The sequence below is a fragment of the Pleurodeles waltl genome, chromosome 1_2 (assembly GCF_031143425.1).
Source record: "Pleurodeles waltl isolate 20211129_DDA chromosome 1_2, aPleWal1.hap1.20221129, whole genome shotgun sequence".
NCBI lineage: Eukaryota > Metazoa > Chordata > Amphibia > Caudata > Salamandridae > Pleurodeles > Pleurodeles waltl.
In genome coordinates this window covers 119,690,634-119,762,722 of record NC_090437.1, presented here as the reverse complement: position 1 = coordinate 119,762,722, position 72,089 = coordinate 119,690,634, and positions in this window count along the sequence as shown.

Below are 72,089 nucleotides of genomic sequence, written 5' to 3'. Positions count from 1 at the left end.
ATCAGGGAATGACTAGTCTTATTGTCCTTCGTTTGGGGGGGGGGGGTTGTGTAGGAAAGTACCATCTTGCCTGGCATGTTACCCCCATTTTTCACTGTATATATGTTGTTTTAGTTGTATGTGTCACTGGGACCCTGCCAGCCAGGGCCCCAGTGCTCATAAGTGTGCCTGACTGTGTTACCTGTGTTATGACTAACTGTCTCACTGAGGCTCTGCTATCCAGAACCTCAGTGGTTATGATCTCTCATTTCTTTCAAATTGTCACTAATAGGCTAGTGACCAATTTTACCAATTTACATTGGCTTACTGGAACACCCTTATAATTCCCTAGTATATGATACTGAGGTACCTAGGGTATTAGGGTTCCAGGAGATCCCTATGGGCTGCAGCATTTCTTTTGCCACCCATAGGGAGCTCTGACAATTCTTACACAGGCCTGCCACTGCAGCCTGAGTGAAATAACGTCCGCGTTATTTCACAGCCATTTACCACTGCACTTAAGTAACTTATAAGTCACCTATATGTCTAACCTTTACCTGGTAAAGGTTAGGTGCAAAGTTACTTAGTGTGAGGGCACCCTGGCACTAGCCAAGGTGCCCCCACATTGTTCAGGGCAAATTCCCCGGACTTTGTGAGTGCGGGGACACCATTACACGCGTGCACTACATAAAGGTCACTACCTATATGTAGCTTCACAATGGTAACTCCGAATATGGCCATGTAACATGTCTATGATCATGGAATGGCCCCCTCTATACCATCCTGGCATAGTTGGCACAATCCCATGATCCCAGTGGTCTGTAGCACAGACCCTGGTACTGCCAAACTGCCTTTTCAGGGGTTTCACTGCAGCTGCTGCCAACCCCTCAGACAGGTTTCTGCCCTCCTGGGGTCCAGCCAGGCTTGTCCCAGGATAGCAGAACAAAGGACTTCCTCTGAGAGAGGGTGTTACACCCTCTCCCTTTGGAAAATGGTGTGAAGGCAGGGGAGGAGTAGCCTTCCCCAGCCTCTGGAAATGCTTTCATGGGCAAAGATGGTGCCCATTTCTGCATAAGCCAGTCTACACCGGTTCAGGGACCCCTCAGCCCTGCTCTGGCGCGAAACTGGACAAAGGAAAGGGGAATGACCACTCCCCTGACCTGCACCTCCCCTGGGAGGTGCCCAGAGCTCCTCCAGTGTGCTCCAGACCTCTGCCATCTTGGAAACAGAGGTGCTGCTGGCACACTGGACTGCTCCGAGTGGCCAGGGCCAGCAGGTGACGTCAGAGACTCATTCTGATAGGCTCCTTCAGGTGTTGCTAGCCTATCCTCTCTCCTAAGTAGCCAAACCCTCTTTTCTGGCTATTTAGGGTCTCTGCTTTGGGGAATTCCTTAGATAACGAATGCAAGAGCTCATCTGCATCTCTCTCTTCACCTTCTGCCAAGGAATTGACTGCTGACCGCGCTGGAAGCCTGCAAAACTGCAACAAAGTAGCTAAGACGACTACTGCAACTCTGTAACGCTGATCCTGCCGCCTTCTCGACTGTTTTCCTGGTGGTGCATGCTGTGGGGGTAGTCTGCCTCCTCTCTGCACTAGAAGCTCCGAAGAAATCTCCTGTGGGTCGACGGAATCTTCCCCCTGCTACCGCAGGCACCAAAGAACAGCATCACCGGTCCCCTGGGTCTCCTCTCAGCACGACAAGCGAGGTCCCTTGAATCCAGCAACTGTGTCCAAGTGACTCCCACAGTCCAGTGACTCTTCAGTCCAAGTTTGGTGGAGGTAAGTCCTTGCCTCCCCATGCCAGACTGCATTGGTGGGAACCGCGTCTTTTGCAGCTACTCCGGCCTCTGTGCACTTCCGGCGGAAATCCTTTGTGCACAGCCAAGCCTGGGTCCACAGCACTCTAACCTGCATTGCACGACTTTCTAAGTGGCCCTCCGGCGACGTGGGACTCCTTTGTGCAACTTCGGGTGAGCACCATTTCACTCCTCTTTGTAGTGCCTGTTCCGGCACTTCTGCGGGTGCTGGCTGCTTCTGAGAGGGCTCCTTGTCTTGATCGACGCCCCCTCTGTCCCCAGACGCAATTGGCGACATCCTGGTCCCTCCTGGGCCACAGCAGCATCCAAAAACCCTAACCGCACGATTTGCAGCTAGCAAGGCTTGTTGGCGGTCTTTTGGCGAGAAAACACTTCTGCACAACTATCCACAGCGTGGGGGATCCATCCTCCAAAGGGGAAGTCTCTAGCCCTTGTCGTTCCTGCAGAATCCTCAGCTTCTACTGTCCAGTAGCAGCTTCTTTGTACCCACAGCTGGCATTTCCTGGGCATCTGCCCATCTCCGACTTGCTTGTGACTTTTGGACTTGGTCCCCTTGTTCCACAGGTACCCTCGACTGGAAATCCATCGTTGTTGCATTGCTGGTTTGTGTCTTTCCTGCAAAATTCCCCTATCACGACTTCTATGTCCTTTGGGGAACTTTAGTGCACTTTGCACTCACTTTTCAGGGTCTTGGGGTGGGCTATTTTTCTAACCCTTACTATTTTCTAATAGTCCCAGCGACCCTCTACAAGGTCACATAGGTTTCGGATCCATTCGTGGTTCGCATTCCACTTTTGGAGTATATAGTTTGTGTTGCCCCTATCCCTATGTGTCCCCATTGCATCCTATTGTAACTATACATTGTTTGCACTGTTTTCTAAGACTATACTGCATATTTTTGGTATTGTGTACATATAACTTGTGTATATTTGCTATCCTCATACTGAGGGTACACTCTGAGATACTTTGGCATATTGTCATAAAAATAAAGTACCTTTATTTTTAGTATATCTGTGTATTGTGTTTTCTTATGATATTGTGCAAGTGACACTAGTGGTACTGTAGGAGCTTCACTCGTCTCCTAGTTCAGCCTAAGCTGCTAGACACCCTATACACTAGTAAGGGATACCTGGGCCTGGTGCAAGGTGTAAGTACCCGTTGGTACTCACTACAAGGCAGTCCAGCCTCCTACACTCTGCATCTCCCTCTTCGCCTTCTACCAAGGATCGACTGCTGACTGCTCCAGGACGCCTGCAAACCCGAAACAAAGTAGCAAGACGACTACCAGCAACATTGTAGCGCCTAATCCTGCCAGTTTTCTCAACTGTTTTCAGGTGGTGCATGCTCTTGGGGTAGCCTGCCTTCACCCTGCACCAGAAGCTCAGAAGAAATCTCCCGTGGGTCGTCGGAATCTTCCCCCTGCTAACGCAGGAACCAAAAGACTGCATCACCGGTCCTCTGGTTCCCCTCTGATCCTGACGAGCGTGGTCCCTGGAACACAGCAACTCTGTCCAAGTGACTCCTACAGTCCAGTGACTGTTCAGTCCAAGTTTGGTGGAGGTAAGTCCTTGCCTCCCCACTCCAGACTGCAAAGCTGTGTACTGCGTGATTTGCAGCTGCTCCGGCTCCTGTGCACTCTTCCAGGATTTACTTCGTGCACAGCCTAGCCTGGGTCCCCAGCACTCCGTCCTGTAGTGCACAACCCTCTGAGTTGGCCTCCGACATCGTGGGACCCCCCTTTTGTAACTTCATGTGGACTCCGGTTCACTTTTATTCTAAGTGCCTGTTGGGGTACTTCTGCAGGTGCTGCCTGCTTCTGTGAGGCTCTCTGAGTTGCTGAGCGCCCCCTCTGTCTCCTCCTCCAAAAGGCAACATCCTGGTCCTTCCAGGTCCTCAGCAGCACCCAAAAACTCTACCACGACCCTTGCAGCTAGCAAGGCTTGTTTGCGGTATTTCTGAGTGGGAACACCTCTGCAAGCTTCATCGTGACGTGGGACAGCTTCCATCCAAAGGAGATATTCCTAGTCCTCGTCTTTCTTGTAGAACTCCAAGCTTCTTCCATCCGGAGACAGCTTCCTTGCTCCTTCATCCGGGGTTTTCTGGGCTCCTGCTCCCCCGGACACTGTCGCGACTATTGGACTTGGTCCTCTTGCCTTGCAGGTCCTCAGGTCTGGAAATCCGTTGTCAGTGCATGGCTGGTGTTTGTTGTCCTTGCAGAAACCCCCTATCACGACTATTGTGCTCTTTTGGGGTAGTAGGTGTACTTTTCTCCTACTTTTCAGGGTCTTGGGGTGGGGTATCTTGGACACCCTGACTGTTTTCTTACAGTCCCAGCAACCCTCTACAAGCTCACATAGGTCTGGGGTCCATTCGTGATTCGCATTCCACTTTTGTAGTATATGGTTTGTGTTGCCCCTAGACCTATGTTTGCCTATTGCAACCTATTGTAGATCTACACTGTTTGCATTACTTTTCTTGCTCTTACTGACCTGATTTTGGTTTGTGTACATATAACTTGTGTATATTACTTACCTTCTTACTGAGGGTACTCACTGAGATACTTGTGGCATATTGTCATAAAAATAAAGTACCTGTATTTTTAGTAATTCTGTGTATTGTGTTTTCTTATGATATTGTGCAAATGATATAAGTGGTATAGTAGGAGCTTTGCATGTCTCCTAGTTCAGCCTAAGCTGCTTTGCCATAGGTACCTTCTATCAGTCTAAGCTGCTAGAAACACCTCTATTCTACTAATAAGGGATAACTGGACCTGGCACAAGGTGTAAGTACCTTTGGTACCCACTACAACACAGGCCAGCCTCCTACAGCATGGAGTTAGTTATTGAGTGTGTGCCTCCTGGACTGTGTGTGTACAACAAATGCTTAACACTACTCTCTGATATACCTAATTGCTCGACCACACTGGCACCAAAGAAAGCATTAGTATAATCTACTTTAGCCTCTGTAAAGCCTCTGGGGAACCCCTGGACTCTGTGGACACTATACTTCACTTTGGTATAGTATATTCAGAGCCAACTTCATGCAAGTCTTTTCTGTCTGCAAAGGCTACATCTTTGTTTTCGTTTTTGTTTGCAATAAGGTCATTCAAGAAATCTTTTAATAAGAGACCACTTTTAGAGCTGAACCATGAGTCATGGATTTATGTGTTAAGAAAAAAGTTATTTTTTAAAAATGTTGTGAGCAATGAAGTCATCCAGTACAGGTTTTGGGCCAAACAAACCCCAAAAGGTCTCCTCTCTTGTAGTTTTAAAAATAACCATGGACTTAGTTATAATCCTTGCTGTTTAAAAAAGGCCTAATTCACTGTATGTTAAAACTTGTTACATTCTTTTACATTTCTTGCACAATTTTAAAAATAGCCCTGAGTTAATTTCAATTTCTCACACACTTTAAAAAAGTGTTACACTTTTCTGCTTGTTGCACTGTTACAGAAAACATCATGGTTAGTATTTTTTTTCAAGGCACTATAAAAGAGCCTGTTGATATACGTAATGCTACCCAGACAGATGGCGACAGACACGTACTATATGCAAATTCAAATAAACTAACATACATAAGCCCTGGCTCAGGCGTGCGCACACACACACACACACACACACACACATTCCTTCATATTCGCATTTCTCTTTCCTTTGGAAAATACCAATGAACTCTCATGGTTACCAGCTATGTGATTTCTGGTGCATTGCTTTGTGGAATACGTTTTGAGCAATGTCACTTCGAGGGTGTGGGTTCCTGGGCGCTTCAAGGGTTAGGGTGCACAGGTGACATCTCTATCTGGTCCCATGAGCCAGAAGTGACGTCTTTCTGACTTAATTTCCGGTGGAGGGACTTCCGGGTTATGGGTCACAAGTGTCAGCCCCACCTGGTCACATGAGCCGCAAGTGATATTTCAATTACTTCATTTCTGGAGGAGGGACTTCCGCATTAGGGGTCACAGCTGACATCCCTACTTGGTCACAAGAACCGGAAGTGACGTCACCTCCAGTTTAGGGGTCACCGGCGACATCACCACCTGGTCATATGGGACTGAAGTGATGACACTTTTGGTTATGGGTTCACTGGTGACATCATTGCTGGGTCACATGAGCCGGAAGTGATGTCACTTTCGGTGAGGGACTTCTGGGGCGTAACCACTCATCACATATTCAAACCACTCCTTTTGAGTTCGATTAAAGGTATCCCATTTACTACTGATACTTTCAAATATGCATTTGTAATGTGTAAATTGCTTCTTATCCCAAAAAAGGAATATTGGTGTTTACTTTTCTTTCTTGAGTGCAAACTGAGAGGAGTTTTTATACTAAACTATGTGACAGTCATGCTAGGGTACAAGAAGCATGAAAGGAAAGTGTTGGTTGACAGTTTTTTCTAACACAACAAAATTTAAATAACTGTAAATTAACAGTACATATTCAAAATACTTCAGCTGCAAGGAAAGCATAACTGAGGTGCATTGTTAATTCTGAAGTGTGATGGAAACAAATATTTTAATAAGATTCAAACAAATCAAGACACTACTTGGTGGTGAGCAAATTACAAATATTATCTGAAACCTGTTTTCTACACATCACTTGTGAGCTACATAGTCTGTGTCTGTGCAAACGTAGTGAAAATGGTGCTGTCTTAAACAACATTGCCCTACTGCACATAATGCTTTAGTGATATGTTTGTGAGTGTGCACACAAAATGTATCACTGGTCACATATCACACTCTTACCACTCTTCTGCTGAATAGGCATTGTTCGTTTGCTACTCTTGTTGCTTTAGTGGCACTTGAACTTTTCACAGACCTGTGACTTCTGTATTGTAACATTGATGGCAGCAGTCCCTCTCTTAGAAATGTTTCAGCATCACTGACGAGGGGGGCCCATCGTCTTGGAAAATATGCTCCAAACTATTGACCAACTGCATGGGTTCTGGTTGATGCAATAGGATGTTGGCAGCATACCAAGAACATGTTATACCCTGTATGGGAATCCCAGCCTTTTAGCAAGGAAATCCGACCCGACCAACCAAGCCAGCAGCTAAAATGACAAGGCAAACAGAAGGGGGTGGGGAGATCCCCTGCTGAGTTTCTCATTTTAATTTAAGAGTGGAAGACAATACCTGACAGACGTCTACGATTAAGATATGATGATTACAGCAATACCTCTGTTTCTTATTTTCAGTTGATCCCACTGCTGCAAAGGTAGGGGGATCGAGGTCACTTAAGTTCTGTGCTATTGGATTAATATGAAGTTGCTTTGATTCCTCGGATTCAAGAATAAAGTTGATCAGAAAGGCTTTTGGACATTCGAGTATTCTGCTAAGTTGTACAATCATCTCTTGACCTCGAATTTTTGTCTCAGAGATAATAGGTTCATTATACTGTTTTTCACATAATTGTGGACTGCAGAGGTAATGAAAGTCAGCCATCTTGCTACAAATCCTGATTTACTGCTTCCCTCTCGCATTTAGGAGTGCTTTACTGCTTGACACTTGCGTACTAGAAGAACATATTCCTTATGACAGATGCACTTGAATCAACAAGGCAAAGACTGAAAGATTCAACTACCTAATTACAAGCGCTGTAGGATTTTTTGCTAGAGCTCCAATGACTACATTTTATTGCTGCACCATTAAATTGCTCAAACCTTCCCTCCTATATTTCTTCAATCATTATTTTGACAAAAAGGTGCATCCCTCTAGAATGATGGGGTTCTCATTGGAGTAATACTCGATATATTTGGGGAAGGGTTCAGATAAAGCATTGTGAGAAAGTAGCCTCTTTCTAGCCTTGTTACCCCCACTTTAGGCCTGTTTGTGAGTGTATGTCAGGGTGTTTTCACTGTCTCACTGGGATCCTGCCTGCCAGGGCCCAGTGCTCATAGTGAAAACCCTATGTTTTCAGTATGTTTGTTATGTGTCACTGGGACCCTGCTAGTCAGGACCCCAGTGCTCATAAGTTTGTGGCCTATATGTATGTGTTCCCTGTGTGGTGCCTAACTGTCTCACTGAGGCTCTGCTAACCAGAACCTCAGTGGTTATGCTCTCTCATTTATTTCAAATTGTCACTAACAGGCTAGTGACCAATTTTACCAATTTACATTGGCTTACTGGAACACCCTTATAAATCACTAGTATATGGTACTAAGGTACCCAGGGTATTGGGGTTCCAGGAGATCCATATGGGCTGCAGCATTTCTTTTGCCACCCATAGGGAGCTCTGACAATTCTTATACAGGCCTGCCACTGCAGCCTGAGTGAAATAACGTCCACGTTATTTCACAGCCATTTTACACTGCACTTAAGTAACTTATAAGTCACCTATATGTCTAACCTTTACCTGGTAAAGGTTAGGTGCAAAGTTACTTAGTGTGAGGGCACCCTGGCACTAGCCAAGGTGCCCCCACATTGTTCAGGGCCAATTTCCCTGACTTTGTGAGTGCGGGGACACCATTACACATGTGCACTACATATAGGTCACTACCTATATGTAGCTTCACAATGGTAACTCCGAATATGGCCATGTAACATGTCTATGATCATGGAATTGCCCCCTCTATGCCATCCTGGCATAGTTGGCACAATCCCATGATCCCAGTGGTCTGTAGCACAGACCCTGGTACTGCCAAACTGCCTTTCCTGGGGTTTCACTGCAGCTGCTGCTGCTGCCAACCCCTCAGACAGGTTTCTGCCCCCCTGGGGTCAAGCCAGGCTTGTCCCAGGATGGCAGAACAAAGGACTTCCTCTGAGAGAGGGTGTTACACCCTCTCCCTTTGGAAAATGGTGTGAAGGCAGGGGAGGAGTAGCCTCCCCCAGCCTCTGGAAATGCTTTGTTGGGCACAGATGTGCCCAATTCTGCATAAGCCAGTCTACACCGGTTCAGGGGACCCCTTAGCCCTGCTCTGGCGCGAAACTGGACAAAGGAAAGGGGAGTGACCACTCCCCTGACCTGCACCTCCCCTGGGAGGTGTCCAGAGCTCCTCCAGTGTGCTCCAGACCTCTGCCATCTTGGAAACAGAGGTGCTGCTGGCACACTGGACTGCTCTGAGTGGCCAGTGCCACCAGGTGACGTCAGAGACTCCTTGTGATAGGCTCCTTCAGGTGTTGCTAGCCTATCCTCTCTCCTAAGTAGCCAAACCCTCTTTTCTGGCTATTTAGGGTCTCTGTCTCTGGGGAAACTTTAGATAACGAATGCAAGAGCTCATCCGAGTTCCTCTGCATCTCTCTCTTCACCTTCTGCCAAGGAATCGACTGCTGACCGCGCTGGAAGCCTGCAAACCTGCAACATAGTAGCAAAGACGACTACTGCAGCTCTGTAACGCTGATCCTGCCGCCTTCTCGACTGTTTTCCTGGTGGTGCATGTTGTGGGGGTAGTCTGCCTCCTCTCTGCACTAGAAGCTCTGAAGAAATCTCCCGTGGGTCGACGGAATCTTCCCCCTGCAACCGCAGACACCAAAAAGCTGCATTACTGGTCCCTTGGGTCTCCTCTCAGCACGACGAGCGAGGTCCCTTGAATCCAGCAACTCTGTCCAAGTGACTCCCACAGTCCAGTGACTCTTCAGTCCAAGTTTAGTGGAGGTAAGTCCTTGCCTCACCTCGCTAGACTGCATTGCTGGGAACCGCGACTTTTGCAGCTACTCCGGCCCCTGTGCACTTCCGGCGGAAATCCTTTGTGCACAGCCAAGCCTGGGTCCACGGCACTCTAACCTGCATTGCACGACTTTCTAAGTTGGTCTCCGGCGACGTGGGACTCCTTTGTGTAACTTCGGGTGAGCACCGTTTCACGCATCCTCGTAGTGCCTGTTTCTGGCACTTCTCCGGGTGCTACCTGCTGCTGAGAGGACTCCTTGTCTTGCTCGACGTCCCCTCTCTCTCCTGGTCCAATTTGCGACCTCCTGGTCCCTCCAGGGACACAGCAGCGTCCAAAAACGCTAACCGCACGATTCGCAGCTAGCAAGGCTTGTTGGCGTTCTTTCGGCGGGAAAACACTTCTGCACGACTCTCCACGGCGAGAGGGATCCGTCCACCAAAGGGGAAGTCTCTAGCCCTTTTCGTTCCTGCAGAAACCTCAGCTTCTTCTGTCCAGTAGAAGCTTCTTTGCATCCACAGCTGGCATTTCCTGGGCATATGCCCATCTCCGACTTGCTTGTGACTTTTGGACTTGGTCCCTTTGTTCCACAGGTACCCTAGATTGGAAATCCATCGTTGTTGCATTGTTGGTTTGTGTCTTTCCTGCATTATTCCTCTAACACGACTTCTTTGTCCTTAGGGGAACTTTAGTGCAATTTGCACTCACTTTTCAGGGTCTTGGGGAGGGCTATTTTTCTAACTCTCACTATTTTCTAATAGTCCCAGCGACCCTCTACAAGGTCACATAGGTTTGGGGTCCATTCGTGGTTCGCATTCCACTTTTGGAGTATATGGTTTGTGTTGCCCCTATCCCTATGTGTCCCCATTGCATCCTATTGTAACTATACATTGTTTGCACTGTTTTCTAAGACTATACTGCATATTTTTGCTATTGTGTATATATATCTTGTGTATATTTCCTATCCTCTCACTGAGGGTACACTCTAAGATACTTTGGCATATTGTCATAAAAATAAAGTACCTTTATTTTTAGTATAACTGTGTATTGTGTTTTCTTATGATATTGTGCAAGTGACACTTGTGGTACTGTAGTAGCTTCACACGTCTCCTAGTTCAGCCTAAGCTGCTCTGCTAAGCTACCATTATCTATCAGCCTAAGCTGCTAGACACCCTATACACTAATAAGGGATAACTGGGCCTGGTGCAAGGTGCAAGTACCCCTAGGTACTCACTACAAGCCAGTCCAGCCTCCTACAAGCATGTCAGACCCTTAGAGCTATGGTGCTTTCTAAAACATAGAGGATGTGCAAGTCTGGCATAGCCATGTTAGCACTCATCATTTCAGTGTAAAAAAGAGTGGTTTGTCAGGACCTATAATTGTTGTCAGGGGTACATGGAGTGCTTAATTTGTAAATAAAAACGTGCTGGTGTCCAAAGCTCTCCTCTGAAACACGCAGCTGCTGCAATTAAATGTGCGAGCACGGAATACTGAGTCAGCGTAATCCTGAAGCCATCTCGGGGCTCTTTAATCCGTTTACAGTAACTCCCTGCCCCTTCAGGTCACTCCTGCAGCTTTCTGCTTTTTCGCTTTGTGATACTTTTTCGTTGTTCTCTTCCTCCGTCTTTTCCATGTGTGTCTTTTGCTCGCAGTAAATGCCTGATACAGAAAAATAAGTGCCAGCCCTCAAAAGTAAGTTCTGGTGCCCCGCACCGGAAACCATCAGCTCAGATTCAGCACTGGGGACATGCAAGTGTAAGTATGACACTTTTTCTGAGTTTGTCTAGAGGATGTCCTTGCCTGTATAGTTTTACAAAACGCATATTTCCCTTGAAAATTATGAAAATAGATCAGCAGCTTTGTAAAAATCTAACCTTTGTCCACTTGCTTTCTTTTTGGCTCATTTATAATCCACTTTTGACATGCTGCACCTTCCTTTATTTCTCTTGCTCAGGAAGACACGTGTTGAAAAACTGCACAGTAGTGAAAAGGATTGGGAAGGGGAATGATGCCACAATTATTTATGAAAAAATCACAAAATGTGCAGCAGGGCTGGCTGACAAGACTCTGAACAAGTGCTTGTGCAACGTTCCAGATAAACAGGAAAACCAAGACTCGACACGTGTGAGCACAAAGTTCGTTGGCACAGAGAAAAAGCAAAGATCACAAAGGACTTCAAAAACGGCCTTAATCAATGCGATTGGTGATTCCTGTGTCTCATATGAACCTTCTTTTCATGACATTATGCACAGAAAAGATACGTTTTCATCTAAAGAAAGTGTCCACCTGAATACTTTGGGATGTGTTACAGGGAACGAAAGCAGCCAATTAACAAACCAGACCCCATTAAATCCGCATTCGATAGTCAGCAATGGCCTCCAGTCAACTCTGATCGCCTCAAAACTACTCAGTGATCCACGCCTTTTGAAAAGGAGTTTGGCTACTTTTAATGAGAAGATTGAGATGTCTTTAGTAGGGAGTCTGCCATCTGAGCACATCCCAAAAGTTAAAAACGTGGCGAAACAAAACCTCCCAGACACATGGAATGTTTTTTCTGAAAATGTAAATGCACATAATGAAGCAAAGAAGGATGCAAATAAGACAGATCAGACGACAAACACACTAGCCCAAGGGCTACTCCTGCATGAAGCAGAAGAAGAGGTTAGCACGTATGTAGGCTGTTCTGCTGGTGGCACATTAGAAGGTGGAAGAGTCCAAAATGATCTAAAAAATGGCATGCTTCTTTGTACCAAAATGAAAGGTACCAATCAACCAGAGGTACATTTTCCGGATAACCAGTTGTCACCATATGTCAAAAAAGGATTGTTTTCGGAAGAACTAAAAATACACGAGAGTCCGTTGAAGCTGAAACTAATGAAACATTCATCACTTTCAAATGTATCCCATCAGTGCAGGAAGGCAAAACATGATTCTATGAACACTCCGTCCAAAAAAGAAAAGAAACAACTTTTCCAAAGGATTAAACGTTATGAAAGATATTTGAAAATACATAAAAAAGATATAGGAATGTGTGATGGTAAAACGAGATCACAGTCATGTAAAAGTTTGAGGGGAAAAAATAGTAGGTCTTCTAAATGTGTAGATAATATGCCAAAGGCAACGAAAATATCTGTTAACACCATGTCTCACTATAGTTCTGCCTGCCAAGCCAGCACTGGATCTGTGTCAGATGGATCTTCTGCAAGGAGTAAATATTTATGTTCTCAGTTCAGAACATCTTCAGTTTCTCTAGTGAAATGCTCTCATGACGACACGTTTTCACCAATCGCCAAAACTGCAAAAACACACAGAACATCAGCCAATATCCCTTCAGGAGAACAAAGGGAAGAAGAAACCATAATAGACACAGGTTGTGGTAATACAAGTTTAGTGAACTGGTACAGAGACATGAGGAGTAAAAATCGTAAACGCTCTACTCCGAAGAGCTTGTGCATGCGGTTGCCTGGGGAAGACAATGGGGTGCAGACAGCAGCCCCAGGAGAATTAGTTTGTCCTGACAATGGGTTAGGACAGTCAGCATGTAAAAAATACACTGGGTCTGTTTTAAAAGGACATCCTGAAATAGTTCTGAAAAAAAATAAAAGATGCTTCGAAGAACTCAAATGTATACCAAAAAATAATAAAGTTCCCTTACATTCCACAATGGAAAGAAATACGACTGAAAAAAATAGCAGCCCTGTAAAAGAGGATTGTAGCATCTTTGATAGTGTCATCAGTTAATCAGATTTTATTTTAGCATTGCAGAGTGAAGAAAATAAAGGTAACATGATAAACTCTGCTGAAAATACCATCACTCCATCAGGAGTTACTGTCTTTCTTAAAAAAAAACGTATTTATACTTTTTTTGCGCCGCATTTGCGTCGTTTTTTGACGCAAAAACGGCGCAAACTTGCAAAATACCATTGTATTTTGTAGGTTTGCGCCGTTTTGCGTCAAAAAGCGGCACAAATGCGGCGCTAAAAAAAGTATAAATACGGGCCTTATTAAATTCTCCTTTAAAGACAGTGGTGAAGAAGGCTTCATAAAATCCAGAAAACCCTATTTCTATGGAAGACGTTTCTTTTAGGATGAACCATACTACTCTTAAAACTGGGAACAAGGCTGAGGGGGACCAAAAAAATCTCGCAGGCTTTCTGAGTTGTGCTGAAGTTGTAAAAAATAATGATTATGCAAAAGCCCAGATAACTAGCCAAGATAAATGAAAAGAGGCCTTTCACATTCCCCAAGTTCAAGAAAGAAATGAAGATATGGTATTTTTGGCTACTGACTTAAGCAATAAAAATAAGCTTTTACTGGTCAAAAAGGAAAATATTGACACAACCTTGAAAAAAAAACATCGGCCAGATGGCCCACCTGTTTCATTTTCCGTGGGTGCATTAGAAGGTGGAGGGGAAAAATTTACCAAGGTCATGCACGATAATCACAACATATTACAGCGCTCAACTGTGGCAGAGAAAACGAATATGTTGATGAATAATGAATTGAATTCAAAGGAAATACACATTTATTGTAAAGAAGAGTTCAGCTGGTTAGCTGGTATCTGGAAGTGTACAAACAAAAATGCAGACATTCCAGCAGTACCATCAACCGAAAAATCCATAGTTTACAAGGACACAAAGAACAATAAAACTAATCTTAATCTGGAAAAGTCATTAAAGTCAAAAGAATCTAGTAGCCCCATGACACTTTCAGAAAATGATACAAGTGGAGTTGAAAACAGTTGCAACATATTTTCTAATATACCTTCTTTTACTGGCGACACTAACTGTAAGGAGATTCAGGCTGTTGAACTCACAAAAACAAATATCATTGGTTTAATTCTAGAAAACATACAAAAGAATCAGAAAAAATGTTGTGTTTAAAAGAAGGATTTTGCAGACGATTGTTTCTTCAGAATTTGGATGTGGAAGCTATTATTGAAATCTCATCAGTAAGTTGGAAGGACATCCAGCAGCCATGCCAGAGTACAGAGTACCAATCATTAAAAATGTTAACAAATCGTATAAATTGGAAGAGTCTGTTTGGAAGTACAGAAGAATATTTATTTACAAATGCCACCAATTTGTACAAAATAATACAACAAAATTATGTGAAACCCACTGGTATGAGAGTTTTCCCCGATATGCAAGTTTTATTGAGAAATGAAGAGGAATCTTCTTTATTTCCCACACAACAAACCATGCTTTATTTAAGAGATGAATTTACCTGCCCAGGTACACACAAAGTGTTTAACACAAAGCAGATAGGTGAGAGGTATGCAGATGTGTCTTTGACGTATGATACACGAAACTTTAAAAAAATGCAGTAACCACCTGGGAAAGCAATAGATCCAAATAGCAAGGTTTGATGAGCATGCAGCAGAAAAAGCATGCCAAAAGATGATCATCAAAGAAAATATGGAGAAAATCGGTGGTGGTGCAAATTCTCAAATAATCAATTACCCTGTTGCCGGCACCCACATTTTGGGATTGGATTTGATTTGTGTGCCTGAAAAAAATACTCACACTTGTGGTGCTGGGATACATTTTTTGATGAAGCACATTAGAAAGTAACTTTTCTAATGAAGGAACAACGGATCTCACCCAAGGCCCACACTGCCCTATAACAAAATCTTTAAAAAGAAAGCCCTCATCAATTGTCGTTTCTCACAGTAACACACACCCCAAAACACAAGAACAAGACAACTTGCCCGAGGACACTCAGAACACTGCAAGATATCAAAAAGACCATATAACCCACCAACTAAAATGGTTGGATTTTTTTCTGCAGTGACAATGAAAACATTTTCAGTGTCTGAAAAACACATTACAATGTTCTTGATACTGTTTGTGATGAAATGTCTTTGTGTAAAAGTGAGGGTTTTTCAAAGAAAATGGACAGAATTATAATTCAGCTTAGAAAAACTCGAAAGAGGGTTAAGCAATCTTTACAGCTAGTAGCAAAAATGGCCATGCTTCGAAGAGACCAATTGACAAGATCTTACAAAGTAGCATTTATAAATGTATTGGAATCATATGACCTTGAAAACAAAATACAGAATCTAGGATAATTTGCTTGGTTGTGAAAAACAGTTTATATTCTTCATTTAAATGTGAAACACTTTCCAAAATAAAGGATAAAGTGAAAAGCATAATATATCAAACCACACTCCCCACACAACAGCCCCCCGTTTGCTAACTGGCATTCCAGGTTCTGTTGCTAAGTAGAAATCTAGGATAATTGAACCAATGCCTTCCGTTTTTCCAGTGGTGCAAAACAAGATGTTTATCTCTAGTGGAAAGGATGGTGACATTTGTAGTAGAGCTCAGCCAGTATACCAAAATACTTTTCTTCTGTCCCTGAAATCCCGGTCTTTGCAAGCCCTACTCATTTAGATGACTTAGATTTGCCTGATAAGGAAATATACAGCTTTGAATGTTATTCACTAGAAAGCAGTTATGAAAAACAGAGTGGAAATGACACAAATATAGCAAACAATGAAAGGGTAAATACAGAACATGTTTCCTGTCTTGGTTTTTCAGACAGAATGACTCCATTAGACAAAAAAGATGCATGTGCCAACGAAAATACCAAATTGCTGATTTCTGTGTCTAAGAGGAAAGAATGCAATGAAAACCACCCTTCCTTGCTAAGTGGTCTTACCCCTTTCTCCTTTGGTGTCAGTGACAGTGGACCAATAACATATTCAGAAATAAGAAGAACCTCAAAAAGAGTAACTCAACAAGAAATTCTGAGCAAACTTCATTTTCTGTTCAAGTCAACAGTGAACCACTGAGCAAATCTGCTTATCTTATTAGTGAGATATCACATATTTTGCAAAAGGCAGATTAATCTGCATTCTTGGCAGCTTTGCGGGAACAAATTATAACTTGTGAATCCATTCTCCACCATTTTATCAAGACTTTTAAGGAAACACAAGCGTGCCCATGCAAAGATGTCTTGCTATATCGCAAGTTTTTGAATAGAGTTAATTTAAGGCCTAGTTTTAAGACAAAGCTGAAACCTAAAGCTGTAGGCTCATTTGTAGATCTCAAAGTGATAATGGAAACAATTCCGTTTATTGAGAATAGAATCTCCTATTTAGTAGGGGATCCAACTTTCCACAGCATGCTGTGGCATGATGGCTCTCTTTACTCTCAATTACTTAGAGGGCAAACAGGCTACCAGTAGCAGTCTAATTTCTATTCTACTTTCCAGGAATGGTTAAAGTACCATGCAGTAACAGAATAACAGAAACACTATAGTCAGCTGTATGAGTTCTTAGATGGAATAAATGAGAGGCATAGTTCTTACTATGAGCTTTTGAAATACAGGCGAGAGGCCAAAGAGTGTAAAGCAGTACTTAATGATCGTGACAATTGATTGGATGTTCGTCTTTCAGTGCCATTTACTTGTGGTGTAAACTTTTGAGATAGTTTAGAATCTTTAGAAAAAGTACGTAGTAGTGGAGTGGAGCTGACAAAAACTTACATTGGCCTTCCGAGAGTTAAATGTGATCGTGGAAAGCATGTATGGATTCTCTTGGAGCATATATCTGCAAAAATAGACAGCATAAAAATGTGAATCTGTAAATAACTTATTACTTTGCGGTCTTGAGCATCTATTCTTTGATGCTGCTAAGGAGCTTGTGTGGCAAGATAGTAAACAGTCTTTAAGGAAAAAACACACAAGATTCTAGAAAACAGTTACTCTGTAAACTAAATCATTGTGCACTATTGAAAACTGATGAAGTGTTTGGGTGTCTGGACAATGGCAGCAAAGAAGCTAACTTTAAAAATGCTGTTGAACCAAATTATCTATTAAAGAATTGCAACGGTGTGTTTAATCCCTATACCAAAATGTTAAATATTGGCGAGATTTTAGATGCAGCACCATTTGCAGATCTGGAGACATTACAGCTGTTCATGTTAAGATGTAAAAAACATCTGGAAACCCTTGAAACCCTTAAAATTTCGGATACGGCAGGAGATTGATGTTGACCTCATTCTAATCACACATGAGAATGTGATACAGTGTGGTGAAGGCAATGGTGAAGCTGCATGTATTCTTTTAAAGCCTGAGACCTACATATAGATAGGAACAATTTATAAAACAATCTACTTTTTTTTAAATTCCAAACTGGTTCGCTGACAAGAAAAATATGTTTTTTATTTTGTGAACAATAATCCAGAGTGTAGTACATTCAAAACAATTGATACAGCTCTTGCAGCGCTCAAAGTTGAATTGGAGATTATTTCAGAATATAGCGAAGCAGTAAATTGCCCATATTCCTTCCTGTTAACCACAGAATTTGCAGAATTTGCAGGATTAAGAGCTATTACTAAAATGAAACTCTACCATTCCAGCTTTTTTTTTTACTGTGTGCCTTATATTGCAACAGTTAAGTACGAAAGCACAGAGTCTGAACTGGGGTACAGCTACAACAGTTGTTCGATGCAGATGGATAGTTTAATGATAACACAAAAGAAAGATTTGTAAAAAAAAATGGCACATGTTATGAAAGTCATGAAGTCTGTTGAGTATCTGAAGTGTCCTACAGCTAAATTTGGCAAAGAGTATTTCCTTGTTCCTAACGCTACAAATAATGGAAAATGAGACCAAAAGCAGACACACTTCACACAATTTCCTAACCCAGATATCCAAAATTGGAGATCGTGTCATAAAACAAGCCTTTTAAATAGAGATTTTGAAACTTCAGAAAATACATTGGAAGGACTGGAGCCTTCCAGCTTCTCAGAAGAAAGTGTGCTTATGATTCTGGGGGTGGTTCCATTGGAGGATGGCCTCGCTACCAGTTATTGTAGTGGCACAGAAAACTAGGTAAAACATGTTTATATTAACGTGCACTAAATAAATACATCAGAATACATATATTTGGAATGACCCCTTCTTAGCAAATGTATTATATCATGGTTACGGACCTTTAAAAATTACTTCATCTATTAAAGAATTCCAGACAGAGCTTACTGCTAACATAATGTGTATTTGTAAAGCACACATTCATCCATGTATATCTTGGCACTGAAAAAATATGTTTATTGTTACACAACTCTGTGGTACTTACTGTATCATAATATACCTGAAATAAGGTCATATAAATGATTGATTTAGTTAAATAGAAATCATTTGTGTAAACTTGTTGTAGTATGTAGCATGCTTGCAATGTTGTGAATGTTGTGCTTCACCCTTCCCGCCCCTCCCCTGACCGATTATGAAAGTGCACTTGGTAAGTATGTTGTTTTCAATGATGAGAGGGTTTGGCTAAGATTTACATCAAAACATAACAGTAAATTGATAGTACAGGCCGTACAGATAGTTTTGTAAACCCAGACACCAAGTAACATCTTGCACAGAATATTACATATTCTACATATCTTGATAGCGCGCAAAATGTTGTGATACAATTTACCCATGTTTAATATTCGCACACCCTTTATAGGGCAGTTCCCACAGTTGAGGAATATTTGCATACGAGATAATCAAGCAAACTGCAAACTGCTTGGAGGCCGTGCAGACCACTACATAAGAGAAGATCACAACTAACACCCACCATGAAGCTGATTACTATAATCTTCTTTAACACATGATTCAATCCAGGTTAAGAGGAAATCAATTTTATGATGATTACATATGAAAGAAGTAGATATTGAACTCCTTCAGAATGCACATTTGTTGACTACGGACTCATACGTTCATCTTGCTTTCCTGTACCATTTCACACCACACGAAATAAGACAAAAGGAGTGGCAATCATAATTTGACCTAAGCTACTATTCCAGTTAGAAGAAGACAACACAGATAAAGAAGGCCATTACATCGCAATCAGATGCATACTGGTAGTGTAGGAGACTGGCCTGGCTTATAGTGGGTACCTTGTGGTACTTACACCCTGTGCCAGGTCCAGTTATGCCTTATTAGTAGAATAGAGGTGTTTCTAGCAGCTTAGGCTGATAGAAGGTAGCTATGGCAAAGAAGCTTAGACTGAACTAGGAGACATGCAAAGCTCCTACTATACCACTTATATCATATAGCACAATATCTCAAGAAAACAAAATACTCAGAGGTACATTATTTTAGTGACAATATGCCAAAAGTATCTCAGAGGATACCCTCACTTAGGAGGTAAGTAATATACACAAATTATACGTACACATACCCAAAACAGGTAAGTAACAGTAAGAAAAGTAGTGCAAACAATGTAGAATCACAATAGAATGCAATAGGTAGACATAGGTCTAGGGGCAAGACAGACCATATACTCCAAAAGTGGAGTGCGAATCACGAATGGACCGTAAGAAACCAGTAAGGGTGTCCTAGATACCCCACCCCAAGACCCTGAAAAGTAGGAGTAAAGTGACCCTACTACCCCAGAAAGACAGAATAGTCGTGATAGGGGATTCTGCAAGAATCACAAGCACCAGCAAAACACTGAAGACGGATTCCTGGACCTGAGGACCTGTAAAGGAAGGGGACCAAGTCCAAGAGTCACAAAAGTGTCCAGGGGGGGCAGGAGCCCACAAAACCCCGGATGAAGCTGCAAAAGTGCTGCCGTTGGGTGGAAGAAGCCGAAGATTCTGCAACAACGAAAAGGCCTAGGAACTTCTCCTTTGGGTGGAAGATGTCCCACGGCGTGCTGGAGGTTGCAGAAGTGTTTCCAGGCAGAAATACCACAAACATGCCTTGCTAGCTGCAAGAGTCATGGTTGAGGATTTGGGGTGCTGCTGGGGCCCAGGAAGGACCAGGATGTCACCCCTTGGAGGAGGAGACAGAGGGGGCGCTCAGCAACTCAGAGACCCTCGTAGAAGCAGGCAGCACCCGCAGAAGTACCGGAGCAGGCACTTGGAAAATCTGAGGACAGCAGTCGACTCAGAGTCACAAAGGAGGGTCCGACGACGGCGGAGTCCAACTCAGCGAGTTGGGCAATTCAGGACGGAGTGCTGGAGACCCAGGCTAGGCTGTGCACAAAGGAAGTCCTGGAAAAGTGCACAGAAGCCAGAGCAGCTGCAAATCATGCAGTACACAGGTTTGCTGTCTGGCGTGGGGAGGCAAGGACTTACTGTAGGAGGCTGGACTGGCTTGTAGTGAGTACCAAGGGGTACTTGCACCTTGCACCAGGCCCAGTTATCCCTTATTAGTGTATAGGGTGTCTAGCAGCTTAGGCTGATAGATAATGGTAGCTTAGCAGAGCAGCTTAGGCTGAACTAGGAGACGTGTGAAGCTACTACAGTACCACTTAGTGTCATATGCACAATATCATAAGAAAACACAATACACAGTTATACTAAAAATAAAGGTACTTTATTTTTATGACAATATGCCAAAGTATCTTAGAGTGTACCCTCAGTGAGAGGATAGGAAATATACACAAGATATATATACACAATAGCAAAAATATGCAGTATAGTCTTAGAAAACAGTGCAAACAATGTATAGTTACAATAGGATGCAATGGGGAAACATAGGGATAGGGGCAACACAAACCATATACTCCAAAAGTGGAATGCGAACCACAAATGGACCCCAACCCTATGTGACCTTGTAGAGGGTCGCTGGGACTATTAGAAAATAGTGAGAGTTAGCAAAATAACCCTCCCCAAGACCCTGAAAAGTGAGTGCAAAGTGCACTAAAGTTCCCCTAAGGACAAAGAAGTCGTGTTAGAGGAATAATGCAGGAAAGACACAAACCAGCAATGCAACAACTGTGGATTTCCAATCTAGGGTACCTGTGGAACAAGGGGACCAAGTCCAAAAGTCACAAGCAAGTCGGAGATGGGCAGATGCCCAGGAAATGCCAGCTGCGGGTGCAAAGAAGCTTCTACTGGACAGAAGAAGCTGAGGTTTCTGCAGGAACGAAAAGGGCTAGAGACTTCCCCTTTGGTGGACGGATCCCTCTCGCCGTGGAGAGTCGTGCAGAAGTGTTTTCCCGCCGAAAGAACGCCAACAAGCCTTGCTAGCCGCAAATCGTGCGTTTGGCGTTTTTGGACGCTGCTGGGGCCCAGGAGAGACCAGGAGGTCGCAAATTGGACCTGAAGAGAGAGGGGACGTCGAGCAAGACAAAGAGCCCTCACTGAAGCAGGTAGCACCCAGAGAAGTGCCAGAAACAGGCACTACGAGGATGCGTGAAACGGTGCTCGCCGAAGTTGCACAAAGGAGTCCCACGTCGCCGGAGACCAACTTAGAAAGTCGTGCAATGCAGGTTAGAGTGCCGTGGTCCCAGGCTTGGCTGTGCACAAAGGATTTCCGCCGGAAGTGCACAGGGGCCGGAGTAGCTGCAAAGTCGCGGTTCCCAGCAATGCAGCCCAGCGAGGTGAGGCAAGGACTTACCTCCACCAAACTTGGGCTGAAGAGTCACTGGACTGTGTGGGTCACTTGGACAGAGTCGCTGGATTCGAGGGACCTCGCTCGTCGTGCTGAGAGGAGACCCAAGGGACCGGTAATGCAGCTTTTTGGTGCCTGCGGTTGCAGGGGGAAGATTCCGTCGACCCACGGGAGATTTCTTCGGAGCTTCTGGTGCAGAGAGGAGGCAGACTACCCCCACAGCATGCACAAGCAGGAATACAGTCGAGAAGGCGGCAGGATCAGCGTTACAGAGTTGCAGTAGTCGTCTTTGCTACTATGTTGCAGGTTTGCAGGCTTCCAGCGCGGTCAGCAGTCGGTTCCTTATCAGAAGGTGAAGAGAGAGATGCAGAGGAACCCGGAGGAGCTCTTGCATTCGTTATCTAAAGTTTCCCCAGAGACAGAGACCCTAAATAGCCAGAGAAGAGGGTTTGGCTACCTAGGAGAGAGGATAGGCTAGCAACACCTGAAGGAGCCTATCACAAGGAGTCTCTGACGTCACCTGGTGGCACTGGCCACTCAGAGCAGTCCAGTGTGCCAGCAGCACCTCTGTTTCCAAGATGGCAGAGGTCTGGAGCACACTGGAGGAGCTCTGGACACCTCCCAGGGGAGGTGCAGGTCAGGGGAGTGGTCACTCCCCTTTCCTTTGTCCAGTTTCGCGCCAGAGCAGGGGCTAAGGGGTCCCTGAACCGGTGTAGACTGGCTTATGCAGAATTGGGCACATCTGTGCCCAACAAAGCATTTCCAGAGGCTGGGGGAGGCTACTCCTCCCCTGCCTTCACACCATTTTCCAAAGTGAGAGGGTGTCACACCCTCTCTCAGAGGAAGTTCTTTGTTCTGCCATCCTGGGCCAGGCCTGGCTGGACCCCAGGAGGGCAGCTGCCTGTCTGAGGGGTTGGCAGCAGCAGCAGCTGCAGTGAAACCCCAGGAAGGGCAGTTTGGCAGTACCAGGGTCTGTGCTACAGACCACTGGGATCATGGGATTGTGTCAACTATGCCAGGATGGCATAGAGGGGGCAATTCCATGATCATAGACATGTTACATGGCCATATTCGGAGTTACCATTGTGAAGCTACATATAGGTAGTGACCTATATGTAGTGCACGCGTGTAATGGTGTCCCCGCACTCACAAAGTTCAGGGAATTGGCTCTGAACAATGTGGGGACACCTTGGCTAGTGCCAGGGTGCCCTCACACTAAGTAACTTTGCACCTAACCTTTACCAGGTAAAGGTTAGACATATAAGTGACTTATAAGTTACTTAAGTGCAGAGTAAAATGGCTGTGAAATAACGTGGACGTTTTTTCACTCAGGCTGCAGTGGCAGGCCTGTGTAAGAATTGTCAGAGCTCCCTATGGGTGGCAAAAGAAATGCTGCAGCCCATAGGGATCTCCTGGAACCCCAATACCCTGGGTACCTTAGTACCATATACTAGGGAATTATAAGGGTGTTCCAGTAAGCCAATGTAAATTGGTAAAAATGGTCACTAGCCTGTCAGTGACAATTTGGAAAGAAATGAGAGAGCATAACCACTGAGGTTCTGATTAGCAGAGCCTCAGTGAGACAGTTAGTCACTACACAGGTAACACATTCAGGCACACTTATGAGCACTGGGGCCCTGGGTTACCAGGGTCCCAGTGTCACATACAACTAAAACAACATATATACAGTGAAAAATGGGGGTAACATGCCAGGCAAGATGGTACTTTCCTGCACAACCCCCCCCCAAACGAAGGACAATAAGACTAGCCATGACCTGATGAGTCTTCATTGTCTAAGTGGAAATATCTGGAGAGTCCATCTGCATTGGAGTGGCTACTCCCAGGTCTATGTTCCACTGTATAGTCCATTCCCTGTAGGGATATGGACCACCTCAACAATTTTGGATTTTCACCTTTCATTTGATTTAGCCAAAGTAGAGGTTTGTGGTCTGTCTGAACAATGAAGTGAGTGCCAAACAGGTATGGCCTCAACTTCTTCAGAGCCCAGACCACAGCAAAGGCCTCCCTCTCAATGGCAGACCAACGCTTTTCTCTAGGGGTCAACCTCCTACTAATAAAAGCAACAGGTTGATCCTGGCCCTCAGAATTAAGTTGTGATAGGACTGCCCCTACTCCTAATTCAGATGCATCAGTTTGGACATAGAATTTTTTAGAGTAACAAGGGCTTTTCAGGACAGGTGCAGAGCACATGGCCTGCTTCAGCTCCTCAAAAGCTTTCTGACAGTTTGCTGTCCATAATACCTTTTTAGGCATTTTCTTGGATGTGAGGTCATTAAGAGGGGCTGCAATGGAGCCATAGTTCTTATTGAACCTCCTGTAATACCCAGTGAGGCCTAGGAAGGCTCTCACCTGAGTCTGAGTGGTAGGGGGAACCCAATCAATAATAGTTTGGATTTTCCCCTGAAGTGGTGCAATCTGTTCCCCACCAACAAGGTGTCCCAGATAAACCACCTTACCCTGCCCTAGCTGGCACTTTGAAGCCTTGATAGTGAGGCCTGCCTTTTGCAGAGCCTCCAAAACTTTCCATAGGTGGACCAGGTGATCATCCCAGCTGGAGCTAAAGACAGCTATATCGTCCAAATATGCTGCACTGAAAGCTTCCAGACCTTGCAGGACTGTGTTCACCAACCTCTGAAAAGTGGCAGGTGCATTTTTCAAACCAAAAGGCATTACAGTAAACTGGTAATGTCCTCCAATGGTAGAAAATGCAGTCTTAGGTTTAGCATCTTCTGACAATTTGATCTGCCAATACCCTGGCAGATGCCAGTGTATCTATGAGCTCATCTGCCCTGGGTATAGGGTGAGCATCAGTTTTGGTTACCAAGTTGGGACCTCTATAGTCTACACAAAACCGCATTTCCTTCTTTCCATCTTTAGAATTGGGTTTTGGTACCAGTACCACAGGAGAAGCCCATGGACTGTCAGAGTGCTCAACCACTCCTAGTTCCAACATTTTCTGAACTTCTTGCTTTATGCAGTCCCTGACATGGTCAGGCTGCCTATAGATCTTACTTTTGACAGGTAAACTGTCTCCAGTATCTATAGTGTGCTCACACCAAGAAGTGGTGCCTGGCACAGTAGAGAAGAGTTCTGAAAATTGTCCTAGGAGATTTATGCAATTATCTTTCTGCTCAGCAGTAAGACAATCAGCCAAAACTACACCTTCCACAAGAGCATCTTGTTCTGTGGAAAAGAAGAGATCAGGTAGAGGATCACTGTCTTCTTCCTGTCCCTCATCAGTTGCCATGAGCAGGGTGAGATCAGCCCTGTCATAGTAGGGTTTCAGGCGGTTGACATGGAGCACCCTAAGGGGACTCCTGGCAGTGCCTAAGTCAACCAAGTAGGTGACTTCACCCTTCTTTTCAACAATTGTGTGGGGTCCACTCCATTTATCTTGGAGTGCTCTTGGGGCCACAGGCTCCAAGACCCACACTTTCTGCCCTGGTTGGTACTGAACCAAAACAGCCTTCTGATCATGCCATTGCTTCTGGAGCTCTTGGCTGGCCTGAAGGTTTTTACTGGCCTTTTTCATGTACTCAGCCATCCTTGATCTGAGGCCAAGTACACAATCCACAATATCCTGCTTAGGAGCTTTTAAAGGTTGTTCCCAACCCTCCTTTACAAGTGTGAGTGGACCCCTAACAGGGTGTCCAAAAAGAAGTTCAAAGGGGCTGAAGCCCACTCCTTTCTGGGGTACCTCCCTGTAGGCAAAAAGGAGGCATGGTAGAAGGATATCCCATCTCCTGCGGAGTTTTTCAGGGAGACCCATAATCATGCCTTTGAGAGTTTTATTAAATCTCTCCACCAGTCCATTTGTTTGTGGATGATAGGGTGTTGTGAACTTGTACGTTACACCACACTCCTTCCACATGGCCTTTAAGTATGCAGACATGAAATTGCTTCCCCTGTCTGATACCACTTCCTTTGGGAAGCCCACCCTGGAAAATATTCCCAGGAGGGCCTTTGCCACTGCAGGTGCTGTAGTGGTCCTTAAAGGAATAGCTTCAGGATATCTTGTGGCATGGTCCACTACCACAAAGATAAACCTATTGCCTGAAGCAGTAGGAGGGTCAAGGGGGCCAACTATGTCAACCCCTACCCTCTCAAAGGGAACCCCAACCACAGGCAGTGGGATAAGGGGTGCCTTTGGGGTGCCACCTGTCTTGCCACTGGCTTGACAGGTTTCACAGGACTTGCAAAATTCTTTTGTGTCCTCAGACATCCTAGGCCAATGAAACAGGGGAACAAGCCTGTCCCAAGTTTTCATTTGTCCTAGATGCCCAGCTAAGGGAATGTCATGTGCCAGTGTTAGGAGGAACTTTCTGTACTCCTGAGGAATCACTAATCTCCTGGCAGCTCCAGGTTTAGGATCCCTATGCTCAGTGTACAAGAGGTTGTCCTCCCAGTAAACTCTGTGAGAGTCACTGACATCCCCATTAGCCTGTTTGACAGCTTGCTGTCTGAGACCCTCTAATGTGGGACAGGTTTGCTGTGCCACACTCAGCTCCTCTCTGGCAGGCCCCCCTTCACCCAAAAGCTCAGCAGTGTCTGCTTCCAGCTCCTCTGGTGTAGGTTCTGCACAGGGAGGGAATTCTTCTTCCTCAGAAGTTGAATCCACTGTAGAGGGAGGGATAGTAGGAAGTGGTTTGCTTCTACTAGCCCTAGCTTTAAGTAGCACTTGGTCCATTGTTCCAGGATCCAAGCTTCCCTGTCCTTTTTGCTTTTTGGCCTGAGCCCTTGTCAAAGCAAAAATATGCCCTGGGATGCCCAGCATTGCTGCATGGGCCTCCAACTCCACATCTGACCAAGCTGATGTCTCCAAATCATTCCCTAATAGACAGTCTACAGGTAAATCTGAAGCTACCACAACTTTCTTTGGACCAGTTACCCCCCCCCCAGTTGAGATTTACAACAGCCATGGGGTGGCTTTGTGTTATGTTGTGAGCATCGGTTATTTGGTACTGGTGTCCAAGTATGTGTTGTTCAGGGTGCACCAGTTTCTCAATCACCATTGTGACACTGGCACCTGTGTCCCTGTAGGCCTGGACCTCAACACCATTTATTAGGGTTAGTTGCTTGTACTTCTCCAAGTTATGGGGGCAAGCAACCAAAAGTGGCTAAATCAATAGCCCCTTCAGAGACTAAAGTAGCCTCTGTGGTCTCCCTAATCAGACCAACCCCAACTAAATTACCAAAAGTGAGCCCAGCTACTCCCTTGGATTGGCTATTAGTAGGTTTGCTCCCACCACCACTGCTATTAGTAGGGACACGAGGTGTAGCAGTAGGGGTTGTAGTGGTAGGAGCTGTGGTGCCTTTCTTTGGACAACTGGGATCTGTTGTCCAATGGCCTTTTATTTTACATAAATAGCACCATGGTTTCTTTTCCTTGTTCTGATTAAAGGAGGATTTGGACCCACCACCCCCACCAGAGTGTTTTTGTGGGCCTGATGAAGACTCATTTTTAGATTTGTCCCCACCCTTGTCAGAAGACTTACCATCCTTCTTTTTGTTGCCATCTTTGTCACCCCCTGTATGAACTTTTCTGTTCACTCTTGTTCTGACCCATTTGTCTGCCTTCTTTCCCAATTCTTGGGGAGAGGTCAGATCAGAGTCCACCAAGTACTGGTGCAACAAATCAGACACACAATTATTAAGAATATGCTCTCTCAGGATCAAGTTATACAGGCTGTCATAATCAGTAACTTTACTGCCATGTAACCACCCCTCCAAGGCCTTCACTGAATGGTCAATAAAATCAACCCAGTCTTGTGAAGACTCCTTTTTGGTCTCTCTGAACTTTATCCTGTACTGTTCAGTGGTTAAGCCATAACCATCCAGGAGTGCATTCTTAAGAACTTGGAAATTATCAGCATCATTTTCTTTCACAGTAAGGAGCCTATCCCTACCTTTTCCACTAAATGATAGCCATAGGATAGCAGCCCACTGCCTTTGAGGGACATCCTGTACAACACAGGCCCTCTCAAGTGCAGCAAACCACTTGTTAATGTCATCCCCCTCCTTATAAGGGGGGACTATCTTGTGCAGATTCCTGGAATCATGCTCTTTTGCATGATGACTATGGGGAATACTGCTGCTGCCACCATGGGTATCTAAACCCAACTTCTGTCTTTCCTTCTCTAAATCAAAAGACTGTCTATCCAAATCCAGCTGTTGCTTTTTAAGCTTCAGTCTGGTTTGTTCCACCCTCAACTTATTGAGTTCCCTCTCTAACATTCTGTCATCAGGGTTGGTGGGAGGGACATTTCTAGAAACAGAGCTATGATGGGAATGAACAGAAGGAGACCTGTCCCTTACAGAAGGCACCCTAACAGCTTGGTTTACAGAAACATTACTACCAGTATGGTGAGAATAAATGCTTTTGCTATGATGTGAGACAACACTATTTATTTGGTGTGGCTCATCATCATTACCATCTATGCTAGATTGTCTAGTAATGGGCAGGCTAGGAAGTTTCTTTCCTGAATCTTTTCCTGGCGGAGTCCCTGAATCAGATTGGGAACTATTAGGTACTTTTTCAACAGATGGGGCACCTATGGCCTTATCCTGTTCTCTAAGCATGTTAAGTAACAGTTCCAAGGAAGGATTCTTCCCTACACTCAAACCTCTCTCTATACAGAGACTCCTTGCTCTTTTCCAGCTAAGTTTGTCATATGCAAGTTTGGACAGATCAACACTTTGGCCTGTGCCAGACATTTTTTAGAGAGAGTTAAAGTGATAGACAAAGAAAAAAAGTTTTCAGAACTTTTTGGAAAGACAGAAAAAAACTTTTTAAACTTTTAAGAACTTTTTGAAAGTTTAGGAGTACTTTTCAGCACTTAGAAAAGAGTGAAAAGAGGAAATGCAAAACTTTTTGGCTATGTGTATATACACTGACCTTGTTTTGTATATTTTTCTCTTATGAAAAGTACAATGACAAGAGTGGTAAGTAGTCTCAAGCACTTATCCCACCACTGCACAACCAATGCAGGAGGCTGGACTGGCTTGTAGTGAGTACCAAGGGGTACTTGCACCTTGCACCAGGCCCAGTTATCCCTTATTAGTGTATAGGGTGTCTAGCAGCTTAGGCTGATAGATAATGGTAGCTTAGCAGAGCAGCTTAGGCTGAACTAGGAGACGTGTGAAGCTACTACAGTACCACTTAGTGTCATATGCACAATATCAAAATAAAGGTACTTTATTTTTATGACAATATGCCAAAGTATCTTAGAGTGTACCCTCAGTGAGAGGATAGGAAATATACACAAGATATATATACACAATAGCAAAAATATGCAGTATAGTCTTAGAAAACAGTGCAAACAATGTATAGTTACAATAGGATGCAATGGGGAAACATAGGGATAGGGGCAACACAAACCATATACTCCAAAAGTGGAATGCGAACCACGAATGGACCCCAACCCTATGTGACCTTGTAGAGGGTCGCTGGGACTATTAGAAAATAGTGAGAGTTAGCAAAATAACCCTCCCCAAGACCCTGAAAAGTGAGTGCAAAGTGCACTAAAGTTCCCCTAAGGACAAAGAAGTCGTGTTAGAGGAATAATGCAGGAAAGACACAAACCAGCAATGCAACAATGTGGATTTCCAATCTAGGGTACCTGTGGAACAAGGGGACCAAGTCCAAAAGTCACAAGCAAGTCGGAGATGGGCAGATGCCCAGGAAATGCCAGCTGCGGGTGCAAAGAAGCTTCTACTGGACAGAAGAAGCTGAGGTTTCTGCAGGAACGAAAAGGGCTAGAGACTTCCCCTTTGGTGGACGGATCCCTCTCGCCGTGGAGAGTCGTGCAGAAGTGTTTTCCCGCCGAAAGAACGCCAACAAGCCTTGCTAGCCGCAAATCGTGCGTTTGGCGTTTTTGGACGCTGCTTGGACCTGAAGAGAGAGGGGACGTCGTGCAAGACAAAGAGCCCTCACTGAAGCAGGTAGCACCCGGAGAAGTGCCAGAAACAGGCACTACGAGGATGCGTGAAACGGTGCTCGCCGAAGTTGCACAAAGGAGTCCCACGTCGCCGGAGACCAACTTAGAAAGTCGTGCAATGCAGGTTAGAGTGCTGTGGACCCAGGCTTGGCTGTGCACAAAGGATTTCCGCCGGAAGTGCACAGGGGCCGGAGTAGCTGCAAAGTCGCGGTTCCCAGCAATGCAGCCCAGCGAGGTGAGGCAAGGACTTACCTCCACCAAACTTGGGCTGAAGAGTCACTGGACTGTGGGGGTCACTTGGACAGAGTCGCTGGATTCGAGGGACCTCGCTCGTCGTGCTGAGAGGAGACCCAAGGGACCGGTAATGCAGCTTTTTGGTGCCTGCGGTTGCAGGGGGAAGATTCCGTCGACCCACGGGAGATTTCTTCGGAGCTTCTGGTGCAGAGAGGAGGCAGACTACCCCCACAGCATGCACAAGCAGGAAAACAGTCGAGAAGGCGGCAGGATCAGCGTTACAGAGTTGCAGTAGTCGTCTTTGCTACTATGTTGCAGGTTTGCAGGCTTCCAGCGCGGTCAGCAGTCGGTTCCTTATCAGAAGGTGAAGAGAGAGATGCAGAGGAACCCGGATGAGCTCTTGCATTCGTTATCTAAAGTTTCCCCAGAGACAGAGACCCTAAATAGCCAGAAAAGAGGGTTTGGCTACCTAGGAGAGAGGATAGGCTAGCAACACCTGAAGGAGCCTATCACAAGGAGTCTCTGACGTCACCTGGTGGCACTGGCCACTCAGAGCAGTCCAGTGTGCCAGCAGCACCTCTGTTTCCAAGATGGCAGAGGTCTGGAGCACACCGGAGGAGCTCTGGACACCTCCCAGGGGAGGTGCAGGTCAGGGGAGTGGTCACTCCCCTTTCCTTTGTCCAGTTTCGCGCCAGAGCAGCGGCTAAGGGGTCCCTGAACCGGTGTAGACTGGCTTATGCAGAATTGGTCACATCTGTGCCCAACAAAGCATTTCCAGAGGCTGGGGGAGGCTACTCCTCCCCTGCCTTCACACCATTTTCCAAAGGGAGAGGGTGTCACACCCTCTCTCAGAGGAAGTTCTTTGTTCTGCCATCCTGGGCCAGGCCTGGCTGGACCCCAGGAGGGCAGCTGCCTGTCTGAGGGGTTGGCAGCAGCAGCAGCTGCAGTGAAACCCCAGGAAGGGCAGTTTGGCAGTACCAGGGTCTGTGCTACAGACCACTGGGATCATGGGATTGTGTCAACTATGCCAGGATGGCATAGAGGGGGCAATTCCATGATCATAGACATGTTACATGGCCATATTCGGAGTTACCATTGTGAAGCTACATATAGGTAGTGACCTATATGTAGTGCACGCGTGTAATGGTGTCCCCGCACTCACAAAGTTCAGGGAATTGGCTCTGAACAATGTGGGGGCACCTTGGCTAGTGCCAGGGTGCCCTCACACTAAGTAACTTTGCACCTAACCTTTACCAGGTAAAGGTTAGACATATAGGTGACTTATAAGTTACTTAAGTGCAGTGTAAAATGGCTGTGAAATAACGTGGACGTTATTTCACTCAGGCTGCAGTGGCAGGCCTGTGTAAGAATTGTCAGAGCTCCCTATGGGTGGCAAAAGAAATGCTGCAGCCCATAGGGATCTCCTGGAACCCCAATACCCTGGGTACCTTAGTACCATATACTAGGGAATTATAAGGGTGTTCCAGTAAGCCAATGTAAATTGGTAAAAATGGTCACTAGCCTGTCAGTGACAATTTGGAAAGAAATGAGAGAGAATAACCACTGAGGTTCTGATTAGCAGAGCCTCAGTGAGACAGTTAGTCACTACACAGGTAACACATTCAGGCACACTTATGAGCACTGGGGCCCTGGGTTACCAGGGTCCCAGTGACACATACAACTAAAACAACATATATACAGTGAAAAATGGGGGTAACATGCCAGGCAAGATGGTACTTTCTTACACTTACCTCCACCAAATTTGGACAGAAGGGACACTGGACTGTCGGAGACACTTGGACCCAGCTCCTGTGTTCCAGGGACCACATTCATCAGGATGAGAGGGGACCCAGAGGACCGAAGATGCAGTTATTTGGTGCCTGTGTTAGCAGGGGGAAGATTCAGTCGACCCATGGGAGATTTCTTCTTGGCTTCCTGTGCAGGGTGAAGGCAGACAGCCCTCAGAGCATGCATCCACCAGGAAACAATCGAGAAAGCTGTCAGGATGAGGCGCTACAATGTTGATTGTAGTCGTCTTGCTACTTTGTTGCGGTTTTGCAGGCGTCCTGGAGCAGTCAGCAGTCGATCTTTGGCAGAAGTCGAAGAGGGAAGTGCAGAGGAACTCTGGTGAGCTCTTACATTCGTTATCTGAGGAATAGCCAAGATGAGAGACCCTAAATAGCCAGAAAAGGAGGTTTGGCTACTAAGAAAGGAGGCTTGGCTACTGAAAGAGGTAAGCACCTATCAGGAGGGGTCTCTGACGTCACCTGCTGGCACTGGCCACTCAGAGCAGTCCAGTGTGCCCCCAACACCTCTGAATCCAAGATGGCAGAGGTCTGGGATATACTGGAGGAGCTCCGGGCACCTCCCCTGGGAGGTGCAGGACAGGGGAGTGGTCACTCCCCTTTCCTTTGTCCAGTTTCACACCAGAGCAGGGCTGGGGGATCCCTGAACCGGTGTAGACTGGCTTATGCAGAGACGGGCAGCATCTGTGCCCATCAAAACATTTCCATAGGCTGGGGGAGGCTACTTCTTCCCAGCCCTTCACACCTATTTCCAAAGGGAGAGGGTGTTACTCCCTCTCTCAGAAGAAATCCTTTGTTCTGCCTTCCTGGGACTGGGCTGCCTAGACCCCAGGAGAGAAGAATCCTGTCTGAGGGGTTGGCAGCAGCAGCAGCTGCAGTGGAAACCCCGGAAAGGCAGTTTGGCAGTACCCGGGTTCTGTTCTAGAGACCCGGAGGATCATGGAATTGTCTCCCCAATATCAGAATGGTATTGGGGTGACAATTTAATGATCTTAGACATGTTACATGGCCATGTTCGGAGTTACCAATGTCGAGCGTGGGCAGATGCCCAGGAAATGCCAGCTGAGGGTGCAAAGAAGCTGCCACCGGATGGAAGAAGCTTTGGTTTCTGCAAGAACGAAGAGGACTAGGAACTTCTCCTTTGGAGGATGGATGTCCCACGTCACGGTGAAGCTCGCAGAGGTATTCCCACGCAGCAAGACCGCAAACAAGCCTTGCTAGCTTGAAGAGTCGCGGTTAGGGTTTTTGGATGCTGCTGTGGCCCAGGAGGGACCAGGAAGTCGCCACTTGGATGAGAAGACAGAGGGGGCGCCCAGCAAGTCAAGGAGCCCTCACAGAAGCAGGCAGCACCCACAGAAGTACCATAACAGGCACTTAGAAGAGGAGTGAACCGGAGTCCACCCGAAGTTAGAAAAGGGAGTCCCACGACGCCGGAGAACAACTCAGAAGGTTGTGTACTGCAGGTTAGAGTGTCGGGGACCCAGGCTTGGCTGTGCACGAAGGAAATCTTGGAAGAGTGCACAGGAGCCGGAGCAGCTGCAAATCACGCGGTACCCAGCAATGCAGTCTAGCATAGGGAGGCAAGGACTTACCTCCACCAAACTTGGACTGAAGAGTCACTGGACTGTGGGAGTCACTTGGACAGAGCTGCTGAGTTCCAGGGACCACGCTCGTCATGCTGAGAGGGGACCCAGAGGACTGGTGATGCAGTCTTTTGTTGCCTGGGGTTGCATGGGGAAGATTTTGTCGACCCACGGGAGATTTCTTCAGAGCTCCTGGAGCAAGAAGAAGGCAGGCTACCCCCAGAGCATGCACTACCAGGAAACAGGCGAGAAAGCCAGCAGGATGAAGCGATACAAGGTTGCAGTAGTCGTCTTTGCTACTTTGTTGCGGTTTTTCAGGCGTCATGAGCAGTCAGCGGTCGATCCTTTGGTAGAAGGTGAAGAGAGAGATGCAGAGGAACTCTGATGAGTACTTGCATTCGTTATCTGAAGAATTCCCCAAAGCAGAGACCCTAAATAGCCAGAACAGGAGGTTTGGCTACTTAGGAGAGAGGATATGCTAGCAACACCTGAAGGAGCCTATCAGAAGGAGTCTCTGTCGTCACCTGCTGGCACTGGCCACTCAGAGCAGTTCAGTGTGCCCCCAACACCTCTGTTTCCAAGATGGCAGAGGTCTGGGACACAATGAGGAGCTTTGCGCACCTCCCCTGGGAGGTGCAGGTCAGAGGAGTGATTACTCCCCTTTCCTTTGTCCAGTCTCGCGCCAGAGCAGGGCTGGGGGATCCAGGAACCAGTGTAGACCGGCTTATGGAGAGATGGGCACCATCTGTGCTCATCAAAGCATTTCCAGACGCTGGGGAAGGCTACTCCTCCCCAGCCCTCACACCTATTTCCAAAGGGAGAGGGTTTTACACCCTCTCTCAGAGGAAGTCCTTTGTTCTGCCTTCCTGGGCCAGGGCTGCCTGGACCCCAGGAGGGCAGAAACCTGTCTGAGGGGTTGGCAGCAGCTGCAGTGGAGACCCCGGAAAGGCAGTTTGGCAGTACCCGGGTACTATGCTAGAGACCCGGGGGATCATGGAATTGTCCCCCCAATGCCAGAATGGCATTGGGGGGACAATTCCATGATCTTAGACATGTTACATGGCCATGTTCGGAGTTATCATTATGACGCTGTACATAGGTAATGACCTATGTACAGTGCACACGTGTAATGGTGTCCCCGCACTCACAAAGTCTGGGGAATTTGCCCTGAACGATGTGGGGGCACCTTGGCTAGTGCCAGGGTGCCCACACACTAAGTAACTTTGCACCCAACCTTCACCAGGTGAAGGTTAGACATATAGGTGACTTAAAAGTTACTTATGTGCAGTGGTAAATGGCTGTGAAATAACGTGGACGTTATTTCACGCAGGCTGCAGTGAAAGGCCTGTGTAAGAATTGTCAAAGCTCCCTATGGGTGGCAAAATAAATGCTGCAGCCCATAGGGATCTCCTGGAACCCCAATACCCTGGGTACCTCAGTACCATATACTAGGGAATTATATGGGTGTACCAGTATGCCAATGTGAATTGGTAAATTTAGTCACTAGCCTGTTAGTGACAAATTTGGAAAGCAGAGAAAGCATAACCACTGAGGTTCTGGTTAGCAGAGCCCCAGTGAGACAGCTAGGCATCACACAGGGAACACATACAAGGCACATACTTATGAGCACAGGGGTCCTGCCTGGCAAGGTCCCAGTGACACATAGACTAAATCAACATATATACAGTGAAATATGGGGGTAACATGCCAGGCAAGATGGTACTTTCCTACACAAGGGCTCAGACCAAGAAGCGAAAAGGACAGGGAAACTTGGACCCTGAACAATGGACCAAGTGCTCCCAAAAGCTAGGGGTAGAAAGGGTAAATCCCTGCCCACTATCCCTCCCTCTACAGAAGATCCCCCTGTTGAGAAAGAGGAATCCTCTCCCTGTGCAGAATCTTCACCGGAGGAGCTGGCAGCAGACACTGCTGAGCTTTTGGGTGCAGGGGGCCTGCCAGGGAAGAGCTGAGTGTGGCACAGCAAACCTGTCCCACATTAGAGGGTTTAAGACAGCAAGCTGTCAAACAGCAGAATGGGGATGTGAGTGATAGCCATAGGGTGTACTGGGAAGATAACCTCTTGTACACAGAATCAAGGGACCCAAAACCTGGAGCTGCCAGGAGCTTGGTCATTCCCCTGCAGAACAGAGAGTTTCTTCTCACCCTAGCCATGACATTCCTTTGGCTGGGCATTTGGGCCAGATGAGAACTTGGGAAAGACTTGTCCCCTTGTTTCACTGGCTTCATATGTCAGAGGACACAAAAGACTTTTGTAAATCTTGTGTGACCTGCCAAGCCAGTGGCAAGACTGGTGGCACTCCAAAGGCCCCTCTAATTCCGCTTCCAGTGGTTGGGGTGCCCTTTGAAAGGGTAGGGGTTGACATATTTGGCTCCCTTGACCCTCCAACAGCTTCAGGCAATAGATTATCTTAGTGGTAGTGGACCATGCCACAAGATATCATGAAGCCATACCCTTAAGGACCACTACAGCTCCTGCAGTGGCAGAGGCCCTCCTGGGAATCTTTTCCAGGGTGGGGTTTCCTAAGGGAGTGGTGTCAGACAGAGGTAGCAACTTCATGTGTGCATACCTAAAAGCAATATGGAAGGAGTGTGGTGAAACCTACAAGTTCACCACCCCTTACCATGCACAAACAAATGGTCTGGTTGAGAGGTTTAATAAAACTCTCAAAGGTATGATAATGGGACTCCCTGAAAAACTAAGAAGGAGATGGGATGTCCTGTTACCTTGCCTCCTTTTTGCTTACAGGGACGTACCTCAAAAAGGAGTGGGCATCAGCCCCTTTGAACTCCTCTTTGGGCACCCCCCTGTAAGAGGTCCACTTGCTCTTGTGAAGGAGGGTTGGGAACAACCTTTAAAAGCTCCTAAACAGGACGTAGTAGACTATGTATTTGGCCTTAGATCCAGAATGGCTGAGTATATGAAAAAGGCCAGTAAACACCTTTAGGCCAGCCAGGAGCTGCAAAAGCAATGGCACGACCAGAAGGCTGTCCTGACTCAGTACCACCCAGGACAGAAGGTGTGGGTATTGGAGCCTGTGGCACCAACAGCACTCCAGGACAAATGGAGTGGACCCCATCTTATTGTTGAAAAGAAGGGTGAGGTGACCTACTTGGTAGACCTGGGCACTGCCAGGAGTCCCCTTAGGGTGATTCATGTCAACCGCCTAAAACCCTACTATGACAGGGCTGATCTCACCCTACTCATGGCTACAGATGAGGGACAGGAAGAAAAGAGTGGCCCTCTCCCTGATCTCTTTTCCAGCACTGAAGCTGATGGCTTAGTGGAAGGAGTAGTCTTAGCAGACTGTCTGACTGCAGAAGAGAAAGACAACTGCATCAATCTCTTAAGCCAGTTTTCAGATCTCTTTTCACTTATACCAGGTACAACATCCTGGTGTGAACATACAATTGATACTGGAGACAGCCTGCCTGTCAAAAGTTACATTTATAGGCAGCCTGACCATGTCAGGAACTGCATTAAACAGGAGGTGCAGAAAATGTTGGATTTAGGGGCGACTGAACCTTCTGAAAGCCCATGGGCTAGCCCAGTTGTGCTTGAACCAAAACCTCACACCAAAGATAGAAAAAGCAAGATGAAGTTTTGTGTAGCTTACAGAGGGCTCACTCAGGTAACCAAAACCCTATACCCAGGGTAGATGAGCTCATTGATACACTGGCTTCTGCCAAGTATCTTAGCACTTTTGATCTAACTGCAGGGTATTGGCAGATTAGATTATCAGAAGATGCTAAACCCAAGACTGCATTTTCTACCATTGGAGGGCACTACCAATTCACAGTACTGCCCTTTGGTTTGAAAAATGCACCTGCCACTTTTCAGAGGTTGGTGAACACAGTCCTGCAAGGGTTGGAAGCTTTCAGTGCAGCATATCTAGATGATATTTCTGTCTTTAGCTCAACCTGGGATGATCACCTGGTCCACCTATGGAAAGTTTTAGAGGCCCTGCAAAAGGCAGGCCTCACTGTCAAGGCCTCAAAGTGCCAGATAGGGCAGGGGAAAGTCGTTTATCTGGGCCATCTGGTTGGTGGAGAACAGATTGCACCACTACAGAGGAAAATCCAAAGTATCATGGATTGGGTTCCCCCTACAACTCAAACCCAGGTGAGAGCCTTTTTAGGCCTCACAGGGTACTATAGGAGATTCATAATGAATTATGGCTCCATAGCAGCCCCTCTTAATGATCTCACTAGCAAGAAAATGCCTAAGAAGGTATTATGGACAGCCAGCTGTCAGAAAGCTTTTGAGGAGCTCACACAGGCCATGTGCTCTCCACCTGTCCTAAAAAGCCCTTGTTACTCCAAGAAATTCATTGTTCAAATGGATGCATCTGAATTAGGGGTAGGGGCAGTCTTATCACAACTGAATTTTGAGGGCCAGGATCAACCAGTTGCTTTTATCAGCAGAAGGTTGACCCCTAGAGAAAAGCGTTGGTCTGCCATAGAGAGGGAGGCCTTTGCTGTGGTCTGGGCACTGAAAATGTTGAGACCATACCTGTTTGGTACTCACTTTATTGTTCAAACAGACCACAAACCCTAAATTGTTGAGTTGGTCCATATCCCTACAGGGAATGGACTATACAGTGGAACATAGACCTGGGAGTACCCACTCCAATGCAGATGGACTCTCCAGATATTTCCACTTAGACAATGAAGACTCATCTGGGCAAGGTTAGCCTTATTGTCCTTCGTTTGTGGGGGAGGGGGTTGTGTAGGAAAGTATCATCTTGCCTGGCATGTTACCCCCAATTTCACTGTATGTATGTTTGTTTTTGCCCATGTGTCACTGGGATCCTGCTATGCAGGACCCCAGTGCTCATAATGTATACCCTGCATGTGTTCCCTGTGTGGTACCTAACTGTATCACTGAGGCTCTGCTAACCAGAACCTCAGTGTTTATGCTATCTCTGCTTTCTAAAATTGTCACTGCAGGCTAGTGACTAATTTTTACCAATTCTCATTGGCACACTGAAACACCCATATAATTCCCTTGTATATGGTACCTAGGTACCCAGGGTATTGGGGTTCCAGGAGATCCCTATGGGCTGCAGCATTTCTTTTGCCACCCATAGGGAGCTCAGACAATTCTTACACAGGCCTGCCACTGCAGACTAAGTGAAATAACGTCTACGTTATTTCACAGCCATTTACCACTGCACATAAGTAACATATTTAAGTCACCTATATGTCTAACCCTCACTTGGTGAAGGTTAGGTTCCATGCTACTTAGTGTGTGGGCATCCTGGCACTAGCCAAGGTACCCCCACATTGTTCAGGGCAAATTCCCCGAACTTTGTGAGTGCAGGGAAACCATTACATGCGTGCACTGCACATAGGTCACTACCTATGTGTAGCGTCACAATGGTAACTCCGAATATGGCCATGTAACATGTCTAAGATCATGGAATTGCCCCCTCTATGCCATCCTGGCATTGTTGGCACAATCCCATGATCCCACGGGTCTCTAGCACAGACACGGGTACTGCCAAACTGCCTTTTCAGGGGTTTCACTGCAGCTGCTGCCAACCCCTCAGACAGGTTTTTGCCCTCCTGGGGTCCAGCCAGGCTTGGCCCAGGAAGGCAGAACAAAGGACTTCCTCAGAGAGAGGGTATTACACCCTCTCCCTTTGGAAAAAAGGTGTTAAGGCAGGGGAGGAGTAGCCTCCCCCAGCCTCTGGAAATGCTTTCATGGGCACAGATGTGCCCATTTCTGCATAAGCCAGTCTACACCGGTTCAGGGACCCCTCATCCCTGCTCTGGCGCGAAACTGGACAAAGGAAAGGGGAGTGACCACTCCCCTGACCTGCACCTCCCCTGGGAGGTGCCCAGAGCTCCTCCAGTGTGCTCCAGACCTCTGCAATCTTGGAAACAGAGGTGCTGCTGGCACACTGGACTGCTCTAAGTGGCCAGGGCCAGCAGGTGACGTCAGAGACTCCTTCTGATAGGCTCCTTCAGGTGTTGCTAGCCTATCCTCTCTCCTAAGTAGCCAAACCCTCTTTTCTGTCTATTTAGGGTCTCTGCTTTGGGGAATTCCTTAGATAACGAATGCAAGAGCTCATCAGAGTTCCTCTGCATCTCTCTCTTCACCTTCTGCCAAGGAATCGACAGCTGACCGCGCTGGAAGCCTGCAAAACTGCAACAAAGTAGCGAAGACAACTACTGCAACACTGTAACGCTGATCCTGCCGCCTTCTCGACTGTTTTCCTGGTGGTGCATGCTGTAGGGGTAGTCTGCCTCCTCTTTGCACTAGAAGCTCTGAAGAAATCTTCAGTGGGTCGATGGAATCGTCCCCCTGCAACTGAAGGCACCAAAGAACTGCATCACCAGTTCCCTGGGTCTCCTCTCAGCACGACGAGCGAGGTCCCTTGAATCCAGCAACTCTGTCCAAGTGACTCCCACAGCCCAGTGACTCTTCAGTCCAAGTTTGGTGGAGGTAAGTCCTTGCCTCCCACGCCAGACTGCATTGCTGGGAACCACGTCTTTTGCAGCTACTCCGGCTCCTGTGCACTTTTCCAGGATTTCCTTTGTGCACAGCCAAACCTGGGTCCACAGCACTCTAACCTGCATTGCACGACCTCCTGAGTTGTCCTCCGGCGGCGTGGGACTCTCTTGTGCAACTTCGGGTGAGCACCGTTTCACTCCACTTCGTAGTGCCTGTTTCGGCACTTCTCCGGGTGCTGTTTGCTTCTGACAGGGCTCCTTCTCTTACTGGACGCCCCCTCTGTCGCCTCACGCAATTGGTGACATCCTGGTCCCTCCTGGGCCACAGCAGCATCCAAAAACCCTAACCGCACGATTTGAAGCTAGCAAGGCTTGTTGGCGGTCTTTTGGCGGGAAAACACTTCTGCACGACTCTTCACGACGTGGGACATCCATCTTCCAAAGGGGAAGTTTCTAGCCGTTGTCGTTCCTGCAGAATCCTCAGCTTCTACTGCCTAGTAGCAGCTTCTTTGCACCCACAGCTGGCATTTCCTGGGCATCTGCCCACTCTTGACTTGATCGTGACTTTTGGACTTGGTCCCCTTGTTCCACAGGTACTCTAGTCTGGAAATTCATTGTTGTTGCATTGCTGGTGTTGGTCTTTCCTGCAAAATTCCCCTATCACGACTTCTGTGCTCTTTGGGGAACTTTAGTGCACTTTGCACTCACTTTTCAGGGTCTTGGGGTGGGCTATTTTTCTAACCCTCACTGTTTTCTTACAGTCCCAGCGATCCTCTACAAGGTCACATAGGTTTGGGGTCCATTCGTGGTTCGCATTCCACTTTTGGAGTATATGGTTTGTGTTGCCCCTATCCCTATATGCTCCCATTGCATCCTATTGTAACTATACATTGTTTGCACTGTTTGTCGCCAAATGTCGCCAATTGTGTCAGGGGACAGAGGGGGCGCCCAGCAAGACAAGGAGCTCTCTCAGAAGTAGGCAGCACCCGCAGAAGTGCCGGAACAGGCACTACGAAGAGGAGTGAAACGGTGCTCACCCGAAGTTGCACAAAGGAGTCCCACGCCACCGGAGGACAACTTAGAAAGTCGTGCAATGCAGGTTAGAGTGCCGTGGACCCAGGCTTGGCTGTGCACAAAGGATTTCCGCCGGAAGTGCACAGAGGCCGGAGTAGGTGCAAAAGACACGGTTCCCAGCAATGCAGTCTGGCGTGGGGAGGCAAGGACTTACCTCCACCAAACTTGGACTGAAGAGTCACTGGACTGTGGGAGTCACTTGGACAGAGTTGCTGGATTCAAGGGACCTCGCTCGTCGTGCTGAAAGGAGACCCAGGGGACCGGTGATGCAGTTCTTTGGTGCCTGCGGTTGCAGGGGGACGATTCCGTCGACCCACGACAGATTTCTTCGGAGCTTCTAGTGCAGAGAGGAGGCAGACTACCCCCACAGCATGAACCACCAGGAAAACAGTCGAGAAGGCGGCAGGATCAGCGTTACAGAGTTGCAGTAGTCGTCTTTGCTACTTTGTTGCAGTTTTACAGGCTTCCAGCGCGGTCAGCAGTCGATTCCTTGGCAGAAGGTGAAGAGAGAGATGCAGAGTACCTCTGATGAGCTCTTGCATTCTTTATCTAAGGAATTCCCCAAAGCAGAGACCCTAAATAGCCAGAAAAGAGGGTTTGGCTACTTAGGAGAGAGGATAGGCTAGCAACACCTGAAGGAGCCTATCAGAAGGAGTCTCTGACGTCACCTGCTGGCCCTGGCTACTCAGAGCAGTCCAGTGTGCCAGCAGCACCTCTGTTTCCAAGATGGCAGAGGTCTGGAGCACACTGGAGGAGCTCTGGACACCTCCCAGGGGAGGTGCAGGTTAGGGGAGTGGTCACTCCCCTTTCCTTTGTCCAGTTTCGCACCAGAGCAGGGCTTAGGGGTCCCTGAACCGGTGTAGACTGGCTTATGCAGAAATGGGCACCATCTGTGCCCATGAAAGCATTTCCAGAGGCTGGGGGAGGCTACTCCTTCCCTGCCTTCACACCATTTTCCAAAGGGAGAGGGTGTAACACCCTTTCTCAGAGGAAGTCCTTTGTTCTGCCATCCTGGGCCAGGCCTGGCTGGACCCCAGGAGGGCAGAAATCTGTCTGAGGGGTTAGCAGCAGCAGCAGCTGCAGTGAAACCCCTGAAAAGGCAGTTTGGCAGTACCAGGGTCTGTGCTACAGACCACTGGGATCATGGGATTTTGCCAACTATTCCAGGATGGCATAGAGGGGGCAATTCCATGATCATAGACATGTTACATGGCCATATTCGGAGTTACCATTGTGAAGCTACACATAGGAAGTGACCTATGTGTAGTGCACGCATGTAATGGTGTCCCCGCACTCACAAAGTCCGGGGAATTTGCCCTGAACTATGTGGGGGCACCTTGGCTAGTGCCAGGGTGCCCACACACTAAGTAACTTTGCACCTAACCTTTACCAGGTAAAGGTTAGACATATAGGTGGCTTATAAGTTACTTAAGTGCAGTGGTAAATGGCTGTGAAATAACGTGGACGTTATTTCACTCAGGCTGCAGTGGCAGGCCTGTGTAAGAATTGTCAGAGCTCCCCTATGGGTGGCAAAAGAAATGCTGCAGCCCATAGGGATCTCCTGGAACCCCAATACCCTGGGTACCTCAGTACCATATACTAGGGAATTATAAGGGTGTTCCAGTGAGCCAATGTAAATTGGTAAAATTGGTCACTAGCCTGTTAGTGACAATTTGAAAGAAATGAGAGAGCATAACCACTGAGGTTCTGGATAGCAGAGCCTCAGTGAGACAGTTAGTCATAACACAGGTAACACAGTCAGGCACACTTATGAGCACTGGGGCCCTGGCTGGCAGGGTCCCAGTGACACATACAACTAAAACAACATATATACAGTGAAAAATGGGGGTAACATGCCAGGCAAGATGGTACTTTCCTACACAACCCCCCCCAAACGAAGGACAATAAGACTAGTCATTCCCTGATGGGTCTTCATTGTCTAAGTGGAAATATCTGGAGAGTCCATCTGCATTGGAGTGGGTACTCCCAGGTCTATGTTCCACTGTATAGTCCATTCCCTGTAGGGATATGGACCACCTCAACAATTTAGGATTTTCACCTTTCATTTGTTTTAGCCAAAGTAGAGGTTTGTGGTCTGTCTGAACAATGAAGTGAGTGCCAAACAGGTATGGCCTCAACTTCTTCAGTGCCCAGACCACAGCAAAGGCCTCCCTCTCAATGGCAGACCAACGCTTTTCTCTAGGGGTCAACCTCCTACTAATAAAAGCAACAGGTTGATCCTGGCCCTCAGAATTAAGTTGTGATAGGACTGCCCCTACTCCTAATTCAGATGCATCAGTTTGGACATAGAATTTTTTAGAGTAACAAGGGCTTTTCAGGACAGGTGCAGAGCACATGGCCTGCTTGAGCTCCTCAAAAGCTTTCTGACAGTTTGCTGTCCATAATACCTTTTTAGGCATTTTCTTGGATGTGAGGTCATTAAGAGGGGCTGCAATGGAGCCATAGTTCTTAATGAACCTCCTGTAGTACCCAGTGAGGCCTAAGAAGGCTCTCACTTGAGTCTGGGTAGTAGGGGGAACCCAATCAATAATTGTTTGGATTTTCCCCTGAAGTGGTGCAATCTGTTCCCCACCAACCAGGTGTCCCAGATAAACCACCTTCCCCTGCCCTATCTGGCACTTTGAAGCCTTGATAGTGAGGCCTGCCTTTTGCAGGGCCTCTAAAACTTTCCATAGGTGGACCAGGTGATCATCCCAGCTGGAGCTAAAGACAGCTATATCGTCCAAATATGCTGCACTAAAAGCTTCCAGCCCTTGCAGGACTGTGTTCACCAGCCTCTGAAAAGTGGCAGGTGCATTTTTCAACCCAAAAGGCATTACTGTGAATTGGTAATGTCCTCCAATGGTTGAAAATGCAGTTTTAGGTTTAGCATCTTCTGATAATTTGATCTGCCAATACCCTGCAGTCAAATCAAAAGTGCTTAGATACTTGGCAGATGCCAGTGTATCTATGAGCTCATCTGCCCTGGGTATAGGGTGAGCATCAGTTTTGGTTACCTGGTTGAGACCTCTGTAGTCTACACAAAACTGCAATTCTTTCTTTCCATCTTTGGAATGAGGTTTTGGTACAAGTACCACAGGAGAAGCCCATGGACTTTCAGAGTGTTCAACCACTCCCAGTTCTAACATTTTCTGCACCTCTTGCTTTATGTAGTCTCTGACATGGTCAGGCTGCCTATAGATCTTACTTTTGACACGCAAGCTGTCTCCAGTATCTATAGTGTGCTCACACCAAGAAGTGGTACCTGGCACAGTAGAGAAGAGTTCAGAAAACTGACCCAGGAGATTTATGCAATGGTCTTTCTGCTCAGCAGTAAGACAGTCAGCCAAAACTACCCCCTCCACCAGAGCATCTTGTTCTGTGGAAGAGAAGAGATCAGGAAGAGGATCACTGTCTTCTTCGTGTCCCTCATCAGTTGCCATGAGCAGGGTGAGATCAGCCCTGTCATAGTAGGGTTTCAGGCGATTGACATGGAGCACCCTAAGGGGACTCCTGGCAGTGCCTAAGACAACTAAGTAGGTGACTTCCCCCTTTTTCTCAACAATTGTGTGGGGTCCACTCCATTTATCTTGGAGTGCTCTTGGGGCCACAGGCTCCAAGACCCACACTTTCTGCCCTGGTTGGTACTGAACCAAAACAGCCTTCTTGTCATGCCATTGCTTCTGGAGCTCTTGGCTGGCCTGAAGGTTTTTACTGGCCTTTTTCATGTACTCAGCCATCCTTGATCTGAGGCCAAGTATATAATCCACAATATCTTGTTTTGGAGCTTTTAAAGGTTGTTCCCAACCCTCCTTGACAAGTGTTAGTGGACCCCTAACAGGGTGTCCAAAGAGGAGTTCAAATGGGCTGAAGCCCACTCCTTTCTGGGGTACCTCCCTGTAGGCAAAAAGGAGGCATGGTAACAGGATATCCCATCTCCTGCGGAGTTTTTCAGGGAGACCCATAATCATGCCTTTGAGAGTTTTGTTAAATCCCTCCACCAGTCAATTTGTTTGTGGATGATAGGGTGTGGTGAACTTGTATGTCACCCCACACTCCTTCCACATGGCCTTTAAGTAAGCAGACATGAAATTGCTTCCTCTGTCTGAAACTACCTCTTTTGGGAAGCCCACCCTGGAAAAGATTCCCAGGAGGGCCTTTGCCACTGCAGGACCTGTAGTGGTCCTCAGAGGAATTGCTTCAGGATATCTGGTGGCATGGTCCACTACCACCAAGATAAACCTATTGCCTGAAGCAGTAGGAGGGTCAAGGGGGCCAACTATGTCAACCCCTACCCTTTCAAAGGGAACCCCAACCACTGGCAGTGGAATAAGGGGTGCCTTTGGGGTGCCACCTGTCTTGCCACTGGCTTGACAGGTTTCACAGGACTTACAAAAATATTTTGTGTCCTCAGACATTCTAGGCCAATGAAACAAGGGAACAAGCCTGTCCCAAGTTTTCATTTGCCCCAAATGTCCAGCTAGGGGAATGTCGTGAGCAAGAGTTAGGAGGAACTTTCTGTACTCCTGAGGAATCACTAATCTCCTGGCAGCTCCAGGTTTAGGATCCCTTGCCTCAGTGTACAAGAGGTTGTCCTCCCAGTAAACTCTGTGAGAGTCACTGACATCCCCATTAGCTTGTTTGACAGCTTGCTGTCTTAGACCCTCTAGTGTGGGACAGGTCTGCTGTGCCACACTCAGCTCCTCCCTGGCAGGCCCCCCTTCACCCAAAAGCTCAGCAGTGTCTGCTTCCAGCTCCTCTGGTGTAGGTTCTGCACAGGGTGGAAATTCTTCTTCCTCAGAAGTAGAATCCACTGTAGAGGGAGGGATAGTAGGTAGTGCTTTACTTCTACTAGCCCTAGCTTTAGGGAGCACTTGGTCCATTGTTCCAGGATCCAAGTTTCCCTGTCCTTTTTGCTTTTTGGCCTGAGCCCTGGTTAAAGCAAAAATATGCCCTGGGATGCCCAGCATTGCTGCATGAGCCTCCAACTCCACTTCTGACCAAGCTGATGTCTCCAAATCATTTCCTAGTAGACAGTCTACAGGTAAATCTGAGGCTACCACAACTTTCTTTGGACCAGTAACCCCCCCCAGTTGAGATTTACAACAGCCATTGGGTGGCTAAGTGTGTTGTTGTGAGCATCGGTTACTTGGTACTGGTGACCAAGTAGGTGTTGTTCAGGGTGGACCAGTTTCTCTATCACCATTGTGACACTGGCACCTGTGTCCCTGTAGGCCTGAACCTCAACACCATTTATTAGGGGTAGTTGCTTGTACTTATCCATGTTAAGGGGACAAGCAACCAAGGTGGCTAAATCAATAGCCCCCTCAGAGACTAACACAGCCTCTGTGGTCTCCCTAATCAGACCAACCCCAACTAAGTTACCAAAGGTGAGCCCAGCTACTCCCTTGGATTGGCTATTAGTAGGTTTGCTCCCACCACCACTGCTATTAGTAGGGACACTAGGTGTAGCAGTAGGGGTTGTAGTGGTAGGAGGCTTGGTGCTTTTCTTTGGACAACTGGGATCTGTTGTCCAATGGCCTTTTATTTTACATAAATAGCACCATGGTTTCTTTTTCTTGTTCTGATTAGAAGAGGATTTGGGCCCACCACCCCCACCAGAGTGTTTTTGTGGGCCTGATAAAGACTCATTTTTAGATTTGTCCCCACCCTTGTTAGAAGACTTACCACCCTTCTTCTTATTGCCATCTTTGTCACCCCCTGTATGAACTTTTCTGTTCACCCTTGTTCTGACCCATTTGTCTGCCTTCTTTCCCAATTCTTGGGGAGAGGTCAGATCAGAGTCCACCAAGTACTGGTGCAACAAGTCAGACACACAATTTTTAAGAATATGCTCTCTCAGGATCAAGTTATACAGGCTTTCATAATCAGTAACTTTACTGCCATGTAACCACCCCTCCAAGGCCTTCACTGAATGGTCAATGAAATCAACCCAGTCTTGTGAAGACTCCTTTTTGGTCTCTCTGAACTTTATCCTGTATTGTTCAGTGGTTAAGCCATAACCATCCAGGAGTGCATTCTTAAGAACTTTGTAATCATTGGCTTCATTTTCTTTTACAGTAAGGAGCCTATCCCTACCTTTTCCACTAAATGATAGCCATAGGATAGCAGCCCACTGCCTTTGAGGGACATCCTGTACAGCACAGGCCCTCTCAAGTGCAGCAAACCACTTGTTAATGTCATCCCCCTCCTTATAAGGGGGAACTATCTTGTGCAGATTCCTGGAATCATGCTCTTTTGCAGGATGACTATGGGGAATACTGCTGCTGCCACCATGGGTTTCTAAACCCAATTTCTGTCTCTCCTTCTCTACTTCTAAGGTCTGTCTATCCAAATCCAGCTGTTGCTTCTTGCGCTTCAGTCTGGTTTGTTCCACTCTCAATCTATTGAGCTCCCTTTCTAACATTCTGTCATCAGGGTGGGTGAGAGGGACATGCCTTGAAACAGAAGTATGGTGAGAATGGACAGAAGGAGACCTGTCCCTTACAGAAGGCACCCTAACAGCTTGGTTAACAGAAACATCACTTCTACTGTGGTGAGAAGGAATACTCTTGCTATGATGTGAGACAACACTATCTGTATGATGTGACTCTACATCAGTACCAACTATGCTAGGCTGTCTAGTAATGGGCAGGCTAGGAAGTTTCTTTCCTGAATCTTTTCCTAGGGGAGTCCCTGGATCAGATTGGGAACCATTAGCTACTTTTTCAACAGATGGGGCCCTTCTGGCCTTATCTTGTTCTTTAAGCATGTTAAGCAATAATTCCAAAGAAGGATTCTTCCCTACACTCAAACCTCTTTCTATGCAGAGACTCCTTGCTCCTTTCCAGCAAAGGTGATCATATGCAAGTTTGGACAGATCCACAGTTTGGCCTGTGCCAGACATTTTAGAAAGAGTTTAACTGACAGAAAAAGTGAGAAAAAGTTTTTCAGAACTTTTAGAAAGACAGAAAAACAACTTTTTAAACTTTTTAAGAACTTTTAGAAAGTTTAGAGGTACTTTTCAGCACTTAGAAAAGAGTGAAAAGAGGAAATGCAAAACTTTTTAGTTATGTGTACACACACTGAACTTGTTTTGTATATTTTTCTCTTATGAAAAGTACAATGACAAGAGTGGTAAGTAGTCTCAAAGCACTTATCCCACCGCTGCACAACCAATGTAGGAGGCCGGACTGGCTTGTAGTGAGTACCAAGGGGTACTTACACCTTGCACCAGGCCCAGTTATCCCTTATTAGTGTATAGGGTGTCTAGCAGCTTAGGCTGATAGATAATGGTAGCTTAGCAGAGCAGTTTAGGCTGAACTAGGAGACGAGTGAAGCTCCTACAGTACCACTAGTGTCACTTGCACAATATCATAAGAAAACACAATACACAGATATACTAAAAATAAAGGTACTTTATTTTTATGACAATATGCCAAAGTATCTCAGAGTGTACCCTCAGTATGAGGATAGCAAATATACACAAGATATATGTACACAATACCAAAAAATATGCAGTATAGTCTTAGAAAACAGTGCAAACAATGTATAGTTACAATAGGATGCAATGGGGACACATAGGGATAGGGGCAACACAAACCATATACTCCAAGGGTTGTAGAGGGTCGCTGGGACTATTAGAAAATAGTAAGGGTTAGAAAAATAGCCCACCCCAAGACCCTGAAAAGTGAGTGCAAAGTGCACTAAAGTTCCCCAAAGGACAAAGAAGTCGTGATAGGGGAATTCTGCAGGAAAGACACAAACCCGCAATGCAGCAACAATGGATTTCCAGTCGAGGGTACCTGTGGAACAAGGGGACCAAATCCAAAAGTCACAAGCAAGTCGGAGATGGGCAGATGCCCAGGAAATGCCAGCTGTGGGTGCAAAGAAGCTGCTACAGGACAGTAGAAGCTGAGGATTCTGCAGGAACGACTAGGGCTAGAGACTTCCCCTTTGGAGGATGGATCCCCCACGCCGTGGAGAGTCGTGTAGAAGTGCTTTCCCGCCGAAAGACTGCCAACAAGCCTTGCTAGCTGCAAATCGTGCGATTAGGGTTTTTGGATGCTGCTGTGGCCCAGGTGGGACCAGGATGTCGCCAATTGCGTCTGGGGACAGAGGTGGCGTCGAGCAAGACAAGGAGCCCTCTCAGAAGCAGGCAGCACCCACAGAAGTGCCGGAACAGGCACTACGAAGAAGAGTGAAATGGTGCTCACCCGAAGTTGCACAAAGGAGTCCCACGTCGCCGGAGACCAACTTAGAAAGTCGTGCAATGCAGGTTAGAGTGCCGTGGACCCAGGCTTGGCTGTGCACAAAGGATTTCCGCCGGAAGTGCACAGAGGCCGGAGTAGCTGCAAAACTCGCGGTTCCCAGCAATGCAGTCTGGCGTGGGGAGGCAAGGACTTACCTCCACCAAACTTGGACTGAAGAGTCACTGGACTGTGGGAGTCACCTGGACACAGTTGCTGGATTCAAGGGACCTCGCTCGTTGTGCTGAGAGGAGACCCAGGGGACCGGTGATGCAGTTCTTTGGTGCCTGCGGTTGCAGGGGGACGATTCCGTCGACCCACGGGAGATTTCTTCGGAGCTTCTAGTGCAGAGAGGAGGCAGACTACCCCCACAGCATGCACCACCAGGAAAAGAGTCAAGAAGGCGGCAGGATCAGCGTTACAGAGTTGCAGTAGTCGTCTTTGCTACTTTGTTGCAGTTTTGTAGGCTTCCAGCGCGGTCAGCAGTCGATTCCTTGGCAGATGGTGAAGAGAGAGATGCAGAGGAACTCTGATGAGCTCTTGCATTTGTTATCTAAGGAATTCCCCAAAGCATAGACCCTAAATAGCCAGAAAAGAGGGTTTGGCTACTTAGGAGAGAGGATAGGCTAGCAACACCTGAAGGAGCCTATCAGAAGGAGTCTCTGACGTCACCTGCTGGCCCTGGCCACTCAGAGCAGTCCAGTGTGCCAGCAGCACTTCTGTTTCCAAGATGGCAGAGGTCTGGAGCACACTGGAGGAGCTCTGGACACCTCCCAGGGGAGGTGCAGGTCAGGGGAGTGGTCACTCGCCTTTCCTTTGTCCGGTTTCGCGCCAGAGCAGGGCTAAGGGGTCCCTGAACCGGTGTAGACTGGCTTATGCGAAATGGGCACCATCTGTGCCCATGAAAGCATTTCCAGAGGCTGGGGGAGGCTACTCCTCCCCTGCCTTCACACCATTTTCCAAAGGGAGAGGGTGTAACACCCTTTCTCAGAGGAAGTCCTTTGTTATGCCATCCTGGGCCAGGCCTGGCTGGACCCCAGGAGGGCAGAAATCTGTCTGAGGGGTTGGCAGCAGCAGCAGCTGCAGTGAAACCCCTGAAAAGGCAGTTTGGCAGTACCAGGGTCTGTGCTGCAGACCACTGGGATCATGGGATTGTGCCAACTATAGGGGGCAATTCCATGATCATAGACATGTTACATAGCCATATTCGGAGTTACCATTGTGAAGCTACATATAGGTAGTGACCTATGTGTAGTGCACGCGTGAAATGGTGTCCCCGCACTCACAAAGTCTGGGGAATTTGCCCTGAACAATGTGGGGGCACCTTGGCTAGTGCCAGAGTGCCCACACACTAAGTAACTTTGCACCTAACCTTTACCAGGTAAAGGTTAGACATATAGGTGACTTATAAGTTACTTAGGTGCAGTGGTAAATGGCCCATAGGGATCTCCTGGAACCCCAATACCCTGGGTACCTCAGTACCATATACTAGGGAATTATAAGGGTGTTCCAGTAAGTCAATGTAAATTGGTAAAATTGGTCACTAGCCTGTTAGTGACAATTTGAAAGAAATGAGAGAGCATAACCACTGAGGTTCTGGATAGCAGAGCCTCAGTGAGACAGTTAGTCATAACACAGGTAACACAGTCAGGCTCACTTATGAGCACTGGGGCCCTGCCTGGCAGGGTCCCAGTGACACATACAACTAAAACAACATATATACAGTGAAAAATGGGGTTAACAATCCAGGCAAGATGGTACTTTCCTACACATCCCTCCAACCCTCCCAGAGAAACTTTAGTGCAGAAACCCTGCACTGCCTCACAACACTTAGGACAGCATCCCTGCCCTAGTGTGGAGCTCATAGGACAGCATCACTGCCCTGCTCCAACTAAAGAGAAACAGCATCCCTGTTCTCTCTTCCAGCCATATGGACAAAGTTTTTGCCCAGCTATGGCTTTACTGAGACAGCATCCCTGTCTGGCATTCTCATCACTAGAAATAGGTTCAGTGGATAATTCCCACTGCTCTAAACTAAAACTTACTGAAAGAAACTCTGAAAATATATCTTCACATTGTTGCTTAGCTAAAAAACTTCAAATAGGGTGGTTTACATCCCCACAGGGAAGTAACCATATAGTGGATGATAAAGGGAGTAACCAGTCTATTGCAGAGCTACTCTCTACATTATCACCACTTGGACAATAAAGTCTCAACTGGCCAAGTTTAGCCTTATTGTCCTTCGTTTGGGGGGGGGGGTTGTGTGAGAAAGTAGCCTCTTTCTAGCCTTGTTACCCCCACTTTTGGCCTGTTTGTGAGTGTATGTCAGGGTGTTTTCACTGTCTCATTGGGATCCTGCTAGCCAGGGCCCAGTGCTCATAGTGAAAACCCTATGTTTTCAGTATGTTTGTTATGTGTCACTGGGACCCTGCTAGTCAGGACTCCAGTGCTCATACGTTTGTGACCTATATGTATGTTGTAGGAGGCTGGACTGGCTTGTAGTGAGTACCAAGGGGTACTTGCACCTTGCACCAGGCCCAGTTATCCCTTATTAGTGTATAGGGTGTCTAGCAGCTTAGGCTGATAGATAATGGTAGCTTAGCAGAGCAGCTTAGGCTGAACTAGGAGACGTGTGAAGCTACTACAGTTCCACCTAGTGTCATATGCACAATATCATAAGAAAACACAATACACAGTTATACTAAAAATAAAGGTACTTTATTTTTATGACAATATGCCAACGTATCTTAGAGTATACCCTCAGTGAGAGGATAGGAAATATACACAAGATATATATACACAATAGCAAAAATATGCAGTATAGTCTTAGAAAACAGTGCAAACAATGTATAGTTACAATAGGATGCAATGGGGACACATAGGGATAGGGGCAACACAAACCATATACTCCAAAAGTGGAATGCGAACCACGAATGGACCCCAAACCTATGTGACCTTGTAGAGGGTCGCTGGGACTATTAGAAAATAGTGAGAGTTAGAAAAATAACCCTCCCCAAGACCCTGAAAAGTGACTGCAAAGTGCACTAAAGTTCCCCTAAGGACAAAGAAGTCGTGTTAGAGGAATAATGCAGGAAAGACACAAACCAACAATGCAACAACTGTGGATTTCCAATCTAGGGTACCTGTGGAACAAGGGGACCAAGTCCAAAAGTCACAAGCAACTCGGAGATGGGCATATGCCCAGGAAATGCCAGCTGTGGATGCAAAGAAGCTTCTACTGGACAGAAGAAGCTGAGGTCTCTGCAGGAACGAAAAGGGCTAGAGACTTCCCCTTTGGTGGACGGATCCCTCTCGTCGTGGAGAGTCGTGCAGAAGTGTTTTCCCGCCGAAACAACAAGCCTTGCTAGCTGCAAATCGTGCGGTTAGCGTTTTTGGATGCTGCTGTGGCCCTGGAGGGACCATGAGGTCGCAAATTGGACCAGGAGAGAGAGGGGACGTGGAGCAAGACAAGGAGCCCTCTCAGCAGCAGGTAGCACCCGGAGAAGTGCCAGAAACAGGCACTACGAGGATGCGTGAAACGGTGCTCATCCGAAGTTACACAAAGGAGTCCCACGTCGCCGGACACCAACTTAGAAAGTCGTGCAATGCAGGTTAGAGTGCCGTGGACCCAGGCTTGGCTGTGCACAAAGGATTTCCGCCGGAAGTGCACAGGGGCCGGAGCAGCTGCAAAAGTCGCGGTTCCCAGCAATGCAGTCTAGCGAGGTGAGGCAAGGACTTACCTCCACCAAACTTGGACTGAAGAGTCACTGGACTGTGGGAGTCACTTGGACAGAGTTGCTGGATTCGAGGGACCTCGCTCGTCGTGCTGAGAGGAGACCCAAGGGACCGGTAATGCAGCTTTTTGGTGCCTGCGGTTGCAGGGGAAAGATTCCGTCGACCCACGGGAGATTTCTTCGGAGCTTCTAGTGCAGAGAGGAGGCAGACTACCCCCACAGCATGCACCACCAGGAAAACAGTCGAGAAGGCGGCAGGATCAGCGTTACAGAGTTGCAGTAGTCGTCTTTGCTACTGTGTTGCAGTTTTGCAGGCTTCCAGCGCGGTCAGCAGTCGATTCCTTGGCAGAAGGTGAAGAGAGAGATGCAGAGGAACTCGGATGAGCTCTTGCATTCGTTATCTAAAGTTTCCCCAGAGACACAGACCCTAAATAGCCAGAAAAGAGGGTTTGGCTACTTAGGAGAGAGGATAGGCTAGCAACACCTGAAGGAGCCTATCACAAGGAGTCTCTGACGTCACCTGGTGGCACTGGCCACTCAGAGCAGTCCAGTGTGCCAGCAGCACCTCTGTTTCCAAGATGGCAGAGGTCTGGAGCACACTGGAGGAGCTCTGGACACCTCCCAGGGGAGGTGCAGGTCAGGGGAGTGGTCACTCCCCTTTCCTTTGTCCAGTTTCGCGCCAGAGCAGGGCTAAGGGGTCCCCTGAACCGGTGTAGACTGGCTTATGCAGAATTGGGCACATCTGTGCCCAACAAAGCATTTCCAGAGGCTGGGGGAGGCTACTCCTCCCCTGCCTTCACACCATTTTCCAAAGGGAGAGGGTGTAACACCCTCTCTCAGAGGAAGTCCTTTGTTCTGCCATCCTGGGACAAGCCTGGCTTGACCCCTAGGGGGCAGAAACCTGTCTGAGGGGTTGGCAGCAGCAGCAGCTGCAGTGAAACCCCAGGAAAGGCAGTTTGGCAGTACCAGGGTCTGTGCTACAGACCACTGGGATCATGGGATTGTGCCAACTCTGCCAGGATGGCATAGAGGGGGCAATTCCATGATCATAGACATGTTACATGGCCATATTCGGAGTTACCATTGTGAAGCTACATATAGGTAGCGACCTATATGTAGTGCACGCGTGTAATGGTGTCCCCGCACTCACAAAGTCCGGGGAATTGGCCCTGAACTAAGTAACTTTGCACCTAACCTTTACCAGGTAAAGGTTAGACATATAGGTGACTTATAAGTTACTTAAGTGCAGTGTAAAATGGCTGTGAAATAACGTGGACGTTATTTCACTCAGGCTGCAGTGGCAGGCCTGTGTAAGAATTGTCAGAGCTCCCTATGGGTGGCAAAAGAAATGCTGCAGCCCATAGGGATCTCCTGGAACCCCAATACCCTGGGTACCTCAGTACCATATACTAGGGAATTATAAGGGTGTTCCAGTAAGCCAATGTAAATTGGTAAAAATGGTCACTAGCCTGTTAGTGACAATTTGGAAAGAAATGAGAGAGCATAACCACTGAGGTTCTGATTAGCAGAGCCTCAGTGAGACAGTTAGGCACCACACAGGGAACACATACATATAGGCCACAAACTTATGAGCACTGGGGTCCTGACTAGCAGGGTCCCAGTGACACATAACAAACATACTGAAAACATAGGGTTTTCACTATGAGCACTGGGCCCTGGCTAGCAGGATCCCAGTGAGACAGTGAAAACACCCTGACATACACTCACAAACAGGCCAAAAGTGGGGGTAACAAGGCTAGAAAGAGGCTACTTTCTCACAGGATCCGTCCACCAAAGGGGAAGTCTCTAGCCCTTTTTGTTCCTGCAGAAAGCTCAGCTTCTTCTGTCCAGTAGAAGCTTCTTTGCACCCACAGCTGGTATTTCCTGGGCATATGCCCATCTCCGACTTGCTTGTGACTTTTGGACTTGGTCCCCTTGTTCCACAGGTACCCTAGATTGGAAATCCATCGTTGTTGCATTGTTGGTTTGTGTCTTTCCTGCATTATTCCTCTAACACGACTTCTTTGTCCTTAGGGGAACTTTAGTGCACTTTGCACTCACTTTTCAGGGTCTTGGGGAGGGTTATTTTTCTAACTCTCACTATTTTCTAATAGTCCCAGCGACCCTCTACAAGGTCACATAGGTTTGGGGTCCATTCGTGGTTCGCATTCCACTTTTGGAGTATATGGTTTGTGTTGCCCCTATCCCTATGTGTCCCCATTGCATCCTATTGTAACTATACATTGTTTGCACTGTTTTCTAAGACTATACTGCATATTTTTGCTATTGTGTATATATATCTTGTATATATTTCCTATCCTCTCACTGAGGGTACACTCTAAGATACTTTGGCATATTGTCATAAAAATAAAGTACCTTTATTTTTAGTATAACTGTGTATTGTGTTTTCTTATGATATTGTGCATAAGACACTAAGTGGTACTGTAGTAGCTTCACACGTCTCCTAGTTCAGCCTAAGCTGCTCTGCTAAGCTACCATTATCTATCAGCCTAAGCTGCTAGACACCCTATACACTAATAAGGGATAACTGGGCCTGGTGCAAGGTGCAAGTACCCCTTGGTACTCACTACAAGCCAGTCCAGCCTCCTACACAGCTAGCAAGGCTTGTTGGCGTTCTTTCGACGGGAAAACACTTCTGCACGACTCTCCACGGCGAGAGGGATCCGTCCACCAAAGGGGAAGTCTCTAGCCCTCTTCGTTCCTGCAGAAACCTCAGCTTCTTCTGTCCAGTAGAAGCTTCTTTGCATCCACAGCTGGCATTTCCTGGGCATATGCCCATCTCCGACTTGCTTGTGACTTTTGGACTTGGTCCCCTTGTTCCACAGGTACCCTAGATTGGAAATCCACCGTTGTTGCATTGTTGGTTTGTGTCTTTCCTGCATTATTCCTCTATCACGACTTCTTTGTCTTTTGGGGAACTTTAGTGCACTTTGCACTCACTTTTCAGGGTCTTGGGGAAGGCTAATTTTCTAACTCTCACTATTTTCTAATAGTCCCAGCGACCCTCTACAAGGTCACATAGGTTTGGGGTCCATTCGTGGTTCGCATTCCACTTTTGGAGTATATGGTTTGTGTTGCCCCTATCCCTATGTGTCCCCATTGCATCCTATTGTAACTATATATTGTTTGCACTGTTTTCTAAGACTATACTGCATATTTTTGCTATTGTGTATATATATCTTGTGTATATTTCCTATCCTCTCACTGAGGATACACTCTAAGATACTTTGGCATATTGTCATAAAACAAAAGTACCTTTATTTTTAGTATAACTGTGTATTGTGTTTTCTTATGATATTGTGCAAGTGACACTTGTGGTACTGTAGTAGCTTCACACGTCTCCTAGTTCAGCCTAAGCTGCTCTGCTAAGCTACCATTATCTATCAACCTAAGCTGCTAGACACCCTATACACTAATAAGGGATAACTGGGCCTGGTGCAAGGTGCAAGTACCCCTTGGTACTCACTACAAGCCAGTCCAGCCTCCTACAGGGTTAGAAAAATAGCCCACTCCAAGACCCTGTAAGGTAGGTGTAAAGTGCACCTACAATCCCCAGAGAGCACAGAAGTCGTGATAGGGGGATTCTGCAAGGAAAACCAACATCAACAAAGCAACAACAGTGGATTTCCTGACCTGAGTACCTGTAAGAGAAGGGGACCAAGTCCAAGAGTCGCGACAGTGTCGAGAGTGGCCAGATGCCCAGGAAATGCCAGCTGAGGGTGCAAGGAAGCTGCCACCGGATGGAAGAAGCTTGGTGTGTTGCAAGAACGAAGAGGACTAGGAACTTCCCCTTTGGAGGATGGATGTCCCACGTCGTGAAGAAGCTTGCAGAGGGTTCCTATTCGGAAAGACCGCAAACAAGCCTTGCTATCTGCAAGGGTCGCGGTTAGGGTTTTTGGATGCTGCTGTGGCCCAGGAGAGACCAGGATGTTGCCACTTGGATGAGGAGACAGAGGGGGCGCCCAGCAAGTCAGGGAGCCCTCACAGAAGCAGGCAGCACCCGCAGAAGTACCGGATCAGGCACTTGGAAGAGGAGTGAACCGGAGTCCACCCGAAGTCAGAAAAGGGAGTCCCACGACGCCAGAGGACAACTCAGAAGGTTGTGCACTGCAGGTTAGAGTGTCGGTGACCCAGGCTTGGCTGGGCACAAAGGAAATCCTGGAAGAGTGCACAGGAGACGGAGCAGCTGCAAATCAAGCGGTACCCAGCAATGCAGTCTAGCGTGGGAAGGCAAGGACTTACCTCCACCAAACCTGGACTGAAGAGTCACTGGACTGTGGGAGTCACTTGGAAAGAGTTGTTGAGTTCCAGGGACCACGCTCGTCATGCTGAGAGGGGTCCCAGAGGACCTTTGATGCAGTCTTTTGTTGCCTGCGGTTGCAGGGGGAAGATTCAGTCGACCCACAGGAGATTTCTTCAGAGCTCCTGGTGCAAGAAGGAGGCAGGCTACCCCCAGAGCATGCAACACCAGGAAACAGTCGAGAAGGCAGCAGGATAATGTAGGAGGCTGGACTGGCATGTAGTGAGTACCAAGGGGGTACTTGCACCTTGCACCAGGCCCAGTTATCCCTTATTAGTGTATAGGGTGTCTAGCAGCATAGGCTGATAGATAATGGTAGCTTAGCAGAGCAGCTTAGGCTGAACTAGGAGACGAGTGAAGCTCCTACAGTACCACTAGTGTCACTTGCACAATATCATAAGAAAACACAATACACAGATATACTAAAAATAAAGGTACTTTATTTTTATGACAATATGCCAAAGTATCTCAGAGTGTACCCTCAGTATGAGGATAGCAAATATACACAAGATATATGTACACAATACCAAAAATATGCAGTATAGTCTTAGAAAACAGTGCAAACAATGTATAGTTACAATAGGATGCAATGGGGACACATAGGGATAGGGGCAACACAAACCATATACTCCAAAAGTGGAATGCGAACCACGAATGGGCCCCAAACCTATGTGACCTTGTAGAGGGTCGCTGGGACTATTAGAAAATAGTGAGGGTTAGAAAAATAGCCCACCCCAAGACCCTGAAAAGTGAGTGCAAAGTGCACTAAAGTTCCCCAAAGGACATAGAAGTCGTGATAGGGGAATTCTGCAGGAAAGACACAAACCAGCAATGCAACAACAATGGATTTCCAGTCGAGCGTACCTGTGGAACAAGGGGATCAAGTCCAAAAGTCACAAGCAAGTCGGAGAAGGGCAGATGCCCAGGAAATGCCAGCTGTGGGTGCAAAGAAGCTGCTACTGGACAGTAGAAGCTGAGGATTCTGCAGGAACGACAAGGGCTAGAGACTTCCCCTTTGGAGGATGGATCCCCCACGCTGTGGTACCCCTTGGTACTCACTACAAGCCAGTCCAGCCTCCTACATTGGTTGTGCAGCTGTGGGATAAGTGCTTTGAGACTACTTACGACTCTTGTCATTGTACTTTTCATAAGAGAAAAATATACAAAACAAGTTCAGTGTGTGTACACATAACTAAAAGTTTTGCATTTCCTCTTTTCACTCTTTTCTAAGTGCTGAAAAGTACTTCTAAACTTGCTAAAAAGTTCTAAAAAGTTTAAAAAGTTTTGTCTGTCTTTCTACAAGTTCTGAAAACTTTTTTCTCTTTTTCTATCACTTTAACTCTCTCTAAAAATGTCTGGCACAGGCCAAAATGTTGATCTGTCCAAAATTGCATATGATCACCTTAGCTGGAAAGGAGCAAGGAGTCTCTGCATAGAGAGAGGTTTGAGTGTAGAGAAGAATCCTTCCTTGGAATTGTTACTTAACATGCTTAGAGAACAAGATAAGGCCAAAAGGGCCCCATCTGTTGAAAAAGTAGCTAATGGTTCCCAATCTGATCCAGGGACTCCCCTAGGAAAAGATTCAGGAAAGAAACTTCATAGCCTGCCCATTACTAGACAGTCTAGAATAGTTGGTACTGAGGTTGAGTCACACCATACAGATAGTGTTGTCTCACATCATAGCAAGAGCATTCATTCTCACCACAGTAGAAGTGATGTTTCTGTTAACCAAGCTTTTAGGGTGCCTTCTGTAAGGGATAGGTCTCCTTCTGTCCATTCTCACCATACTTCTGTTTCAAGGCATGTCCCTCCCACCCACCCAGATGACAGATTGTTAGAAAGGGAGCTCAATAGATTGAGAGTGGAACAAACCAGACTGAAGCTCAAGAAGCAACAGCTGGATTTGGATAGACAGACCTTAGAAGTATAGAAGGAGAGACAGAAACTGGGTTTAGAAACCCATGGTGGCAGCAGCAGTATTCCCCATAGTCATCCTGCAAAAGAGCATGATTCCAGGAATCTGCACAAGATAGTTCCCCCTTATAAGGAGGGGGATGACATTAACAAGTGGTTTGCTGCACTTGAGAGGGCCTGTGCTGTACAGGATGTCCCTCAAAGGCAGTGGGCTGCTATCCTATGGCTATCATTTAGTGGAAAAGGTAGGGATAGGCTCCTTACTGTGAAAGAAAGTGAAGCCAATGATTACAAAGTTCTTAAGAATGCACTCCTGGATGGTTATGGCTTAACCACTGAACAATGCAGGATAGAGTTCAGAGAAACCAAAAAGGAGTCTTCACAAGACTGGGTTGATTTCATTGACCATTCAGTGAAGGCCTTGAAGGGGTGGTTACATGGCAGTAAAGTTACTGATTATGACAGCCTGTATAACTTGATCCTGAGAGAGCATATTCTTAATAATTGTGTGTCTGATTTGTTGAACCAGTACTTGGTGGACTCTGATCTGACCTCTCCCCAAGAATTGGGAAAGAAGGCAGACAAATGGGTCAGAACAAGGGTGAACAGAAAAGTTCATACAGGGGGTGACAAAGATGGCAACAAGAAGAAGGATGGTAAGTCTTCTGACAAGGGTGGGGACAAATCTAAAAATGAGTCATCATCAGGCCCACAAAAACACTCTGGTGGGGGTGGTGGGCCCAAATCCTCTCCTAATCAGAACAAGGAAAAGAAACCATGGTGCTATTTATGTAAAATAAAAGGCCATTGGACAACAGATCCCAGCTGTCCAATGAAAAGCACCAAGCCTCCTACCACTACAACCCCTACTGCTACACCTAGTGTCCCTACTAATAGCAGTGGGGGTGGGAGCAAACCTACTAATAGCCAATCCAAGGGAGTAGCTGGGCTCACTTTTGGTAACTTAGTTGGGGTTGGTCTTGTTAGGGAGACCACAGAGGCTGTGTTAGTCTCTGAGGGGGCTATTGATTTAGCCACCTTAGTTGCTTGTCCCCTAAATATGGATAAGTACAAGCAGCTACCCCTAATAAATGGTGTTGAGGTTCAGGCCTACAGGGACACTGGTGCCAGTGTGACTATGGTCATAGAGAAACTGGTCCACCCTGAAGAACACCTACTTGGTCACCAGTACCAAGTAACCGATGCTCACAACAACACACTTAGCCACCCCATGGCTGTTGTAAATCTCAAATGGGGGGGGTTACTGGTCCAAAGAAAGTTGTGGTAGCCACAGATTTACCTGTAGACTGTCTACTAGGAAATGATTTGGAGACATCAGCTTGGTCAGATGTGGAGTTGGAGGCCCATGCAGCAATGCTGGGCATCCCAGGGCATATTTTTGCTTTAACCAGGGCTCAGGCCAAAAAGCAAAAAGGACAGGGAAACTTGGATCCTGGAACAATGGACCAAGTGCTCCCTAAAGCTAGGGCTAGTAGAAGTAAAGCACTTCCTACTATCCCTCCCTCTACAGTGGAATCTACTTCTGAGGAAGAAGAATTTCCACCCTGTGCAGAACCTTCACCAGAGGAGCTGGAAGCAGACACTGCTGAGCTTTTGGGTGAAGGGGGGCCTGCCAGGGAGGAGCTGAGTGTGGCACAGCAAACCTGTCCCACACTAGAGGGTCTAAGACAGCAAGCTGTCAAACAGGCTAATGGGGATGTCAGTGACTCTCACAGAGTTTCCTGGGAGGACAACCTCTTGTACACTGAAGCAAGGGATCCTAAACCTGGAACTGCCAGGAGGTTAGTGATTCCTCAGGAGTACAGAAAGTTCCTCCTAACTCTAGCCCACGACATTCCACTAGCTGGACATCTGGGACAAATGAAAACATGGGACAGACTTGTTGCTGGATTCGAGGGACCTCGCTCGTCGTGCTGAGAGGAGACCCAAGGGACCGGTAATGCAGCTTTTTGGTGCCTGCGGTTGCAGGGGGAAGATTCCGTCGACCCACAGGAGATTTCTTCGGAGCTTCTAGTGCAGAGAGGAGGCAGACTACCCCCACAGCATGCACCACCAGGAAAACAGTCGAGAAGGCGGCAGGATCAGCGTTACAGAGTTGCAGTAGTCGTCTTTGCTACTATGTTGCAGGTTTGCAGGCTTCCAGCGCGGTCAGCAGTCGATTCCTTGGCAGAAGGTGAAGAGAGAGATGCAGAGGAACTCGGATGAGCTCTTGCATTCGTTATCTAAAGTTTCCCCAGAGACAGAGACCCTAAATAGCCAGAAAAGAGGGTTTGGCTACCTAGGAGAGAGGATAGGCTAGCAACACCTGAAGGAGCCTATCAGAAGGAGTCTCTGACGTCACCTTGTGGCACTGGCCACTCAGAGCAGTCCAGTGTGCCAGCAGCACCTCTGTTTCCAAGATGGCAGAGGTCTGGAGCACACAGGAGGAGCTCTGGACACCTCCCAGGGGAGGTGCAGGTCAGGGGAGTGGTCACTCCCCTTTCCTTTGTCCAGTTTCGCGCCAGAGCAGGGCTAAGGGGTCCCCTGAACCGGTGTAGACTGGCTTATGCAGAATTGGGCACATCTGTGCCCAAGAAAGCATTTCCAGAGGCTGGGGGAGGCTACTCCTCCCCTGCCTTCACACCATTTTCCAAAGGGAGAGGGTGTAACACCCTCTCTCAGAGGAAGTCCTTTGTTCTGCCATCCTGGGACAAGCCTGGCTTGACCCCAGGGGGGCAGAAACCTGTCTGAGGGGTTGGCAGCAGCTGCAGTGAAACCCCAGGAAAGGCAGTTTGGCAGTACCAGGGTCTGTGCTACAGACACTGGGATCATGGGATTGTGCCAACTATGCCAGGATGGCATAGAGGGGGCAATTCCATGATCATAGACATGTTACATGGCCATATTCGGAGTTACCATTGTGAAGCTACATATAGGTAGTGACCTATATGTAGTGTAGCGTGTAATGGTGTCCCCGCACTCACAAAGTCCGGGGAATTGGCCCTGGACAATGTGGGGGCACCTTGCCTAGTGCCAGGGTGCCCTCACACTAAGTAACTTTGCACCTAACCTTTACCAGGTAAAGGTTAGACATATAGGTGACTTATAAGTTACTTAAGTGCAGTGTAAAATGGCTGTGAAATAACGTGGACGTTATTTCACTCAGGCTGCAGTGGCAGGCCTGTGTAAGAATTGTCAGAGCTCCCTATGGGTGGCAAAAGAAATGCTGCAGCCCATAGGGATCTCCTGGAACCCCAATACCCTGGGTACCTCAGTACCATATACTAGGGAATTATAAGGGTGTTCCAGTAAGCCAATGTAAATTGGTAAAATTGGTCACTAGCCTGTTAGTGACAATTTGGAAAGAAATGAGAGAGCATTACCACTGAGGTTCTGGTTAGCAGAGCCTCAGTGAGACAGTTGTGCACCACACAGGGAACACATACATATAGGCCACAAACTTATGAGCACTGGGGTCCTGACTAGCAGGGTCCCAGTGACACATAACAAACATACTGAAAACATAGGGTTTTCACTATGAGCACTGGGCCCTGGCTAGCATGATCCCAGTGAGACAGTGAAAACACCCTGACATACACTCACAAACAGGCCAAAAGTGGGGGTAGCAAGGCTAGAAAGAGGCTACTTTCTCACAGTCATAACACAGGTAACACAGTCAGGCACACTTATGAGCACTGGGGCCCTGGCTGGCAGGGTCCCAGTGACACATACAACTAAAACAACATATATACAGTGAAAAATGGGGGTAACATGCCAGGCAAGATGGTACTTTCCTACACAACCCCCACCCCAAACGAAGGACAATAAGACTAGTCATTCCCTGATGGGTCTTCATTGTCTAAGTGGAAATATCTGGAGAGTCCATCTGCATTGGAGTGGGTACTCCCAGGTCTATGTTCCACTGTATAGTCCATTCCCTGTAGGGATATGGACCACCTCAACAATTTAGGATTTTCACCTTTCATTTGTTTTAGCCAAAGTAGAGGTTTGTTGTCTGTCTGAACAATGAAGTGAGTGCCAAACAGGTATGGCCTCAACTTCTTCAGTGCCCAGACCACAGCAAAGGCTTCCCTGTCAATGGCAGATCAACGCTTTTCTCTAGGGGTCAACCTCCTGCTAATAAAAGCAACAGGTTGATCCTGGCCCTCAGAATTAAGTTGTGATAGGAGTACCCCTACTCCTAATTCAGATGCATCAGTCTGGACATAGAATTTTTTAGAGTAACAAGGGCTTTTCAGGACAGGTGCAGAGCACATGGCCTGCTTGAGCTCCTCAAAAGCTTTCTGACAGTTTGCTGTCCATAATACCCTTTTAGGCATTTTCTTGGATGTGAGGTCATTAAGAGGGGCTGCAATGGAGCCATAATTCTTAATGAACCTCCTGTAGTACCCAGTGAGGCCTAAGAAGGCTCTCACTTGAGTCTGGGTAGTAGGGGGAACCCAATCAATAATTGTTTGGATTTTCCCCTGAAGTGGTGCAATCTGTTCCCCACCAACCAGGTGTCCCAGATAAACCACCTTCCCCTGCCCTATCTGGCACTTTGAAGCCTTGATAGTGAGGCCTGCCTTTTGCAGGGCCTCCAAAACTTTCCATAGGTGGACCAGGTGATCATCCCAGCTGGAGCTAAAGACAGATATATCGTCCAAATATGCTGCACTAAAAGCTTCCAGCCCTTGCAGGACTGTGTTCACCAACCTCTGAAAAGTGGCAGGTGCATTTTTCAATCCAAAAGGCATTACTGTGAATTGGTAATGTCCTCCAATGGTTGAAAATGCAGTTTTAGGTTTAGCATCTTCTGATAATTTGATCTGCCAATACCCTGCAGTCAAATCAAAAGTGCTTAGATACTTGGCAGATGCCAGTGTATCTATGAGCTCATCTGCCCTGGGTATAGGGTGAGCATCAGTTTTGGTTACCTGGTTGAGACCTCTGTAGTCTACACAAAACCACATTTCTTTCTTTCCATCTTTGGAATGAGGTTTTGGTACAAGTACCATAGGAGAAGCCCATGGACTTTCAGAGTGCTCAACCACTCCCAGTTCTAACATTTTCTGCACCTCTTGCTTTATGCAGTCTCTGACATGGTCAGTCTGCCTATAGATCTTACTTTTGACAGGCAAGCTGTCTCCAGTATCTATAGTGTGCTCACACCAAGAAGTGGTACCTGGCACAGTAGAGAAGAGTTCAGAAAACTGACCCAGGAGATTTATCCAATGGTCTTTCTGCTCAGCAGTAAGACAATCAGCCAAAACTACCCCTCCACAAGAGCATCTTGTTCTGTGGAAGAGAAGAGATCAGGAAGAGGATCACTGTCTTCTTCCTGTCCCTCATCAGTTGCCATGAGCAGGGTGAGATCAGCCCTGTCATAGTAGGGTTTCAGGCGATTGACATGGAGCACCCTAAGGGGACTCCTGGCAGTGCCTAAGTCAACTAAGTAGGTGACTTCACCCTTTTTCTCAACAATTGTGTGGGGTCCACTCCATTTATCTTGGAGTGCTCTTGGGGCCACAGGCTCCAAGACCCACACTTTCTGCCCTGGTTGGTACTGAACCAAAACAGCCTTCTGGTCATGCCATTGCTTCTGGAGCTCTTGGCTGGCCTGAAGGTTTTTACTGGCCTTTTTCATGTACTCAGCCATCCTTGATCTGAGGCCAAGTACATATTCCACAATATCTTGTATTGGAGCTTTTAAAGGTTGTTCCCAACCCTCCTTGACAAGTGTTAGTGGACCCCTAACAGGGTGTCCAAAGAGGAGTTTAAATGGGCTGAAGCCCACTCCTTTCTGGGGTACCTCCCTGTAGGCAAAAAGGAGGCATGGTAACAGGATATCCCATCTCCTGCGGAATTTTTCAGGGAGACCCATAATCATGCCTTTGAGAGTTTTGTTAAATCTCTCCACCAGTCCATTTGTTTGTGGATGATAGGGTGTGGTGAACTTGTATGTCACCCCACACTCCTTCCACATGGCCTTTAAGTAAGCAGACATGAAATTGCTTCCTCTGTCTGAAACTACCTCTTTTGGGAAGCCCACCCTGGAAAAGATTCCCAGGAGGGCCTTTGCCACTGCAGGAGCTGTAGTGGTCCTTAGAGGAATTGCTTCAGGATATCTGGTGGCATGGTCCACTACCACCAAGATAAACCTATTGCCTGAAGCAGTAGGAGGGTCAAGGGGGCCAACTATGTCAACCCCTACCCTTTCAAAGGGAACCCCAACCACAGGCAGTGGAATAAGGGGTGCCTTTGGGGTGCCACCTGTCTTGCCACTGGCTTGACAGGTTTCACAGGACTTACAAAAATCTTTTGTGTCCTCAGACATTCTAGGCCACTGAAACAGGGGAACAAGCATGTCCCAAGTTTTCATTTGCCCCAAATGTCCAGCTAGGGGAATGTCGTGAGCAAGAGTTAGGAGGACTTTCTGTACTCCTGAGGAATCACTAATCTCCTGGCAGCTCCAGGTTTAGGATCCCTTGCCTCAGTGTACAAGAGGTTGTCTTCCCAGTAAACTCTGTGAGAGTCACTGACATCCCCATTAGCTTGTTTGACAGCTTGCTGTCTTAGACCCTCTAGTGTGGGACAGGTCTGCTGTGCCACACTCAGCTCCTCCCTGGCAGGCCCCCCATCACCCAAAAGCTCAGCAGTGTCTGCTTCCAGCTCCTCTGGTGTAGGTTCTGCACAGGGTGGAAATTCTTCTTCCTCAGAAGTAGAATCCACTGTAGAGGGAGGGATAGTAGGTAGTGCTTTACCTCTACTAGCCCTAGCTTTAGGGAGCACTTGGTCCACTGTTCCAGGATCCAAGTTTCCCTGTCCTTTTTGCTTTTTGGCCTGAGCCCTGGTTAAAGCAAAAATATGCCCTGGGATGCCCAGCATTGCTGCATGAGGCTCCAACTCCACTTCTGACCAAGCTGATGTCTCCAAATAATTTCCTAGTAGACAGTCTACAGGTAAATCTGAGGCTACCACAACTTTCTTTGGACCAGTAACCCCCCCCCCAGTTGAGATTTACAACAGCCATGGGGTGGCTAAGTGTGTTGTTGTGAGCATCGGTTACTTGGTACTGGTGACCAAGTAGGTGTTGTTCAGGGTGGACCAGTTTCTCTATCACCATTGTGACACTGGCACCTGTGTCCATGTAGGCCTGAACCTCAACACCATTTATTAGGGGTAGTTGCTTGTACTTATCCATGTTAAGGGGACAAGCAACCAAGGTGGCTAAATCAATAGCCCCCTCAGAGACTAACACAGCCTCTGTGGTCTCCCTAATCAGACCAACCCCAACTAAGTTACCAAAGGTGAGCCCAGCTACTCCCTTAGATTGGCTATTAGTAGGTTTGCTCCCACCACCACTGCTATTAGTAGGGACACTAGGTGTAGCAGTAGGGGTTGTAGTGGTAGGAGGCTTGGTGCTTTTCTTTGGACAACTGGGATCTGTTGTCCAATGGCCTTTTATTTTACATAAATAGCACCATGGTTTCTTTTCTTTGTTTTGATTTGAAGAGGATTTTGGCCCACCACCCCCACCAGAGTGTTTTTGTGGGCCTGATGAAGACTCATTTTTAGATTTGTCCCCACCCTTGTCAGAAGACTTCTTCTTATTGCCATCTTTGTCACCCCCTGTATGAACTTTTCTGTTCACCCTTGTTCTGACCCATTTGTCTGCCTTCTTTCCCAATTCTTGGGGAGAGGTCAGATCAGAGTCCACCAAGTACTGGTGCAACAAATCAGACACACAATTATTAAGAATATGCTCTCTCAGGATCAAGTTATACAGGCTTTCATAATCAGTAACTTTACTGCCATGTAACCACCCCTTTGAGGGACATCCTGTACAGCACAGGCCCTCTCAAGTGCAGCAAACCACTTGTTAATGTCATCCCCCTCCTTATAAAGGGGAACTATCTTGTGCAGATTCCTGGAATCATGCTCTTTTGCAGGATGACTATGGGGAATACTGCTGCTGCCACCATGGGTTTCTAAACCCAATTTCTGTCTCTCCTTCTCTACTTCTAAGGTCTGTCTATCCAAATCCAGCTGTTGCTTCTTGAGCTTCAGTCTGGTTTGCTGCACTTGAGAGGGCCTGTGCTGTACAGGATGTCCCTCAAAGGCAGTGGGCTGCTATCCTATGGCTATCATTTAGTGGAAAAGGTAGGGATAGGCTCCTTCCTGTAAAAGAAAATGAAGCCAATGATTACAAAGTTCTTAAGAATGCACTTCTGGATGGTTATGGCTTAACCACTGAACAATACAGGATAAAGTTCAGAGAGACCAAAAAGGAGTCTTCACAAGACTGGGTTGATTTCATTGACCATTCAGTGAAGGCCTTGGAGGGGTGGTTACATGGCAGTAAAGTTACTGATTATGAAAGCCTGTATAACTTGATCCTGAGAGAGCATATTCTTAATAATTGTGTGCTGATTTGTTGCACCAGTACTTGGTGGACTCTGATCTGACCTCTCCCCAAGAATTGGGAAAGAAGGCAGACAAATGGGTCAGAACAAGGGTGAACAGAAAAGTTCATACAGGGGGTGACAAAGATGGCAATAAGAAGAAGAAGAAGAAGTCTTCTGACAAGGGTGGGGACAAATCTAAAAATGAGTCTTCATCAGGCCCACAAAAACACTCTGGTGGGGGTGGTGGGCCAAAATCCTCTTCAAATCAAAACAAAGAAAAGAAACCATGGTGCTATTTATGTAAAATAAAAGGCCATTGGACAACAGATCCCAGTTGTCCAAAGAAAAGCACCAAGCCTCCTACCACTACAACCCCTACTGCTACACCTAGTGTCCCTACTAATAGCAGTGGTGGTGGGAGCAAACCTACTAATAGCCAATCTAAGGGAGTAGCTGGGCTCACCTTTGGTAACTTAGTTGGGGTTGGTCTGATTAGGGAGACCACAGAGGCTGTGTTAGTCTCTGAGGGGGCTATTGATTTAGCCACCTTGGTTGCTTGTCCCCTTAACATGGATAAGTACAAGCAACTACCCCTAATAAATGGTGTTGAGGTTCAGGCCTACATGGACACAGGTGCCAGTGTCACAATGGTGATAGAGAAACTGGTCCACCCTGAACAACACCTACTTGGTCACCAGTACCAAGTAACCGATGCTCACAACAACACACTTAGCCACCCCATGGCTGTTGTAAATCTCAACTGGGGGGGGGTTACTGGTCCAAAGAAAGTTGTGGTAGCCTCAGATTTACCTGTAGACTGTCTACTAGGAAATTATTTGGAGACATCAGCTTGGTCAGAAGTGGAGTTGGAGCCTCATGCAGCAATGCTGGGCATCCCAGGGCATATTTTTGCTTTAACCAGGGCTCAGGCCAAAAAGCAAAAAGGACAGGGAAACTTGGATCCTGGAACAGTGGACCAAGTGCTCCCTAAAGCTAGGGCTAGTAGAGGTAAAGCACTACCTACTATCCCTCCCTCTACAGTGGATTCTACTTCTGAGGAAGAAGAATTTCCACCCTGTGCAGAACCTACACCAGAGGAGCTGGAAGCAGACACTGCTGAGCTTTTGGGTGATGGGGGGCCTGCCAGGGAGGAGCTGAGTGTGGCACAGCAGACCTGTCCCACACTAGAGGGTCTAAGACAGCAAGCTGTCAAACAAGCTAATGGGGATGTCAGTGACTCTCACAGAGTTTACTGGGAAGACAACCTCTTGTACACTGAGGCAAGGGATCCTAAACCTGGAGCTGCCAGGAGATTAGTGATTCCTCAGGAGTACAGAAAGTCCTCCTAACTCTTGCTCACGACATTCCCCTAGCTGGACATTTGGGGCAAATGAAAACTTGGGACATGCTTGTTCCCCTGTTTCAGTGGCCTAGAATGTCTGAGGACACAAAAGATTTTTGTAAGTCCTGTGAAACCTGTCAAGCCAGTGGCAAGACAGGTGGCACCCCAAAGGCACCCCTTATTCCACTGCCTGTGGTTGGGGTTCCCTTTGAAAGGGTAGGAGTTGACATAGTTGGCCCCCTTGACCCTCCTACTGCTTCAGGCAATAGGTTTATCTTGGTGGTAGTGGACCATGCCACCAGATATCCTGAAGCAATTCCTCTAAGGACCACTACAGCTCCTGCAGTGGCAAAGGCCCTCCTGGGAATCTTTTCCAGGGTGGGCTTCCCAAAAGAGGTAGTTTCAGACAGAGGAAGCAATTTCATGTCTGCTTACTTAAAGGCCATGTGGAAGGAGTGTGGGGTGACATACAAGTTCACCACACCCTATCATCCACAAACAAATGGACTGGTGGAGAGATTTAACAAAACTCTCAAAGGCATGATTATGGGTCTCCCTGAAAAACTCCGCAGGAGATGGGATATCCTGTTACCATGCCTCCTTTTTGCCTACAGGGAGGTACCCCAGAAAGGAGTGGGCTTCAGCCCATTTAAACTCCTCTTTGGACACCCTGTTAGGGGTCCACTAACACTTGTCAAGGAGGGTTGGGAACAACCTTTAAAAGCTCCAAAACAAGATATTGTGGAATATGTACTTGGCCTCAGATCAAGGATGGCTGAGTACATGAAAAAGGCCAGTAAAAACCTTCAGGCTAGCCAAGAGCTCCAGAAGCAATGGCATGACCAGAAGGCTGTTTTGGTTCAGTACCAACCAGGGCAGAAAGTGTGGGTCTTGGAGCCTGTGGCCCCAAGAGCACTCCAAGATAAATGGAGTGGACCCCACACAATTGTTGAGAAAAAGGGTGAAGTCACCTACTTAGTTGACTTAGGCACTGCCAGGAGTCCCCTTAGGGTGCTCCATGTCAATCGCCTGAAACCCTACTATGACAGGGCTGATCTCACCCTGCTCATGGCAACTGATGAGGGACAGGAAGAAGACAGTGATCCTCTTCCTGATCTCTTCTCTTCCACAGAACAAGATGCTCTTGTGGAGGGGTAGTTTTGGCTGATTGTCTTACTGCTGAGCAGAAAGACCATTGGATAAATCTCCTGGGTCAGTTTTCTGAACTCTTCTCTACTGTGCCAGGTACCACTTCTTGGTGTGAGCACACTATAGATACTGGAGACAGCTTGCCTGTCAAAAGTAAGATCTATAGGCAGCCTGACCATGTCAGAGACTGCATAAAGCAAGAGGTGCAGAAAATGTTAGAACTGGGAGTGGTTGAGCACTCTGAAAGTCCATGGGCTTCTCCTATGGTACTTGTACCAAAACCTCATTCCAAAGATGGAAAGAAAGAAATGTGGTTTTGTGTAGACCACAGAGGTCTCAACCAGGTAACCAAAACTGATGCTCACCCTATACCCAGGGCAGATGAGCTCATAGATACACTGGCATCTGCCAAGTATCTAAGCACTTTTGATTTGACTGCAGGGTATTGGCAGATCAAATTATCAGAAGATGCTAAACCTAAAACTGCATTTTCAACCATTGGAGGACATTACCAATTCACAGTAATGCCTTTTGGATTGAAAAATGCACCTGCCACTTTTCAGAGGTTGGTGAACACAGTCCTGCAAGGGCTGGAAGCTTTTAGTGCAGCATATTTGGACGATATAGCTGTCTTTAGCTCCAGCTGGGATGATCACCTGGTCCACCTATGGAAAGTTTTGGAGGCCCTGCAAAAGGCAGGCCTCACTATCAAGGCTTCAAAGTGCCAGATAGGGCAGGGGAAGGTGGTTTATCTGGGACACCTGGTTGGTGGGGAACAGATTGCACCACTTCAGGGGAAAATCCAAACAATTATTGATTGGGTTCCCCCTACTACCCAGACTCAAGTGAGAGCCTTCTTAGGCCTCACTGGGTACTACAGGAGGTTCATTAAGAATTATGGCTCCATTGCAGCCCCTCTTAATGACCTCACATCCAAGAAAATGCCTAAAAGGGTATTATGGACAGCAAACTGTCAGAAAGCTTTTGAGGAGCTCAAGCAGGCCATGTGCTCTGCACCTGTCCTGAAAAGCCCTTGTTACTCTAAAAAATTCTATGTCCAGACTGATGCATCTGAATTAGCAGTAGGGGTACTCCTATCACAACTTAATTCTGAGGGCCAGGATCAACCTGTTGCTTTTATTAGCAGGAGGTTGACCCCTAGAGAAAAGCGTTGATCTGCCATTGACAGGGAAGCCTTTGCTGTGGTCTGGGCACTGAAGAAGTTGAGGCCATACCTGTTTGGCACTCACTTCATTGTTCAGACAGACAACAAACCTCTACTTTGGCTAAAACAAATGAAAGGTGAAAATCCTAAATTGTTGAGGTGGTCCATATCCCTACAGGGAATGGACTATACAGTGGAACATAGACCTGGGAGTACCCACTCCAATGCAGATGGACTCTCCAGATATTTCCACTTAGACAATGAAGACCCATCAGGGAATGACTAGTCTTATTGTCCTTCGTTTGGGGTGGGGGTTGTGTAGGAAAGTACCATCTTGCCTGGCATGTTACCCCCATTTTTCACTGTATATATGTTGTTTTAGTTGTATGTGTCACTGGGACCCTGCCAGCCAGGGCCCCAGTGCTCATAAGTGTGCCTGACTGTGTTACCTGTGTTATGACTGTGAGAAAGTAGCCTCTTTCTAGCCTTGCTACCCCCACTTTTGGCCTGTTTGTGAGTGTATGTCAGGGTGTTTTCACTGTCTCACTGGGATCATGCTAGCCAGGGCCCAGTGCTCATAGTGAAAACCCTATGTTTTCAGTATGTTTGTTATGTGTCACTGGGACCCTGCTAGTCAGGACCCCAGTGCTCATAAGTTTGTGGCCTATATGTATGTGTTCCCTGTGTGGTGCATAACTGTCTCACTGAGGCTCTGCTAACCAGAACCTCAGTGGTAATGCTCTCTCATTTCTTTCCAAATTGTCACTAACAGGCTAGTGACCAATTTTACCAATTTACATTGGCTTACTGGAACACCCTTATAATTCCCTAGTACAGGGAGTGCAGAATTATTAGGCAAATGAGTATTTTGACCACATCATCCTCTTTATGCATGTTGTCTTACTCCAAGCTGTATAGGCTCGAAAGCCTACTACCAATTAA